This window comes from Carcharhinus amblyrhynchos, chromosome 21 (genome assembly GCF_965287045.1).
Source record: "Carcharhinus amblyrhynchos chromosome 21, sCarAmb.v2.hapA, whole genome shotgun sequence".
Lineage (NCBI taxonomy): Eukaryota > Metazoa > Chordata > Chondrichthyes > Carcharhiniformes > Carcharhinidae > Carcharhinus > Carcharhinus amblyrhynchos.
In genome coordinates this window covers 24,757,760-24,818,706 of record NC_137344.1, presented here as the reverse complement: position 1 = coordinate 24,818,706, position 60,947 = coordinate 24,757,760, and the positions used below count along the sequence as shown (strand labels likewise).

General features: G+C 42.8%; 1 protein-coding gene across 1 annotated transcript; it reads right to left on the bottom strand.

Annotated features, from left to right (window-relative positions):
- Positions 1-1,864: 1,864 nt before the first annotated feature.
- LOC145356290 (monocarboxylate transporter 4-like) lies at positions 1,865-40,395 on the bottom strand. Its single transcript, XM_080208855.1, has 5 exons — positions 40,279-40,395; positions 16,516-16,753; positions 6,996-7,139; positions 2,837-3,613; positions 1,865-2,136 (listed from the first exon to the last, which is right to left on the bottom strand). Exons 2-5 carry the CDS (start codon positions 16,736-16,738, stop codon positions 1,865-1,867), a joined length of 1,416 nt encoding a protein of 471 aa, XP_080064981.1. The 5' UTR covers positions 16,739-16,753; positions 40,279-40,395.
- Positions 40,396-60,947: the final 20,552 nt, after the last annotated feature.

Sequence of the window (60,947 nt, the reverse complement as noted above, 5' to 3'; positions counted from 1 at the left end):
CATTGTGCCTTTTTCAACTAAATAAAAGCTTAGTTTAACAGGCATTCCCTGGTTCATTCCCTTTGACAATGCTTTAATCAAGGTCAATCTGCCTGGTTTGAATTTGAACAAAAGCTTAACTGTTAACTGTTCCCTCACAAATTCTCCATGGCAATGCTTCTACCAGTGACTACTCGCCAACCAATCATAATCCTCTTCTAATAAACTGTTGTTCCCCTTTACTATTGGTATTCTTGCAAACTGTCCTGATGAGTGCAAGACGAAAAGCTTTGATAGCATTTTTTTCAAGCAATGCACAATTTAGGAGTTAAAAATATTTCTCATTTTAGTATGAAATGCATTGAAAGCAAGTCTGCACATCTCCACTGGTTTGAGAATATTGAAGCTATTCTTAAAATATCTATTGCTAAATATCTGCATTAACAGCTCCCTCTTCGTAATTACCTCTTCGTAATTTTCAGACTGTTTTTAATCTCCTGAGTAGTTGTATTTTCAATCCATTTGTTACTTTCTTGGCAATACACAATTCTGTCTGTAAAATGGCCAATAAGTTTGCAATATATAAAGAAGTGTGTGCAAAACCTAAAAGATTTCCTGTATTTTGTGACCAATGAACCTGGTGGTGGGCTGCTCCTTTATAGACTCATCATGAACCGATTGAAAGGGATCATTTAGGGTTTTGTCTATTTGATTCCATATTCAAAGATGATCCAATCAATCTCAGAGTTGGATGCTGATAAGATGGTCAGATTGAACTGTTGCAGGCATAACTAGTGATCATGATAGATAAAATTTCTATTGGGAGTTATGTAGAAACCAAAAATACTCCAGTACAACAAAAGTCTTCTTTCTTGTTGATACCATAAAATTAATGTCTGTGTGATCATTGGTGGAAAGCATGGATTATACTGCCTATTGTGTCTTTTTCCCCAATCAAATTCAAATTGCCTTTACTGATAGTGTGTTGCAGAGTTTTCAAGCATCAGTATATGGAAAAAAGTGATACACTGATCTGAACTGCACCGTCGCCCCCCCCTTGCCTCTGCTGAATATCCAATCCAGCAGGTCACTATCAGGAGGAATCATTTGAAAGGCTGCTTTTTCACATGCCTCACAAAGAATCCATTTAAAGCAATTATTTAGTCAGACACTCCTAATTTAGTAAAAAAAAAGTTTTAGTCCAGTAGGAGAAATATCATTGGAATTGTAAAAAAACAAATTTGGTCTTGGATCAGTCTCATCTGGTGTCAGATTTGTGAACGTTCTTCAATGGCAACAGGCCAATGCCAGTAACTAGCAGGTTTAATAACATTGGTCTCGTCTTATACTCATTATTTTTCTTAACTTTATTAAATTTGGACAACGGGGGTTAAATCTTCTGTGTAAATGTTGTTAAGTGCTGTAGCTGAGGCAGGTGTCAATCGATATGATTCCTTTTAAAAAAAAATTTAACCTTTGCTGATCCACTATTAAATGTGGAAGCCATCATTTGTGGCCAATGTTATAAGCTGCCAGACGTATTGTCATCACCAATGTTGCTGTTAGCTGGAAGTGTTATGTGCATCACTTTCCACTTCTGTGGAATCCCAATCCTGTAGATTTGATTTTTCAGAATGTTCTTAAAAGCACCTCTTAGACTTTCAACAGATACCCTTATTTTTTAAAAAAAACCTTTGTGAAAGACACACATGAATGACAAATGCAAGGCAGCAATTTAAACAAAAAAAAACAAAATCACAAAAATATTCTGCACAATAAACTACTCTTACCATTATACATGGAGATTCCTCACATTTCTAAATAAATACAAACTTGTTTCTCTTGACCTTTTGTAAACGTTCTGTTTCTTCCTCCGTTGAGACCTTCATACACTTGTTTCTGGTGTTGGTACAATTTCACCATTTTTTCCTGTCTCATCTTTTAAGAATTGATCCACCTCAATGGAATCTGCAGCTTCTGAATCCTTTTTCTGCTCTCCCTCTTCCACGTTTTCCTTTTGCGCTTTCTCAGTTTGTTCAGTACTTTTACGTAAACAAAAGAAGTTCCCAAGAGCTAGCACGCAGGCAGACAGAACTACTTCAGACCCGGCCAAATAGAAAACGTGTTTGAAAACCTTTGTGGTGTCAAACAGCTTCCCTGTATAACAAGAAAGGAAAAATCAATACATTTCTCTTTCACCATTCAGCCACTGGGAGCGGATCGCATTACTTCAGGCCAAATCTTATTACTCTGTTCACAGTTTATCAAAATATCCTGGGTCAAGGCCCATTTTGTCTGTGATTCCCAAGACATAGGCACAGGGCTTCATTCCACAACATGCTAAGCCAGGGCCCCATCATGCCCTTCTCTCCCTGCTACATGGCCAGTTACAGAAAATTCATGAACTATTGCGTCCAAATCCTCCTCGGGAAGGAAGTTAGGAATGAGACCACTGAACGAAATTCAATGGTATTAGGTGAAGAAGGGAGGTGGTATGGGAATAGGAGAGAAAAGGGATTGCATGGAAAGAGCTGACTTTTCTGCCTCAATAGTTATATTACCCAGCTATTTCTCTAGAAAAGTAATTAGCACATCTGTAATACTAAGTGTCATCTATTGTTCTTTTGGTTCCATACTTTGGCCAAAGCAATAAGTAGGCACCACTCTTGATCATATTAATTTTAGTGAAAACTTAAATCTTTCAAATGTTAACTGTTATATTGGCATTTCTGGCATTAAAGACTTTTGTAATATTTCTCTATGATTCTTATTTTTATTCAGCAGAGAAGGCTGAAGCAAGTCTCTTTCTAGAAAGATACACAAATGTGCATGCACAGACGTGTGCAAACATACTTACCAGCACCTGGAGGGCCAACCAAGACCGCCATGGCTTCCACCAGCAACACAAGGCCAATGGCGCTGGAGAACTTTTCGGTTCCAACAATCGCCATCAACACTTCAAACTGCAGCGCTCCCACCATTCCATAGGACATCCCAAAGAAAATGCAAAACACTGTCAGTCCACCATAATCTGCAGCATAGGAGCCTCCTAGATCTGTAATTCCATTAAAAACCATAGCAAAGCTGAAAAGGTACACACAGCGAGGCCGGACAAACTTCAATCCAGCAATAACACCACTAAGAGGTCGGGCAAAAATATCCACAAAACCCAAGATAGTCAACAAGAAAGCAGCATCTGTGTCTGGCACTCCTATATCTTTTGCATAGTTCACTATGAACACAGGTGGAACAAAGAGACCAAAGACCATGATGGAAGCTGCAATTGTGTATATCAGAAAACCCCGATCCTTAAAGACTGAGAAATCCAGGAGCTTAGTTTTCTTCTTGCTCTGCATTTTCTTTGCTTGATCTATTTTTTCTTGTTCTTTGCGGCTAGCTTTAAGCGGTCTCATCAATGCTGCACACGCACAGCAGTTCAGCAGGAGACCTCCGAGAATGAGGAAGCCTCCTCGCCATCCATAGACCTTAGACAGGATCTGGCCCAATGGAGAGAGGCAACACAGGAACACAGGACTCCCAGCTGCAGATAAGCCATTTGCTAATGGGCGACGCTTGTCAAAGTAACGGTTTAACATGATGAGAGATGGTTGAAAGTTCAAGGCTAGACCCAGTCCTGCAGTGAAAACAAAATGGTGATTCATTTAGTTAAGTTTTTTTTTTGGAGGGGCAGGGATTGTTTACAATTCAATGAAATAACATTTTTACACCAAGCTTGGGTCCCAAAAGGTCCCCGGGAGAATTTTTAAATAAAATTTGACACAAACCAATACAATGAGATATTGAAACAGATGACAAAAAGATTGAAGAAAGGTAAGTTTTCAGGTGTGGCTTAAAGAGGTGAGAGAGGTACAGAGAATTTTGGAGGGAACTCCAGGGTCCAGGTACCAGGAGATAGAGCCACCAATGGTAAAGAGATTAGAATTAGGAATGTGCAAGAGGCTGATTACATGGGGGCAGAGATCTCAACATGTTATAGGACTGGAAGAGGTTACAGACATGGGGTGTGACTTGTAGAGGGATTTGAAAACAAGGGTGGGACTTCTAAAATCGAGGCAATGTCAAACTTTGAGCCAGTGCAAGTCAGTGAGCACAAGGGTGATAGGCAAAAGTGACTTGCTGCAAGTTAGGATACCAGAAGAGGAATCTTAAAGTAACTCAAGTTTATGCAAGATGCTTTCAAAATGTAACCAAGATAAAGGCCGCGATTCACCGAAATCAGATCTTCTGTTGGTGTGGGCACTCATAGATGGAGTGTTTCCTGCTGGTGTTAGCAGCACTTGTCCAGTGGGATTCCCCTGCTCAATGCAAATGTATATATCGCGGGAAATACACCAGCCAGCTAAGCATTTCTGACACAGGCCCCTATCCCTTCACAATGGAAAAGAGGAAGCCCCCTCATCTCCCTCTGTCCCCGCGCAGCACCCCCCCCCCCCCCCAACCACACAGGCACGAGTGTGACTCCCCCAGACAAAGATGCCAACATAGGATCCCCTCAGGACCCATCCCCTTCAGGAGTACCCCCCACTTCCAGGTCCTGCCACTTGGCAGTGCCAACCTTGCATTGCCCCCTGGAGCTGACACTCCAGGAATGACAACCTGATCTGACATTTTGGGGCTCCAAAGGCAGGCAAGTGCTCCTTCCAGAAGCCTTGCCACCATGCCAGGTCCACAAGCGTCAGGATCATCATCAAAGCCAGCCCGGTGAAGTTCCTGCTGGGGAGGCAGGTGCATGATGGGAGGTCGCTGGACTGGGTCTCCAGCCCGCTAATGAAACGCAAATCAGAGGTTTCCACCCAGATTAGGCAGGAAGCCGATGAGAGCTGACAGGGCAGCCCAGGTGAATGGCAACTGGTCTGCCACCTGGCAGTTTTAGCCCCAACACCAGACTCAATCACCAGCGGGGAATGAGGCCAATGAACCACCCCCACCCCACCCCCGAAAGAAAAAAATAAATGGCAATGTCGTTCAAGTTGAAGCTGAAAATTGGGTATGCTGTTCCATCTAACTTTAAGTTAAATGGCAAGAGATGGTCAGGTGGAGACAAGAAATTTAATTATGCAGAAAATTGTTATGATCTGGAACATGTTATCTGAAAAGGTGGTATAAACAGATTCAATAATAACTTTCAGAAGGGAACTGAAGACATATTTTGTTACAATCATATTAGGGACTGTTAACACTTAAAGAGAAATTCACATAATAACCAAGAGTGCTTAAGCAAAAATAAATCAAAATGTATATAAAATACTTGAACAAAACAAGCACTATTAACGTTATTGTTCAAGTTGTACTCCTTATTCTCCTCTAAAGTCTTTTCCTTGTAAGATACATTGATCACAAGTAATTTACTTCACTGGGGACCACCCATAAATAACCATAGTCCTTTGGAATTGACCAGTCTGTTATTTTCCATGTAAGGACACTTTGTTTTAATACTAGTTGATTGGGGTTGCCCGAGTTCCTTGTTCTGGTTGTCTTCTCAATGGATCTAAGTAACTCTGCTTGTTACTTTCTTTTTCCACCAACTCTTGAGGACCATTGTAGATTTTTACACTCGCATTAAATTAAGCAATCTTCTTGCTTTTTCCCCCCCTTCTTGAAATCCAATTAAACCCTACCTGGATGTCATGTTTCAAATTATGAAGTCAGCTTTCTCTGCCTATAGTGCAGGCCTAACTAACTGTCAATTTACTTTGGCTTTCTTCACTCAGTAAGCTGCACCACAGCCAAAAATCACAGCTGCAATTAAAACATTTCTGCAAACACTCAGATAATTGCAACCAGAGGATCTAAGCTGCAACTGTATAGGGCATTGGTGAGGCCGCAGCTGGAGTACTGTGTGCAGTTTTGGGCGCCGTACTTACGCAAGGATATTTTGGCCTTGGAGGGAGTGCAGAGGAGGTTTACTAGGCTGATGCCGGAGTTGAGGGGGTTGAGCTATGAGGAGAGGCTGAATAAACTAGGCTTGTACTCGTTAGAGTTTAGAAGAATGAGGGGAGATCTCATTGAAACGTATAAGATGATGAATGGGATGGATAGGATAGAGGTGGAGAGACTCTTCCCACTCAGAAAGGATAGTAGGACTAGGGGGCACAGCCTCAAGATAAAGGGGGGGCGGTTTAGAACAGAGTTGAGGAGGAACTTCTTCACTCAAAGGGTGGTGAATCTCTGGAATTCTCTGCCCGTTGAAGTGGTGGAGGCTACCTCGCTAAATATTTTTAAGACGCGGGTTGATGGGTTTTTGATAAGAGAGGGGATTAAGGGTTATGGGGAGAGGGCGGGAATGTGGAACTGAGCCACGACAGATCAGCCATGATCTTATTGAATGGCGGGGCAGGCTCGAAGGGCTAGATGGCCTACTCCTGCTCCTATTTCTTATGTTCTTATATTCTTATGTTCTACCTATCTCCAAGACAATTTGGCATGTCCAGGTGTGTCCTCAAATAGACCTTTACCTTACCTGTTCCTCATTTAAAATTCCTTCTTTGATCTGAAGCAAGAAATGTATTTTAAACTAATTTAGCTCTAACTCCCAAAAAAAACCAATATGTCTGGAGTGCCCTTACTGAAATGATTGCTGATCATATGTCTCTACCAAAATGACCACAGATCCATTGTTCAAGTTTCTCTACCTGCTGTTCTATCACTCTTATATTTCTACTCTGACCTTTAAAGTCGACATGATGCAGCCTTTCCATAAACATGCACCATTTTTTGAACTGTCATCAACTCAGTTTTTGTGTGGAGTTGCATGTGTTTATCAGTTTTAAATTTAAATTTTCCACAATCTTTCCAGTTAAACTTTAATTCCTAAAACTAAAAGACATATTCTAAATCACCTGAACTATGAATTAGACATTTTCAACAACTTGAAAACAAAATATATTGCAGGGCGAGGAGAAAAGAGTAGGAAAGAGGGACTACTGAGTTAATTTCAAATTTCCAGCATTCCCCAGTACTTTTCTTTTTTAAAAATTATTGCGGGAGTTTCTTACCAGTGATAACACCAGCAGTCAGATAGATTTGGATTATGCTAGTGCACAGTGATGCAAGTATCATTCCTGCTGACGCAAATAGGCCTCCCACCATCATAACAGGACGACAGCCAAAGCGATTCACCAAAACACTGCACAAAGGCCCTGAGTGAAGCACAGAAGGAAAAAAACAATGGTCAGATGGCTATTGCAAAATAAAGAACTATTAAAGACTCCATTTAATCAGCAGAGAAGACTGGCATCACAGCAAAACCCAAGTCACCAAAAGCTCTGGAATCCGATATTACTAAGTTATAAACTTAAGTTCTTGACTGCAAGCGATATATTTGGCTTTGCAGTCACTTGGGTCAGTTGGCTACTATTGTGTTACAAGGGCCTCTATTAACCTCAGTGAAGGGCAAAGGGCAACTGTGTAGGGTATCACCAGCAATGAAAGGGACACGTCAAGACGTAGTGATGATAAATGCTAAGTTGTAGCTTTAAGAAGCTTGTAAATGGTAGGAAAGTAGGAAGGTGCTCTGGAATTTGGAAGCTCTTAAGAGAAAATTACAGGAAAATGCATTGATAGAGTAAGAAAGGACAGGAAATGATTGACAACACAAGACAGAAAGGGTTGATCTCAGCTATACAAGAGCAGCAAAACTATGAACATCATTATTTTATATGGCGTCACTTTTACCATATAAAAATTTGGTACGATTTTACAATGCACAGATTTCTTTTGAACTTTGTGATCTTAAGATTCAGAATTGAATCTACATTAGTTAAACCAGTCTTTCAGTGTTTAATTTTAAAATGTTGCACAACAGGGGTATGGGGAAAAGACAGGAAAATGGCATGGAATCCTTATACTCATTTTGGAGAGCTGGTGCAGACACGATGGGCCCTGCAACCAGAAAATCCCACCCAAGGACAATGGACCTTCCTACTGTTCACACCTCGCCCGTTCCAATACCCATGGCGGGTGGGGTGGTAGAATTCCAGCTGATGGCTCAAATGGCCTCCTTCTGCTTCGTCACAATCCTGCAAAGGTTTCTGAAATATTAACGGCACAAAGCAGGAAAGAGGCCATCCAAGCAGGTTATCATCGCCTTAATCAGGTTATCTCCTTAGCAAATCAGATTGGAGGATTGACAAAAGGCTCAGAAGGACATGTGAATTAGAGTAGGTGAATCCAATGTCAAATGTGTCACAGAAAGAGAAATGAAGAAGAGAATAATAAATTCTGGGGTTCAGGTGTGGGGGCAGGGGATAATGGAGCATGGGTTCAGGTGTGCACATCAGGTTAAACTCCCAAAAGAGTGGTGTCAGATTGGGAATCCAACATAACCCTATTCACTTCTGGCTTTAACCAAGATGGGTTTGTAGGCAACTGGGAAACATTCTGGAGCTGTCAGGTAAATCATTAAAAATCCACAACTAACTCAGGATTTAGCTCAGCATTCTGGCTTTGACTGCCATTGCACAGGTTTCCCATGCTACGCAGAATTTTATAGGATTTACCAGGCGAGAGCACAGTGGGAAGTGTTAGTTTAAGCTGGATAGTATTCAAATAGTGAAACTGAAAAGCTGCAGCCATGTTCAGGCAAGAATCGGAGGCTCAGAGCGCTTTTGAGAGTATACTTCCTCCTTTACAGGTGGGTGCCAACGTTTTGGAAGTCACTTCCCTCGTCTTGGACTTCACTCACCTTGGTCAGTAACTCTCTGCTGTCAGCCGTCACTGCAGCATGGGAGCAGCTAACACAGCTCCATCTTGAACCTCTGATGAGGAACAAAAGGTGCAGCAATACTCATACCAACAGTATCAGCAAGAACAACACCAACAGGTGCCTCCTCCTCATCCACTTATCCTGCCAAAGAACAATGGGTATGGGTCCAGAGATCCAGCTTGATGAAGGCAAGGCCCACAACATAAGCTCTACAGGCAAAGCACCAGCGCTCTCAACATGTGTAAACAGCACTTCAGGAAGTTTAGAATCCCACTGCAGGTCACTGCTGATATCTGCAGCCTTCTGGAATAAGATCTCCTTCTCAGTGGTGCTAGCAGGCATTACCAGTATTCGTCAAGGTGTCTATCAATGGAGGCATTTCACCCCCGCCCCACCCCGATACCGGTTCTCTGCCTCTCCCTGGAGTTGTGCACTCTCTTTTCTTACAAGGTTGAGAAATCATTTATTTGGAGGAGGGATGGACGAAACTTGTGGAAGAGGGCTGTAAGAAATGGATGTGAGAGAATGACAGGCTATGGGTGAGAATGCATGTTGACTGTTTAGATGGTGATGTGAATAGGTGGAGAATGCAGAATGAGTGGAGTTGCAAAGTGCATAGTGGAGAAAAATGGTGAAAAAAATTCAGAAGGTGGGCATTTCGCCTGACAGTGCTATGGAACTCATCTGTCATGCACTTTTGAGGTGCTGGATCTTCTTGGTGCATAGTATGCAGGTATGGGGAATCACACTCCTGCTGCTCATGCCTTAGCCACTTTCCATCTATGTCTACTTGATTTGAAAGGCTGGCCCCTTCCTCCTGACCTGGACAGCAGAACCTCCAGGTAAGGAAGAGTATGAGACCCGGGTTGGGGGAGGGGGCAGCCTTTCCGGTTCTCCTCAGGCTGAAGCCTCAGGGACCAAGTACACTTCAGCCATTCAGAAACATACTGCGGTCCCTTTAACTAGAAATTCTTCCTTGGGCACATGAGGCATATTACCACTCGCGTCTTCTGTTACTGGCTGGAAATCAGAAGCAGGATAGTAATGCTGTGACTGAGTTAAACTGGCAAAGTCCATTTCAGTTATAAATTAATTCCTAACCCACTTCAGGCCAGTACAAGGCAGTACATTACAATTCTGGCTTTAACAGGTGGAAAGAAAGATGACTCAGAATTTTAGGCTGGTGGAATGTTACGGTCCTGCTGAAGTCAATGGACTTTTGAACAGTGTGCTATGTTTTCTTTTGTCCTGGCCACCCTTACCTAGGGTGTAGAGAAAGAATTAGAGCATTGTTAGAGAGTTTAAAAGGGATTGAGTGAAGTTTTAGAAGCATAGAAAGATAGAATTAGAAGGTACGCTGGGCACAGCTTGCAAGAAATTGCCATGCTCCAGCACCATCTTGAGAAAAAGTTAACACACAAGTGAAGAATCTTCAATTAGAATCCTTACCAGGAGAGATATACTTGCCTTAGAGTGCAACAAAGGTTAGCTAGACTGAGTCCTGTGATAAGGAAGCTGTCCTTTGAGGAGAGGCCTATATTCTCAAGAATTTAAGTTAATAAGTGGTTGAATTGAAGCAGGGCAAGGAGGATGTTTTCTCTGGCTGCAGAGTCTAGACCTCAGGGCACAATCTCAGGACACAGGGATTGAACTGAAATGAAATTTCTTCAAAAGATTGTGAACCTCTGGAGTTCTTTTCCCCATTGAGCCATGGATGTTCAACCACAGTATCTAAAAATCTGTTGATCACAGGAGGATTGAAGTAATGGGGGTTAGTGCCAGAACGTGGAACTGTGGTAGAGATTTGCCAAGATCTTACTAATAGACTGAATGGCCTACTTATTTTTCTTATATCCTTGTGTTCAGAATGCATCATTCATACGTTGCTGTAGATTGACAACTGTTTCAAGACCAAGAGGAGGTTTGTCCTTAAAGGAAACCTAAACCTCCACAATTAGACAAATAAATCCAGATGATAATATCTGATGAACATCTATGAATTATTTGAAGTAACATCATGGCAAACACCATTGCTGGCAGTGAAGGGAGGAATACAGTGGAACTTTCCTGCGTTAATTCCAAGATGATAACAATGCAGAAGACATGCATTGGGTTAAATGTAACTTATTAACTGGCTTATCTGTAAGAGCTGTAAGAAACCAAAAACTGTTCAAATTTTCTAATGGATTTGACAAGACTGATATAACAAATCTGCATATAATGAGTTCTGAAATACAGTACAATCACCCTGGAATAACAGAATCAAAATGAAGCTTTTACTTATTTCTCAAATTAAATGGACAAATCACTCAGAAAAATTCAGGATACATTTGCACTGGTGCATTAAGTGGCAAATCTAATAAAGCTATCCGAAAATCACTGCACAGAACTCACTAATGACTACACTGGGAAACAAATCTATTCTAAGGGCAATCTTCCATGTGAGGAAATTTTGATGACAAGTATCCTAGATCAGAAATGGTATTGGCATTTGTGTTTTGATTGTCAGAATGTAATTAGAACAAATGCCTCAAGGGCAGGAGTTGTAGAGAGTTTTAATTTTACAAAATCATGGTTGCATCAGACATGTACAAAAAGAAAGTCTATTGCTTACAATTGAACATGAAGTCTCCTTGTTGAGGATTGGCTCAGGGAAATAAATCACCATAAAGTACCTTACATAAACAGTCTTTATTTATTTCTAAATCTTGAAAATACATGTTGCAGCATACTGGAGACCATCAGAGCATCATAGCTGAGCCTTTGATTTGGATTTGATTTATTATTGTCACATGTATTAATTTCCAGTGTAAAATATTGTTTCTTGCGCACTACACTGACAAAGCATATCGTTCATAGAGAAGGAAACGAGAGAGTGCAGAATGTAGTGTTACAGTCATAGCTAGGGTGTAGAGAAAGATCAACTTAATGCAAAGTAGGTCCAATCAAAAGTCTGATGGCAGCAGGGAAGAAGCTGTCCTTGAGTTAATTGGTATGTGACCTCACACTTTTGTATCTTTTTCCTCGATGGAAGAAGTTGGAAGAGAGAATGTCTGGGGTGTGTGGGGTCCTTAGTTAAGCTAATTGCTTTGCCAAGACAGCAAGAAGTATAGACAGAGTCAATGGATGGGAGGCTGGTTTCTTGTTTACAATGGATGAAGCATGATCTTGTTTATACTGGATGTTTCCCCATCCCACACCTCCCCACCATGTGCCCTACTACCTCAGAAACTGCTGAATTGACATCAGACACAGAGGTCTTGGGCCGTTTTCTCATCCTAGGGGAGCTGAGACTAATCATTGTCTCCTTGCTGAGATCAGACTTAGCACAGACCAGGGGAATTTGCTGAGCCAACAACAGTGCTTATTTAAAAAACAGTAAAATGATTTGAGAAATCATGTTATTGTACAGCTGTTTTGTTAAGTTCGTTTTTGCGAGACTCTCCTGTCCTTGATACAAAAGCAAAACACAAACAGTGTCTAGGTTAACACAACCCTTTTATTCCTTTACATGTAAATGGCTGACCTTCATTACTCAACCCTCAGTCAGTGCTGAATGTTGGTTATCAAAAGGCATGCAAAGGGAAGGGACAGCTCCCTGATATACAGTTCAAAGACTAACAGCAGTGATTACTTTAAGAAACAGTAAAATGGTTTGAGAAATCATGTTATTGTACAGCTGTTTTCTAAACACTTTCTGGATGTGTGTTACCTAAAAAATTTGCAGGTATGCTGAGGAAGACAAGGAGGTGGGAGCAGTGGCAGTATTGTTTAAAGCTGGCATTACAGTGCCAAAGGGAGAGGATGTTCCACAGGGATCAAGGCCAGAATCTCTCTGGTTAGAGGTAAGAAATGAAACAGATACAATAACATTGATCGGTGTACTTTATAGACCACAAACTAGAGAAAGAGATGTAGGGAAATAAATTTGCAAAGAAATGATAGAGTGGTGCAAGAAATATAGTGAGGGACAAATATAGACTGGGATAGGAATAATGCAAAGTTCCTGGAATGTGTTCAAGAACATTTGCTGCAGCAGTATGTTTCCAGTCCAACAAGAGGGTAGGCACTGCTGGATCTGGTCCTGGGGAATGAGTTGACCAAATATCAGCGGGAGAACACGAAGGGGACAACAACCATTGTATCATCTGGTTTAGGTCAGCATTGGAAATGGACATGGAACAATCCGGAGCAGGGCTAATTACTTAGGGAAAAGCCAAATGCAATGGGATGAGCATGTATCTGACTCGAGTGAGTTGGAATCAACTACTGGCAGAAAAGACAGTGCTTAAACAATGGGCCATCTTCAAAGGAAAACTATTGTAGGCAATGTCGATGTATATTCCCTGAAGCAGAAAGATAGGACAAAGAAATCTAGAATGCCCTGGATGACAAGAATAATGTGGTAAAGATGAAAAGGGAGAAGTACGTGTATGACAGATGTCAGGCAGAAAATACAATGGAGAATCAGGCTGAATATAGAAGGACCAGAAGGAAAATGAAAAGATTAGTAAGAAAAGCAAGGAGAGAGCATGAAGAGACTGGCAGCTAACATACAAGTGAATCTCAGTTTTCTGTATGCATGTAAACAATAAAAGGATGGTAAAAGAAAGAGTAGGGATAAAAAAGTGCACCTGCAGGTGGAAGCTGGGTAAATAGCAAAGTTTTAAACAAGTACTTTGCACATCTTTACAAAGAAAGAAAATGGGAGAAGAGGTAACTGGTACACTTGAATAAAGTTTACTTATTAGTCACAACATTAACACTACAATGAAGTTATTGTGAAAATCCTCTAGTTGCCACACTTCGACACCTGCAGGGGTACACTGAAGGAGAATTTAGCATGGCCAACTCACCCAATTTGCACATCTTTAGACTGTGGGAGGACACCTGAGCACCGAGGAAACCCACGCAGACACGGGAAGAATGTGCAAATTCTATACAGACAATGACCCAAGCAAGGAATTGAACCCGGCCACTGTACCACCGTACCACCTCATAATAATTTATAACTGAGAAGAAGGAGGTACAAGAAAGGCTATTTTTACTTAAAATTGAGAAAGTACACAGGCTGGGTGAGTTGTATTCACTGAGGGAAGTGAAAGTGAAAATTACAGAGGCACTAGTGATAATCTTCTAGTCTCCCTTAGACACAGGGTGCAGGGCTGGTGAATTGCAGATGTTATACCCTTGTTCAAAAAAAGGCTGCAAGGATAAAGCCGGCGACTACTGGGCAGTCAGTGTGAGTTCAGTGCTAGAGAAATCTCTGGAAGCTAAACTTTGCAACGAAACCATATTAAATAGTGTAAGGTATTTGATATGCAAGTCATCCAGTGTTGTAGCTTCACTAGGTTAACACCTTATTTTTAAGTGTGCGTGTGGTGCTGCTCCTGGCATGCCCTCCTGCACACTTCATTGAACCAGCATTGATCCCCTGGCTTAGTGGGAATGGTAGAGTGGGAGATATGCCTTGCCATAAGATTACAGGTTGGATTGAGTACAATTCTGCTGCTGCTGATGGCCATTACATCTCATTCTTGCCCTGTTTTGAGTTGCTAGATCTATTCACAATCTATCCCATTTAGCATTTAAATAAACAGAACTAAGCAATTTCACAACCAATAGATCAGGTCTGCAGCCCTGCCAAATCTAGTTGTGAACGGTGTTGGACAATTAAACAACTAATTGGAGGAGGAAGTGCCACAAATATCTCTATCTTCAACAATAGGGGAGCCCAGCACATCAGTCAAAAAGGGAAGGCTGATGTACAGCTACCTTCAGCCAGAAGTGCCAAGAAGATGATTCCTTTTGGCCCTCTGAGATCCCCAGCATCACAGATGCTAATCTGATTCACTCCATGTGATACCAAGAAATGGCTTAAGGCACTGGACATTGCAAAGGCTATGGGGTCTTAAAAAATTTCCAGCTATAATACTGGAGATTTGTGCTCCAGAATTAACTGTGCCCTTAGCCAAGCTGTTCCAGTACAACTACAACACTGGCATCTGCCCAGCAATGTGGAGAATTGTTCAGAACCATTCCACCTCAGCCAATTACCACCCCACCGATCTACTCTTGATCAGCAAAGTGATGGAAAGTGTCATCAAGCAGCATTTACTCAGCAACAACCTGCTCTCAGATGCTTGGTTTGGGTTCCACAGGGCCACTCAGTTCATTACAGCCTTGGTCCAAACATGAACAAATGAGTAGAATTCAAGAGCTGAGGAGAGTATTTGACCGAGTGTAAGATCAAGGAGCCTTAGCAAAACTGAGTCAACGGAAATCAAGGGGAAAGCTCTCCGCAGGTTGGAGTTATACCTGGTACAAAGGCTGTGATTGTTGAAGGTCAATTATCTCTTTAAGAGTTCCTCAGGGCCCAACCATCTTCAGCTGTTTCATCAATGATCTTAGTTCTATCATAAGGTCAGCAGTGGAGATGTTTGCAGATAATTGCACAATATTCAGCACCATTTGGACTGATCAGTGGCAAGTAATTTTCATGCCACACAAATGCCAGACGATAACCATGTCCAACAAGAGAGGGTCTAATCATCACCTCCTGACATTCGATTATATTATCATTGCTGAATCCTCCACTATCAATATCCTAGGGGTTACTATTGACCAGAAAATGAACTGGCACAGCCATATAAAAATTATGGCTACGAGAGAAGATCAGAGGCTGGGATTTCTGCAGCATGTAACTCGCATGCTGACTCTGCAAAGATTGCCTACCATCTAAAATTCACAAGTCAGGAGTGATCAAATACTCTCCACTTGCCTGGATGAGTGCAGCTTCAACAACATTCAAGAGGTTCGACACCATCCAGGGCAGAGTGGCCTACTTGATCGGCATCCCAACCATCACCTTTAACATTTATTCCTTCCACCACTGATGCAATGGCAGCAGTGTGTACCATCTACAAGACACAGTCACCATGGCTCATTCAACAGTACCTTCCAAATAAACAGCCTCTATGACCTAGAAGGACAAAGGCAGCAAACACAGGGGAACACCATCACCTGCAACTTCCCCTTTAAGTAACACGCCACCCTGACTTGTAAATGTGTCGCTGTATCTTCACTGTCGCTGGGTCAAAATCCTGGAATTCCCTTCCTCACAGCACTGTGAGTGCACCTACACCAAATGGACTGCAGCAATTCAAGAAGGCAGCTGAGCAACACCTTTTCAAGGGCAGTTAGAGATGGGCAACAAATGCTGGACTTGTCAGCAACACCCACAGCCCATGAAGGAATTTTTAAGAATTAGAAAGGCTGCCAGGGCCTTGAGTCAAGGGTGGCCATGGCTTTTGTTCCAGGTCATTTTTCATCAGCCCCTACTTATCAAAACACTTTATAAGGCTCAACGTGATAAGCAGCCACAGCAGTAAAGGGGCAAAGGATGCTGTGGGTCCAATCCCAAATAACAGAACTAGTGTCATCAGGGCAAATTACACAATTATGTTCAACTGTACAGTACATAAATTAATGGATTTTGACATTGGTTACAAATCAGTAAATTCTGTAAAATCAAATGTTAGAGCTATAAATGGAATGTTTGCTTCACTGCAAAGAAACCTGATTACATAAATCTCGACGCTGGTGTGTCTCCATTGGGAAGCATGATAGCATTGTGGATGCTGCTCTTCAAGAAAAAAAAAGCGCATTGTGGAACCTAGTAACTGACCAGCTGCCAGTCTGTGCACATTGACAAAAGTAATCAAATAGAAATATAAATTAATTTGTAATGCAAAAATGAAGTCTGGAAACAAAGAAACTAGCCAAGCGTCATCAATTCACTAAATGCTTACCTGTTCCGTATAACATGGCAAGCAGAATAGAAGAAATCCAAGCAGTATCACTGTACCCAACGTGAAACTCTTTAATCAATTCCTTGAAGAAGACACTCACAGCTTTTGGAAAAGCATATGAGAATCCAGTGATAACGAAACATCCAATTAGGATGGCCCAAGCCCAGCCTCCATCAGGGGCTTTAATGCCTGGTGGTGCATCATCGGTAACTACAACTCCCATGGTTCAGCTTATGACCTGAAAAGCAGAATTAAATTTGGCATAGTTAGCGGGGATATTAACACATTTAAAATTATCACACAAGCTAAGATTTCTTTTTTTAAAAAAAAAATCAAAATTCCACAATGTCAGATAAATGATCACAGTTCAAAGCTGGGAATTATTCCTGCTGTGCAGGTATTCTGGAAAGACTGATACTGACGCATCGATGACATTTATTGCAATATCCTCATGTGCCACTCTAGAACTAACTTTGGTAGAGGTTTTCAAGACTTTCTGGAGAAATTGGCTGACCAGAATGGGGGAGATACCCCCATATCCCTTGATCTCTAAAAGCTATATCTAGTTCCTTTTTGAATAGCAGGTCTGGCTAGCAGGTTGCTCAAAATGAGCTTAATGGCCTTTTTCACTGTGAATCCCACCTGACAGATGCTGCTAGCACCAGCGGGAAACACTCCTATTTTCTCGTTGGCATGGGCACTTAATCCCAAAGCGTGAGGGACGAAAACCCCATCAGTTATGACAGGAAATTGCCCCCTTCCTCATATTACTGATTTTGTCTACATTTACATCAAACATATATCACACATCTGCACACACTCCCTATCAAATGTTTCCATTATAAGTCACTGAATACATTTATAATGGAAACTGTCCATGTAAATATCACATTTTACAATCTTGATAGAGGTTGTTTCTATTATAAATGTGAATTTAAAATGATGAAAGTAAAAAAAAACAGAATGCATATTTTAAATTTACCATCTAGTTAAGTAAGCACATGTTGGCCCACATACCCTTTTGCCCTTATTCCCTCTCTCAATATTGTGATTAACTGAACTTTGATTATCACTCATCTGCAGTATTTCATACACTAATGTAATCACTTCATGAAACTATGTTTTCTAATTCACATGCTTCAGTAACAAGTCATGTATTTATCCCCTTACTGCCAATTCACCAGCCAGTGTAAAAAATCTTTATTGTTATTTAATTCTCCCAAACCCTTTCAGAAATTTGCACTTGTTGTATGTCAAAAGTCAGTTGGAAAAGCTTAAAGCTATGAGGGGAGATGCATCCCAGGTGGAGATATTTACATCTCATCATTTGTTAAGAATATAAAGCAAGTAACCCTCTTTTGCATTACTGCTCGAGTCATTACATTTGTAACTGGGTCTGTGGTAGGACTTTGGAAAGTCTTGCTTCATAGGACAATTTTCAAGCATAAATCAACTTCAGGTTCTATACTAATTTTGGGTATTTTTCAGATTTTGTCACTGGAAATCAACCATCTTCTCCAACATGAACTTAAAAAAAACTGTTTTCCAAAAATTTCACCTTTTCTGAATTGTAAGAGGTTTGGATTCAGCAAGAGCAATTGGATTCAGCAATTTCCTTCAGATAAAAAGAAAGCTCATGCACAAGCATCAGTAAATGCGCATCTAAGTTCACATATGATCATTTTTATGTCTGTAATTCGAAAAGTATCACTCATGGTGAATTGTTGAGGCTAGACTCTTGTCAGTTGTGGCTGCCAACTTAGAAAACAAGCTTTTATTTTAAAATGTCAAGTTTAATTTGTGAGAGAACTGTTCAGTAAAGTTAAAATAATGAATGAATCCATGCTTTATGCACGAGTAAGATGTCATAAACTGGCTCTAGGTACAAAAAGTTTTGATACCAGAAAATAGTATGGATATAGTAGGTTCCAATGTCAATAAATCCATCATTTCTCTTAGTGCAACTTCTATCTTCCTACATAGTTTTTCTAACTGAGAACAAGTAAAAGGAAATGTGCACTCATGTCACAGAGATAATCATACAGTACAGTACATACTACACTCCCAGGCAGTGAAGTCTAGATTCCCACCATCCACTGGGTGAAAAATGTTTTCCCCAAATCTTCTAAACTTCCTGCCCCTCACCTTAAAATTATGCCCCCTAGTTATTGACCGTTCAATCAAGGGGAACAACTGCTTCCTATCCACCCTGTCTATACCCTTCATAATCTTCTAAACCTCAAAAACAAAACCGCTCAAGCCTATCCAGCCTCTCTTCATTGCTCAAATGCTCCATCCCAGGCAACATCCTGGTGAATCTCCTCTACACCCTCTCCAGTGCAATCACATTCTTTTTATAATGAGGTGACACAGTATTTCAGTTCTGACCTAAGCAAAGTTTTGTATAGTTCCAACATAACCTCCCTGCTTTTTTTTTAATCTATGCTGAGAGTAATAAAGGTTATGAACATTTCTCATAAGTGCAACTTATCTCCTAGTAAAAGTCAAGAACACTGATAATCAAGCAAGTAATTAGGTTAAGTGCTGTCAGTTTTCTATCCTCATTTCCCCGGGTTGAAATGGTCGCTACGAGAGGACACAGATTTAAGGTGTGGGGAGGGAAGTACAGAAGTGATGTTAGGGGTAAGTTTTTCACTCAGAGGGTGGTGAGTGAATGGAATTGACTGCCGTCAGTGGTGGTGGAGGCGAACTCGCTGGGGTCTTTTAAAAGACTTCTGGATGAGTATATGGGGTTTTATGGGATTGGGGGTTACAGATAGGTCTATAGGCTGGTAGGTGTTGATGTGATCGGCGCAACTCGTGGGCCGAAGGGCCTGTTTGTGCTGTAGTGTTCTATGTTCTATTTAAGGAACAGAATGACTTGCCACTGTACACTAATCGCAAATCAAACACAGATGAATCATCCCCCTGTCAGGGGAGTGTGTTTTTGGGGTGTATGAAGGTTGGGCAGTTTACTGCACCTCACCCTGGCATGAGGGGAATTGTGATTCAGTAGTGATGAGGAACATAACAGTTTTTCTGAATATAAACACGGCTGGAATATAATTCTCCAGGTAGGAGGGAACTTGAATGCACTAGTACATGAAACCAACCTAGGGGTGACAGAGTGGTTAGCACTGCTGCCTCACAGCGCCAGGGACCCAGGTTCGATTCTGGCTTGCATTATTGGCTGTGTGCCGTTTGCACATTCTCCCCATGTCTGATTTCTTCCCGCGGTCCAAAGATGTGCAGATTAGGTAGATTGGACATGCTAAATTGCCCCTTAGTGTCAGGGGGACTAGCTAGGCTAAATGCATGGGGTTATGGGGATAAAGCCTGGGTGGGATTGTGGTTAGTGCAGACTCGATGGACTGAATGGCTTTTTTCTGCATTGTAATGATTCTATTCTATGAAAATAACCCCTTGTCTCATGGAAATTGCTGCACCTATTTATATGGTATACTAATTATTCTGGTACTGAGATGTGTTTTGAGGAGTGATTTAACTCAAATGTACTGGCATGTGCTTTGAGTTGTTAGAGATGTATTCTTATCTACAATAGCAAGAGGTCAGATCTATATTGGGATGCAACTGGTTCCTATTCTTAGTCACTGATAACTTGCTAAAAACTGCCCCCTCTTGTCTATCAAGGGAGATTTCTGACAGACACTCCACACTGCTTTGTGAACAGTATTAAATTTATGTATTAGTTATCTACACTTCATGGAATAGCTGCAATAGTCTTTAGATATGGTTTTATATATGAAGCACCAATGTCGGGTTACACTATAACCCTAACAATACTATGCGTAACTAATGAATGGTAAGCCATACTGAATTAAATAGCCCTGAAGTTGGGGCAAATGGCACTGTTGTACCATGCATGTTAGGGTGGTTGAAGTGTTGGACTCAGGATGGCGTTTAGTGTATCAACTGGCAGAAATTTCACACTGGCCTTTTGGGTGTTTTGCAACATGGAAATTTTCAGTTATGTTTGGTAAATTTGAACTATCACCAACTAAACTAAAAAATAAACAGATGATCACAACCATGACAAAACTGCTCTATCAAATTGATTTGCCAGCTTCTTCACAAATACGGTATGATCCAATACCACTTACAGGGACACATAAAACTTAGCAAGCAACTCTAGTTTACATTAATAGCAGGGAACTCAACTTTTGGAGACTGGATCGACTGGGCTTGTATTCACTGGAACTTAGAAGAATGAGAGGGGGTCTCATAAAAACGTGTAAAATCCTGATGGGACTGGACAGGCTAGATGCAGGAAGAATCTTCTTGATGTTGGGGAAGTCCAGAACTAGGGAGTCACAGTCTAAGAATAAGGGGTAAGCCATTCAGGACTGAGTTGAGGAAGAATTTCTTCACTCAAGAGAGTTGTGAACCTATGGCATTCTCTACCACAGTAAGTTGTTGGGGCCAGTTCATTAGATATGTTAAAAAAGGAGCAGGACATGACCCTTGCAGCTAAGAGGATCAAGGGGTATCGAGAAAAAGCAGGAGTGGGATACTGAAAGTGCATGATCATATTGAAAGGTGGTGCAAGCTTGAAGAGCCAAATGGCCTACTCGTGCACCTATTTTCTATGTTTTTTGCTCAGCAACGTATTTTTTGAACACATTTAAGTCTTTTATTTCATCCCTACTTATAAAATAGAACTTAGGTAAGGAATATCAATTACATGTACTTCCTGAAATAAAAGAGTAGGTGCTATTGTGCAACTTTAGCATCATTGCAAAGCATTTAAATTACAGTATAAACTCCAGTGGAGTAAAATCTGATTTAAGTGCAAATTCATATCTTATCATGTCTTTTAAATTTAACTAGAGTTATTCAATTATTCGCTATTTGTTGCCACACTGAGGCTCTTGCAATATCTTGTTCCGGAGTTTGTTTTCATATCTGTGAAAGAGACACACTTAATCTGGGCACAAACCAATTACCTGGCTTGAAAGATTGCAGGATTTAGACTGGAAGCAATTTATGCACATAATCTCCTCAATCTTTTGCACCTGTCCTTCAAACCTCCTGTCCAACTGAATCTCTGCCTACAAAGCTGGCAACACCCCAAACTCTCAAGTGTATCTTTCCATAAAACCATAAGACATAACAGCAGAATTAGGCCACTTGGCCAATCAAGTCTGCTCAGCTATTCAGTCATGGCTGATATTTTTTTCATTCCCATTCTCCTGTCTTTTCCCTATAACCCCTGATCTCTTATTAGTCAAGAACCTATCTATCTCTATCTTAAAGATACTCAATGACCTGGCTGCCACAGCGTTCTGAGGCAAAGGATTCCATAGATTCACCAGTCTCTGGCTGACAAAATTCCTCCTCATCTCTGTTTTAAAGGATTGTCCCTTTAGTCTGAAGTTGTGCCCTCTGGTTCTAGTTTTTCCTACTAGTGGAAACATCATCTCCACATCCACTCTATCCAGGCCTCACAGTACCCTGTAATTTTCAATAAGATCCCCTCCCCCTCATCCTCCTAAACTCCAACGAGTACAGACCAGAGTCCTCAACCATTCCTCATACGGTAAGCTCTTCATTCCAGGGATCATTCTTGTGAACCTCCTCTGGACTCTTTCCAAGGCCAGCACATGCTTCCTTAGACACTGGGCCCAAAACTGGTCACAATACTCCCAATGGGGTCTGACCAGAGTCTTATACAGCTTCAGAAGTACATCCCTGCTCTTGCAATCTAGCCCTCTCGACATGAATGCTAACATTGCATTTGCCTTCCTAACTGCCGACTGAACCTGCATCTTAAGAGAATCTTGAACAATGACTCTCAAGTCCCTTTGCGTTTCTGATTTTCTAAATATTTTCCTATTTAGAAAATAGTCTATGCCTCCATTCCTCCTTCCAAAGTGCATAACCTCACATTTTTCCACATTGTATTCCATCTGCCAATTCTTTGCCCACTCTCCTAACCTGTCCAAGTCCTTCTGCCGCTCCCCTGCTTCAATACTACTTGTCCCTCTACATATCTTTGTATCATCTGCAAACTTAGCACAGTGTCTTCAGTCCCTTCCTACAAATCGTCATATTGTGAAAAGTTGTGGTCCCAGCACTGACCCATGAGGCACACCACTAATAACCAACTGCTACTCTGAAAAAGACCCTGGGACAGTAGGGAGAACACAGCACCAGAGGGACCTTGAGGTGCATGTCCAAAGATCTCTTAAGGCAGCATTACAGGTAGTGAAGGCGTATGGAATACTTGCCTTTATTAGCCGAGGCACAGAATATAACAGCAGCAAAGTTACAATGGAGCTGTATAAAACTCTTGTTAGGCCACAGTTTAAAATAAAATTAAAGTTTATTTATTAGTCACAAGAGAGGCCTACATTAATACTGCAATGAGGTTACTGTGAAATTTCCCTAGTCGCCACATTCCGGCACCTGTTCGAGTCAATGCACATAACCAGCATGTTTTCAGTGTGTTGGAGGAAACCACAGCACCCAGAGAAAACCCATGTAAACACGGGGAGAATGTGCAAACTCCACACAGACAGTGACCCAAGCCGGGAATTGAACCCAGATCCCTGATAACGTGAGGCAGCAGTGCTAACCACTGTGCTACCGTGCTGCCCGCAATTAGAATACTGTGTGCAGTTCTGGACGCCACATATAGAAGTGATGTGATTGCACTAGGAGGGGTGCAGAGGAGATTCACCTGGTTGTTGCTTGGGCTGGCTGAGATTGATAGGTTTTTAATCAGTAGAAGAATTAAGAGCTGTAGAGATAAGGAAGGACAGTGGTCTTAGTGATTGTTAGATTGGCCATAATCTTATTAATTGGTGGAGCAGGCTCAAAGGCCTACCCCTGTTCCTATTTCTTATGGATTTATGGAAAGCTTCAGCTATGATTGGGATTGTTTTAGTATTTTCCCTGGGTGGGTGAGTGGGTGGGGGTGGAGGGAGTTAGCAACACCTGATTGAAGTGTACAAAATCATGAGTGACATAAATAGAAAGAAGCTTTCAATAATCAGGGGTATAGACTGAAGATCACGGGCAGAGGTTCAGAGAGCATTTGAGGAAAAACATTTTCACCCAGAGGGTGGTGGGAATCTGGAGATCACTGCCTGAAAAAAAGGTGGTTGAGGCAGGAACCCTCAACATTTAAATGAGCACTTGAAAAGCCATAGTATACAAGGCTACAGACCAAGTGCTGGAAAATGGGATTAGAATGGACAGGTCCTTAGAGCCTAAGCAGACAATGGGCTGAACGATTTCTTGCTGTGCTCTACTCTGTATTTTCTGTTGCTTTTAGTATACTTTTTAATGTTAAAAGATAAGTTGTATTAATAACTGAAGAGCTTCCCTAAATACAGGTTCTTGAACTGGTGTGGCTTTGCACTTCCTTGGACCAAACATTTATAATGATTTATGTCCATTTTAAATTTGGGCATATTCTAATTGTTTCAGAAGGATACTTGGGTAAACTTGATATTGGCAGAATGGGTACAGAATAAAACACTGCAAACCAGAGTTGAAAACAGGATTGTGTAAAACTGGAATTCAGGATGGTGACAGGAATGGCTTTGCTAAAATGTATTTTTTAGTTCTTTGCAGTTCCAATTTCATGTGCAATTTCAAGGATGCACCCAGGTCCTAAGACTTAACAGTGAGGAAGAAAGCGCAGTACATGCATGTGAGCGTATTCTCCTGGATAGGTAAATTCCATGCTGAACCAGGCTCTGTAAATGAAGTTTGCTTACATTACAACAGTAATTACTCTTCAGCATTTAATTCATTGGCATGACTTGCTTCGGAGAAAGGTGCTCCAGTAATCATTTTACTGCACAGTTAGAACCAATACTGAATCTGCTACAGCATTATTTGCACACAATGAACTAGGCTATAAGTACCAAATAGCAATGTATTGGCCTTATTTTTAAAAGTGGACCAAGTTATATTGTGCACTTTCTGAAGAGAGAAAACATTCAAACATATATAAATGAGCACAGCTCTGTTTACCAGCCATGAATTAATCCCCAATAAATTTGACACTGCTTATAAAATTCAAATGTTTTGTCCAATATACAACTACACCCAGCCCTCCACATTATAAACTGCCCAATTATTCCACCTATTTCCAAGATCACGAGAATTACATTGAAGAGCAAAAAGGGAGGTTCCTAAAGAAGAAAAATATTGAAAACTGGACGAGAACTACAACTTCCGAATGATGATATAGCTTTTGCAGGGTTGCAGTTTGAAAAAGCAAGCCAGCATGAAGAGTAATACATAATTGTAAAGTCATCCCTATCACCACTCTGAACTCCAGCTTCACTCTATCCAGTTTTGAACTTGGGTCCAGCACAATCTACAGTGTTGTCCTAGATTCCATCCTGAAAATACATGATTCTTTAAAAAAGCATGACATTTCCTACTGTATAGGGTATTCCAAGTGTGAAATTCTTGCAGAATCTAAGGAGACATAGTGTGACCCATGAGTGACATGTGGCTCATGCTGCCAAGCTGTCAGAAACTGAACACTTCTTTTCCTTTCTAGAAGCATGTTTTTAAAGGCACGAGTGTATGGTCACTATGTATTTATAGGTAAATTTGTTCAATGGATCTTTCCACTGTCAACCTTTTATCAATTTAAATCTTAATGTAAGCCAACTGTGTGTGTGTATGCCTGTATCTGTGTGTGTTTATGTGATGCAGAAGGTAAACTGTATGAGGTTTTAAGTTATGACTAAATTCAATGCTGTTGTTAACTTCCTTGGTACAATTTTTTAGTAATGGGATTGGTGTTTCTGTGATGCTTAAGCCTTGCTGATACTTTGGAATACAAAACATCATGGAATGCCAAAATAAGATGGATCCAGGTGATTTATGTAGCTCCAGCAGGTACCTCTGCTTTTTACTTAACAAAAACGGAAAAATAAATCACAAATTTTACAAATGGTTACACACTTGATTTTCCATATGTTACAAACATAGAACATTACAGCACAGTACAGGCCCTTTGCCCTCAATGTTGTGCCGAGCTATGTCCAATCCCAAGATCTATAATTCTGGAATGCTCCATGTGCCTATCCAATAACCACTTGAAGGTTCCTAAAATGTTCAACTCCACTATCTCAGCAGGCAGTCTATTCCACACCCCAACCACTCTCTGAGTAAAGAATCTACCTCGGACATCCCTCCTATATCTCCCACCACAAACCCTATGTGTTCAACAGCTAGGGAGAGGGGATGGGAGTGGTGAGGAGTGCTGGGAGACACAGGCTCAAAGGTCAGGCCACAAATCACATACCCAGTTAGTAGTCCACCATATTCTGTCGCAGCCAATCTGAAACAAAAAGACCAATGAATCCCACAGTAAAATGGTGTGGCCCTCTATGAAGAAAAAAAATTAAATGAAACTTGCACCTACAACAAACTTCAGGTTCCACCTAAAGCATGTATCCATTTAAATGGTTGAGATGTAAAAGCCCTGAGAACTGGTCTGCTCACAAGCTTTCTTGAGAGGGAGATGACAGTATCTTGTAAAAGACTTTTGAAGTTAAGCAGGAGGAAGTCTCACCATCACAGGGTTCAACCAAACCCATAGGTTAATGAACAGCAGGTGCCTGCACACTATTGATGTTCAGGTTGCATCTGACAGCAGAAATGTCATTAGGAAACATGGTGGCCTATGGTTAGTACTGCTCTCTTAGCGCCAGGGATCTGGGTTCAATTCCAGTCTTGGGTCACTGTCAAATTCCCATGACTGTGTGGGTATCCTCCTGCTAGTCTGGCTTCCTTCCACACTGCAAAGATGTGCAGGTTAGGTTGATTGGCCAGGTTAAATTGCCCTGTAGTGGCAGGGTGACAAGCAAGAAAAATACTTGGGATTACGGGGATGGAAGGGGGGGAAAATAGGACCTGGGTGGGATTGTTGTAGGTGCAGGCTCGATGGGCCAAATGGCCTCCTTTGGCACTGTAGGAATTCCAGGTACTACTATTCAAAAAGCAGTTATGACGACTTCCTGGATCCACAATGCCTACATTTCTGAAAAGAAATATGGATCATGGTTTTTCAGAATCTATTGTTCAATTCTGCATCCCATGATTGACCAAGATAGTGGATGGGATTATTGTTGCCAGGGGTCCCATCTCCCTCACTTATAAGCCAGAATATGATAAAAGTGGGATCATTTTTCTAGTAAGTTTCCCTGTAGCATCACTCATGGCAACACAGCTAAGACCAGAAACTCACATGGAACTGACAAATGGGAATAAAACCATACACATATTACCCTTCGTATGTTTGATCGGAACAGAAGGTAATTTTCTGGCGCAGTGAGGAAGTCAGTTCTTCAGTACCAATAAATAAAGCTTTATTTACTAGGTTTATTATGGATCTTCGCAATAATAATTTATAGTACCAGTTAATACGACATGTTTTTAATTAGCAAAAAGTAAAGTTTAAGGCCCAGGAACATTGTTTGGTTAAGATTAACTACGATACCATGGGACATTAAAAACCATGTGGTTATTAAATCAATTGTTTTAGCGGAGATTAATAGCAACTTAATTATCATGCTAATTATTCTAATGCTGGATATTAACAGCCTTCCTCCACTACTGTGGTTTCAGCAACAGTAGTTAGAAAACCTGATCTATCTGTCCTTGCTCAAATCAACAAAATGTGTAGGTTAATGTTTAAGGAACATTAAAACTTCCTGACATCTTGAATCAACAGGTGCAGTGCTGTACGAGTTCATTAACTCAAGAGTTTCAGTTGTAGAGTCAAGATATACTAATTGCACAATACATTGACATTGTCTACAACAGGTATTCAATAATACATTTAAAATAATAGTTTCAACTGCAACAAAATTAATGTTAGGGAGTGGTCGTTAGGATAACTGAACGAAAACTGTTTGCATCCAAAGAATAATTTAATCTCACTGACAGATTTCTAAATCTTATAGCTCAACCAAAATAAAAACATGTGATTAGGGGTGTGTTTGAAAATACTAGGTTATCCCAGTGGAGGTGTAGCTCCAGTCGTTTGCTTGGCATTTCTACTTATTCCTTACTCCTTAATATAGATGTGTAATAGGATTTGAGATGCTGTCAAAGTTAATTTGTAACCAGATGAGAAAGTAATCCTTAATGTGACAGGATAATATGAATGTAATGAGGGCATTTTCAATAGTTTGAAAGGTGCAGCCTTAGAACCATAGAACATTACAGCACAGAAACAGGCCTTTTGACCCTTCTTGGCTGTGCCAAACCATTTTTCTGCCTCATCCCACTGAGCTGCACCCGGACCATATCCCTCTCATCTAAGTACCTGTCCAAGTTTTTCTTAAATGTTAAAAGTGAGTCTGCATTCACCACTTCATCTGACAACTCATTCCACACTCCCACCACTGTGTGAAGAAGCCCCCCCCCACCCCCAGTATTCCCTTTAAACTTTCCCCCCTTCACCCTTAACCCATGTCCTCTAGTTCTTTTTTTTTCTCCCATAGCCTCAGTGGAAAAAGCCTGCTTGCATTCACTCTATCTATACCCATCATAATTTTATACACCTCTATCAAACCTCCCCTCATTCTTCAACGCTCCAGGGAATGAAGTCCTAACCTATTCAACCTTTCTCTGTAACACAGTTTCTCAAGTCCCGGCAACATCCTTGTAAACCTTCTCTGCACTCTTTCAACATTATTAATATCCTTCCTGTAATTGGGTGACCAAAACTGCACACAATACTCTAAATTCAGCCTCACCAGTGTCTTATACTTCTGCTCCTAATTCCCGTGTTTCTAAGAAACTAATGCTTCAGTTCCCACCTCATTGTTCACTCCTCCCTCCCCCTTCCCAGCAGAGAGCCAACTGAGCCACCTCCTCCCCTCACCCCCACCCCACCACCGATCTGCCGTCTTCACCGTAAAATACCTTTAAGTAGGTATTCTGAAATACAAATCCAAAACTGGATAGTCAGCATTTGAAATGGGATACCAGCTTTACACGTCACATGCTATACTTCCAAACAAACCAGTTCCAATAACGAATAGCACCAAGAAAGATAACCACTGTCCAGTTTTGAAGATAACCAGTTTTGAATATTCAGCTTTCATTAAAAATTCTGAGTAATTTGCTCTCTTTAATCTTCACCGTGCAAATTTTATGTTTGAATCTTTAAACTTCAAAACTTTGCTGTCAATAGGAATAGATTTTGTTTACTAAGCAATTAACAAGACAAGTGGGTCTGGTGAGCAGACAGGCACAGTAATGATTCTTACACCTGTTAAAAGGTCACTGTCTTTAAAGGTTGAAAAATAGAAAATGGAACATTTCTCAAGCGACCTTAAAGGATGATTAAGTTACAGGCTACAGCAATAGGCTACAAGCACTGTATGAAACAGTAACAAACATGTTCGAAATATTTAACCTTTGTGTGACATTCAGACTGTCAAGCCTTGGCAAGACTCCTCCAGCTACTTGAAGTGCATCGGCATTGTTAGAAAATAACAGCAGAAAGAATGATAGCTCCAGTAACAATCTGAAGGTTAAGTGTTAGCCACTTTAAGATCATAGTTTCAAATATCCTGTTGCAATCAAATCTGTTGCAAATTTGAAGTGTCCGGGGAAGTTGTTCATTCCAAATAATGGGGAACACAACCTCACATCCTCAATATTAATTCAAAATGGTTCTAGTTATTCTTGCAAAAATCATAGTATTGTCCTTTTTTTAAAAAAAAGGCTTCTTTAACACAAATTCAATATGACTGATTTTGAATGGTTAAATAATCTTCTAAAGAATTAATTGTACCAACTTTTGGATCTTGATATGATCACCAGTATTCATTCACACTCAAATGATTCCTACACCAACTATATTATACGCTCATCTATCACAGAATTGTTCCATTGTACTCTTCCAATCCATAACTTCTTTACATGGGAAAATATTGTGCTGGATTTTGCTCAAACTGGCAATCAAGAAATTGTTTCCTTACCCTTTCATGAGATGTGGACATTGCTAGCAAGGTCAGCATCAGTTGCCCATTCTGAACTATCCTTAAATGAGTGGGCTTTCTAAGTCATTTTGGAAGACAGTTAAAAGCCAACAATCACATTGTCATGGGTTCAGAGTTACAAGTAGGCCAGGCAAGGATGACGGATTTCCTTCCCTAAAGGACATTAATGAACCAGATGGAATTTTACAACAATTAATGATAGTCTTCATGACTTTATACACTTTTTATACATGTATTTGAATCCATAGACCAGGTCTCTAGATTACAAGTCCAGTGACATTATCATTACTCCACCATGTCCCACAGATTACTGAACCATCCTACATTAGTCATATTCAATTTGTATTAAATAACTCCTTCATTTTGTTTTTTAATATTTGCTTGGATATTAGGAAAGGATGACAAATGAAGAGACAGAATATGTTAAGTTATGGAAGATGATGGCTGGAATTTGTCACTCTTGCATGCCCTGCTGCCAACATGAATGGAGAATTTGGCACTTGTCCAAATCTCTGTTCACAACAATGAGGGCAGAGAATTCCAGCCCAAGTTCATCCACCTTGGATTTCAGAAAAATGAATCAGAATAGTTTCTCAGTGATGAGAGGCTAGGAATTGTAGCAGAGTAAAGGGATTTGTATGTCCATTGTATACAAATCAAGGCACCCTGTGTCATCTTAACATGCATGAAAAGCCATTTGGGATTTTATACATTGCTACAAGTATAGAAAAATGAGCCTCACTGATGATATAATCCAGTCAGAAAACAGACCACCTGATGATTGCAATGTTACAAACAGATAACTCAAGTGACCATTTTTATATTTTCCACTACCACTTAACAAGCACTTCACTTTTTTGAATATATTTTACATAGAAATATTCATAGATAAGAGGATTAAGTTTTGTGCGATATTATTCTTCACTGAACATCATCAAGACAACAGTCACTATTTGACTACACCTAATGAATAACTATGATGTATTCTGATTTGCCACGAGCATAAGGCTAGATTCTCCTTTATGGGGGGGGGAGGCATGTAGAATTCTTGCACAGCAACTCCCTCGTTGATCCTATTTCTTCTTCAATAACCTTGTATTTATGTAACACCTTTTACGTAATATAGCATCCCAAGGCAGTGCACAGACCTTCTTCTGACCCCATCCCTCCTTCCAACAGGGGTAGTATTAATGATATTATTGCCAGACTATTAATCCAGAAACTCAGCTAATGTTCTTGGGATCCAGGTTTGAATCCTGCCACAGCAGATGGTAGACTTTAAATTCAATAAGAATATCTGGAATTAAGAATCTATTGATGACCATTGTCAATTATCATAAAAACCCATCTGGTTCACTAATGTTCTTTTAGGGAAGGAAATCTGTACTTACCTGGCCTGGCCTACATGTGACTCCAGAGCCACAGCAACGTGGTTGACTCTCAACTGTCCTCTAAAATGGCCTAGAAAGCCACTCAGTTCAAGGGCAACTAGGTTGGGCAATAAATGTTGGCCAGCCAGCGATGCCCATGTCCCATGAATGAATAGAGAAAAACGTTGCCAAATTCTAATGCTTTTATAACCTATGGTATTCTGCTCTCTAATCCAAATGATTTGGCCATTACAAAGGCCTCACCTTCATCCCCTCACATTCTGCCAATGAATTTTGAGCTTGACATAACTGAGATCTTCTACTTTCACTTCCATATCCACTTCTTTGGCCATGAGGCTTCATCCTTTCTCCCATCTCTTGAATTCTCATTCCACTTCATTCCTCTGTTTAGCCTCTGTCTCTTGATCTTTTCATTGGAATCATAGAATAAAATTCCTACAGTGCAGAAAGAGGCCATTCAGCCCATTGAGTCTGCACCGACCAAAATCCCATCCAGGCCCAATTCACGTAACCCCTAATATTTACCCGACTAATCCCCCTAATACTAGGGTTAAATTAGCATGGCCAATCAACCTAACCCACACATTTTTGGACCGTAGGAGGAAACTAGAGCACCTGCAGAATGTGTAAACTCCACACAGTGACCCAAGCCCAGAATTGAATCTGGGTCCCTGGCGTTCTGAGGCAGCACTGCTAACCAATGTGCCACCATGCCGACCATATTGCCAGAATGAATCGGCCATCTCAATTTCACTACTTTGTCCTTAACACTTTAATCCATCTCTGAATTTGCTGTGAACTGTTCTCTCAGGAACAACCTTGATATTGTCATTAAATCTGTTAGCCATTAGCTTTCTGCTTTATGAAGACTGAATGCTGCTCTCCGGCACCTCTTTCTACTTCTACTTCCCTCAACCACAATCCCACCACCAAACATCAAGCCATTTTTTCCTAAAGTGTCACTTAACAGTCCTCAATCATATCCAGCTCACTTCTACCTCCTTTCCAAGCTCCACAAACAGCACCACCCTGGTAGGCCGCAGGCCATTGTTATAACCTCTTCCAGCCCTACAGGACTTATTTCTTCTTGTCTTGACTCTAATTTTCTTCTCTCCTTGTCCACCTTCCTCCAATATGTTCCTTTGCCAATGGTGCATTGATAAAAATAGAGGTGCATAGAGACCTCAGACTAGGGAAACCGGAGGAAGTAAAGTATACTTATTAGTCATAAGTAAGGCTTACATTAACACTGCAATGAAGTTAGTGTGAAATTCCCCTACTTGCCACATTCCGGCACCTGTTCAGGTTAATGCACTAAACAGCATGTCCTACAGACCATGGAAGAAAACTGGAGCACCCAGAGGAAACCCATGCAGACATGGAGAAAATGTGCAATCTCCACACAGACTGTGACCCAAGCTAGGAATTGAACCCAGGTCCCAAGCACTGTGAGGCAGGAATGCAAACCACTGTACCACCATGCCGCCCATGTGATCCTGGGGAGAACTGAACATGAAGATGAGAATTTTAAATTTAAGACATTGCCAGACTGGGAGCCAACACAAACAGCAAACACAGGAACTTGTGCGAGACAGCACTGACTTTACTTAATGCAGTCCTTGTGTAGTACTTTTATGGTCTTCATCTTATTCACGCACTAAGTGTTGGATTAGATAGAAGGTAATCAAAATTTAAAACATTTGTGAGCAGCATGAAGGTTCATATCAAAAGTATGGATAATGTCAGTTTAGATAATGCAACCTTTGTAGGATTATTGCAACTTCAACTCAGATTCTAATAAGATACAGGTTCTAACAAAGAATGTGAGAGTGCACCGGTCTTTGAGCAGCTGATGATATTGTGTTAAACCACCATTTTAATGAATACATTTTACATGGTACAGTTTAATTTCTCTATGGATTGGTTTAAGACCACACTTAACCTGATACAAGTCAACATTGCACATCTCATTAACCAAGCCTGGTATTGCTGCGTCGTTATTAAGACAGATCCTCATAAACAAAATAAAATTAAGAAAGAAATATAAGCATACCTAAAAGTATCTGAAGTGCTGATATTTCTCAATTTCACTGCACCCATGCTTTCATACAATATGGAAGCTAAAAGTTGAATTATTGGTCACTGTGCTGATATAACATTTTGCACAATATCATAACATGCAGCAAGATCACCCCGTGTCCTGTGCGTATACAGGAAGATATGCCACATGTTGGGTGTGTTACATTAGCAGCTGACCACAAAGTGATTGCATTAAGTACAGCAAGATGAAAAACCCAAATGTTTCAATCATATGCTGAATTTGACTGGGGGATTTTGAATTCTGAGGTTTTTTTAATCTAATTGGTAATGGATAAAAGGCCTGCTCAGAGCCTGTAGACATATTAAAATGATCACATTCCAATAGCCAAGAGGACAATATTCTCCCCAGTAAGGTTTAAAGCTTTATTCTCCTCTGAATTTTCTATTTGGTTTAAGTAACTGAAGGCCCGTCATGCTTTTGGCAATATTCCAAACCCTCAATGTTACTGCTAAGGTATCTCCACTTTTACAATAATTTGCTGTAACAATTATAATATTATTCTTTTGAACATCATCTTCATCCAAGCTTGTGGCTTATAAAATGAGATTTTTATTTCCTTAGTGAAATAAATCAAAGTTAGTCAAGCTGAGTGAAAATCATTCAGGGAAAATATTGAAAATCACTTAGACAAAAGGTGTGGAAGTTAGTGATCTAATTTTCAAACCTAAGAATGAATAGCTTCCAACAAATTAACTTTAAATGGGAGAATCCTGTAGCTGTTATAAAGAAATACTCAACCTGTGCTATTTTCTGGTAGTAATGCTGCGACAGCACTTCAGTTTTAGCTCTTATGGTTTGTGACATTATCTCAAGTCACTTAATGTATCAGTGCTATGGAAAGCAGAGTAACATAGTCTGTACTATTTCCAACTATAAAATATGAAGATTATATCATTCAGTTCCTTCTCCAATCAAGTACTTGGATGTGAGTGGCAAGGCTTATTCACGGTTCTGATTGGTTAAACATGGATCCACAACTCCTGATTTTCTATCTAGTCATTTATGTAGTAAGAAAACCGAGGCAATTCCCCAACCAGTGCTGTGCGTGAATGTTGCTCCCTCTTGGAAATGCCTGACCACAAGGTCAGCATTTCAACATTGATTTCATCATATGTTAACATGGAGTGAGCCAACAATCAGTACACATAATGAAAAGTGACACCATAAAGAAAACAGGGCTGGAGCTGGAAGAAACCTTATGCAATTCAACAAGCATTTCAACATTAAGGCTTGGAGCTTTCACTCAGTTGTGCTGACCTGTTGGGTGCAACTCACCTGAAATCAGCAAAAGCAGATCAAAAGATTGTGGAATTTTCACACAAATTGAGGTTCTATGATCTATTGAACTAAATGGAATCACAAAAGATGTTCCGACCGCAAAGCTGGCTATGTTTCCTGATCAAATTGATCACTGTTGCAAGTTTTCGCTAATTCTGTTCATTTAAGGGCCTTTAAGGAAGCTCTAAAATTAAGATTTCTTTTTAGGCACAAGAACAATAATAGACGTTTTCAAAATATTTGGACAAGATTTTATTTTTACTTTACTGTTAAACTGATTATTGCACAGCAATATGACTAGCAAATGGTTTCTATATATTTTTAGAAGTCATCTTGCATTATTCAGAAGTGGATTACTCAGAGACTGTGGACTAGACAAGTTGTTTAGAATGCTTATTTTTGTGATTAAATCCAACTATATTAATTCAATTGCTCTAAGTTTCTGCTCACAGGATATTTTTAAAGCAAAGTTTACTTTAAGAAAAGTTTTGTTCTAAAATGCAAAGTGGTCAGCACTGCTGCCTCACAGCATCAAGGACTGGGGTTCGATTCCTGGCTTGGGTCACAGTCTGTGTGGAGACTGTACGTCCTAGCCCGTGTCTGTATGGGTTTCCGCTGGGTATTCAGCTTTCTTCCCACAGTCTGAAAAACATGCTAGTTAGGTGCAATGACCTGAACAGGTACCAGAATGTGATGCACAGTAACTTCACTGCAGTGTTAATGTAAGCTTTACTTGTGACTAATAAATAAATTTTAACTTTAATGTGTTGCCTAATAATGCAGGTTCAAAGTAAACTGAACCCAATTTGGACTTCACCACCTATATATACTTTCAGTATAAGTCTTTAAACAGTGATCAGGAACGAACCTAGGTTGATTTTTCTCTTTTTAATACTCATTGTGGTAAATCAAAGGCAGCATAGGTTCTACTATCTTAAAATATTTAATAGTACATAATGGAAAAGCCAATATATATTGACCCTTAAACATATTTCACAAACATTTTTAAACTGCTGGATACTGGAAGGATCAATCACACATGCCATCAATACTTAGGGTATTTAATAACACTTAACTTCGCCTTATTGTAAGCATAAAGGAAATATATTGTTCAGTGAGTAAGGAAAATAGCCACTTGCAGTCCCAACAAGAATCAGATAGAGGGCAGAGAATCTTAAATATCAATTACTTGGATTTATGTATCACCTTTAACATAATAAAACACCCCCACAACACAGGGGCAGTGTCAATCCACATAAGGGATGTGAGGATAGATCACCAAAGGTCTGGTCAAAAGGGTAGGATTAAGGAGTGTCTTAAAGGAGAACCGAAAAGTTGACGGAAAAGGAATTCGAGGGTGGATATCTTGGAGGGTTCTGGGGTTGAGGGAGGTTACAGATATAGAGACAAGATGAGAGCTCACACGACACCAGGTTATAGTCCAACAGATTTATTTGAAACCACAAGGTTTTGGAGCACTTTGTCAGATCTAGGCTTATACTTTGCTGAACTGAGGGATTCCTATACACTTAAAGATGTGGTTTTTCAGATGAAACATTAAACTGAGACCCACTCTGTCCTCTCAAATAGGTGATAATCTTAACAATACTATTTCAATAAGAATTTGGGATTTTTCTATATACATCGCAACCAATGCCTAAAAACAATTGATCTGGTCATTTAATTAATTAAGATTGGTGGAGCAAGAATGTGTTGAAATTGGTTTGTGTGTTTTATAACTGTAACTATATTTGAAAGTACTTTATGGTCTATAAAGTGCTTTGGGATGCTCTGAGGTCAGGAGAGGTGCCACATAAATGCCAATATTTTCTTTATTAGTGATAATGGAAAATGACAAGATCAGGAAACAAAGCAGAACAAACTTTGGTAATCCTAGACAGCGAAATATCGCTGGGTTGAGCTGGCATAAGTAAACTACTTGCTTATTAAACCTGTTTCTGTTTTGATGTCTTCTCGGGGTAGAATTTCCGTTGATTTTTTTTACAGCAAAATACAGATTAAGGTGGCTGAAACAGTGCAAAAGGTCAGGGAAGATCATGTGTCATTGACATTTGGGGTGAATCCAGTTTTTGAGATCTTTAACACTGGTTTAAGAATCATTATGCCCAAAGTCAACCCTGTGCATAAAACTGACCACGTTCCCACAATGGAACGTTGAGAATAGCAAGTTTCCAGCCTAAGGAGCATCTTCAAGTTGAGCTTGTTTTCATGGGTGCAAAAGTATCATTAGGCACATTTTAATTTTTCTTACATCTTAAAAAAGTTAATTTCCCAAGAAACTGAAAAGTGTGCACCAATTTACAGGTAGATTGAGTGGTCAAGGAAGCCTACAGCACTCTGCCTTCATCGGCCAGGGCATTGAGTATAGAAGTCAGCAAGCTTTGTTACAGCTGTAGAAAACTTTAGTTAGGCCACATATGGAATATTGCATGCAGTTCTGCCTGGCACACTACTAGATGGATGCTTTGGAGAGGGTGCAATAAGGTTTACCAGGGCGTTGCCTGGTATGGAAGGTTTTAGGTATGAGGAGAGGTGGCATGGTGGCGCAATGGTTAACACTGCTACTTCACAGCGCCAGGGACGCAGGTTCAATTCTGGCCTCAGGTCACTGTGTGGAGTTTGCACTTTTTCCCCATATCTGCACGAGTTTCCTTTGGGTGCTCCAGTTCCCTCCCCACAGTCCAAAGTTGTGTGGGTTAGGTTGATTGACAATGCTAAATTGACCCCAGTATCAGAGGATTAGCAGGGTAAATGTGGGGAGTTACGGGAATAGAACCTGGGTGGGATTGTGGTCAGTACAGACTCAATGGGTTGAATAGCCTCCTTCTGTACTGTAGGGCTTCTGTAAACTTGGATTGTTTTCCCTGGAAAGACTGTGGCTGAGGGGCAACCTGGTAAGGTCTACAAAATTAAGAGAGAATTTTTTTATTATTGATAGGGTGGATAGCCAGAGCTTTTTCCCCATGATGGAAAGATCAACTACAAGAGGGAGCAGATTTAAGTTAAGAGGTGGTAAGTTTAGGGGAGATGTGCGGGGAAAGTATTTCACTCAGATGGTGGTGGGTGCCTGGAATGCACTGCCAGTGGAGGTGGCGGAAACAGGCATATGAGCAACATTCAAGGTGAATCTTGATAGACACATGAACGGGAGGCAAACAGAGGGTTAGAACCCACGTATCAGTCAGTGCAGGCTGGTGGGCCAAACCGCCTGTTCCTGTGTTGTATTGTTCTTTGTTAAATAGTTCAGCGTTTAGCTTATTTACAGTTGAATCAGGTTAATCACAGCTAAGAGAATCGACACATTATTTATGATAAGCTCATTTCCTACTGTATTCATAAACTGCAGCAATTTAGCACCCTGAAATACATCAAGGATTTACTTTTAATTCAGCAAGAAATAAAAATGCATTCTATTGTGCAGGCCAATTACTAGGACATAGTAGATTTTAGGCTTATGATTATCCAAGCGAATTTCAGCAAAAACTCTTAGGTTTTAACTATAACCTGATCAGTGCAGTTTCAAATGCAATTTGCACCCAATTCACCCCCACCCCACCTCCCCTTTCTGTCCGAAGTGAGAATTGTGCGCCAACATTGTTCAACTGAACACAATCTGTCCTGCGTTATCCCCCTTGTATCGGCTTACAAAACAGGTCTGAAGATAGAAAGACAAGACCAAGGTCGAGCATGTAAGTTAGCCGAACCATCCTACAACTGCTGGCAAGACAATGCACACGTACTCCATTACGGCCGGTTGATCAAGGCAAATCCACAGCTGAATGGAAGAGACTGTTTACACAGCCGACCCACAAAGACTTGTCTTGGTTTTACGTTGAGAATCACCCTTCAGCCAATCGGGACCCGTGATACACATGTGGCCTGACTGCGATAAATCCTCTCCTCATTTAGAATTGATCATCGTGTTACAACTGGCCTAACTTAAAATCTGAAAGTCCTATTGTTCGCATGTTAAAACAGTTCTTCGGCATGAATACCCAGTCTAGTCAGATTATCGCTGGGTCGGTATATGTTTTGGCAGCGAGTCGCCGCTGGGATGCTCATTTCCACCTTTTTTTTTAAAATCGAGAAGCTTTGGACCAGGCACTCACAGCAGCACCCCAATCCTTGTCCATTTAAATGCCTCTGAAACCATTCCCCCTCCCCCATTCCCCACTTGTGCCCAGGTATGTCTGCGATGGGCCGGGTGGCTGCAACAATGTGCAGTCGAATTAATAAAATTTAGCTGGGTGTTTTTTTTTAATTATTATTTCGCCTTCCCTACACACATTCTTGAAAGTGGAGTTTGGTGAAATGCAGTCCAGTGTCCCTGGCATTTTAGGTATCAAGAGAGGGCAAGGAGGAAGTAGGTGGGAACAAAAGCATCACCGCCACTGCAGGAGGACGTGAGAGACGTGACTTAAGAGAGTGAGCCGCTGAAGGGCTTTACTGTCTCACCAGGATGGCTCACGAGTGTAAGTGGCAATCTGAGCAAAAGGGATGTAAAGTTTGGGGGTGGGGAGACCCCCGGGGCGAATGATGCACAATGACAAAGGCTGGGAAATGGCCCCTGGGGTTCTTTTTTTTGCCCTGCAAATGTTGGTCGCACACTCCCACCGCGGAGCTGCAGTGTTCATTAATCAGCGGGGAAATCGAATCCGAGAGCTTTCACATCAAATAAAACAAAATTAAACCCATAAATGGGTGGTCTTACACACACGCTGCATCTCACACTCGCATTCCCCCTGAGCAATTTGTAGGAAACCAGTTGATTATTGAGCCTTTGTTTTTAAATCCACTAAGCAGATAAGGCCAGGGTTTAACCTTTTTTGCAAGATGTTTCATTTCTACCGAGAGAATACAGGGGATTCGATATGAAATTAACCCCTTTTTTTCCGGCCACAAACAGCATCGTCGTCTCTACACAATATGTTTGCAATGGGTTTCTATTTGGCCTGACTGGCGGACAGGATAATGGATGCCTGGGAGGAACTACTGGCCAGGAGTTTAATACAATGGGTCGAGTTGTTTTAAATGGAACTCAAGCCGGTTTTCAACCGAATCTCTGCAAACCCTTCCCTGAAGCTGTCCAGGGCACAGGTATTTATTATAAGCAGGAGTAGTTTTACTTGTTGTAATTTTTTTTCCGGGGCACTCCATATCATTGAAAAGATTTCGCTTCCGCCCGGATAGATACTTTCAAAGTTTGCCGAGACACGCTTCTACAATTCATTCACCCTGGGGGAACACGCCTAGACGGGCATGATGAAATCTAGTGAACGCTTCAGGCAGCTTCCTCCTCACTGCCTCGGTCCAATGTTAATGGGTCTTTCACCAACCATCGTGTTCCACCGTCCCCCCCCACCCCCCACTCCCCACTGGATAAATCCATAAGAGTTTTGCCAACTTTGGTACAGGAGGGTAGTTGTAAGCAGCGGCGAGATTTTCCGTTGACCTCTTGTCTCCAGCTCATCGCCATTTGCTGTTGGCGCACACATTTGTGTTGAGTTTCTTCTTTCGGCTGTGGCCCATTATCATCACCATCACCGCCAACATCCCTTCAGGATGGCCCGCTACTTTCGGACTCAAAGCTCCACGTTTGCCGGTAAGTGGCCAAATTACAGCCAGCAGTTTCATTTCCCAGTTTCACGTTTAGCCTCACACGTGGCTGAATGCGATTTCTGGAGCAGGCAGGTATCTTGTCTGGTGAATGGTATTTCATCTGCCCCAGGAATGGGACACAGGGCTGCCCCCAACAAATTCATTCAAATGGAATATTGTTAAAGTGTGAACCCCTTGCACTCGAACACAAATGTACAAATTTGTCCATATTCGGTTTTTTTCAGATAAAACGCTAAAATTAGATGATATACGATCATCTTCAATATATCTCACATTTAAACATTCTGTCCAAATTATCACCACTTATTCTTGCCATAGAAATAAGTAAACTGCAGGTCCTTACCGTGTCCACAGCACGATGAGCTTTTATTCAGGATTGATCCTCTGAATGATGCTCTCCCACGCTCTGCTCTTATTCAGACTAAGTGCCTTACGCATCAGGCTCTGTCCTCACAAATGTTTCCGCTGGGTCTTAGTGGCCAACTCCACCTCCAGCGTAAGCGTGCTCACTCAGAAACAGAGCTCCAGCTCAGTGTCAACTCTTTTTGAGAAGCTTATGAGAAAATGGGCTTTTCACTAAAATCCTGGCAATGAAAATTTAAGGGAGGTGATGGCCTAGTGGTGTTATTGCTTGAACTATTCATCCAGAAACGCAGCTAATATTCTAGGGACCAGTATTCGAATCCCCCCCACAGCAAATAGTGGAACTTGAATTCAATAAAAAATATCTAGAATTAAAATTTACTGATGACCATGAAACATTGCTGATTGTCAGGAAAAACCCGTCAGGTTCACTAATGTCAAACAAAAAGTTTGCACAAACGAAAAGTGGAGCTTTTTCAAGGAACAAGTACTGTGTGTCCTTGATAGGTATGTCCCTGGCAGGCAGGAAGGAAATGGCCAAGTGAGGGAACTATGGTTCACAAAGGAGGTTGAATGTCTTGTCAAGAGGAAAAGGGAGGCGTATGTAAGGATGAAAAAAACAACGTTCAGTTGGGTCGCTTGAGTGTTACAAGGTAGCTAGGAATGAGTTAAAGAAAGGGCTTAGGAGAGCAGGGAGGGGTCACGAGAAGTCCTTGGCGGGTAGGATAAAAGAAAATCCCAAGGTTTTTTACTCTGATGTGAGAAATAAAAGAATGACCAGGGTGAGGTTAGGGCCAGTCAAAGATAGTAGTGGGAACTTGTGCATGGAGTCAAAAGAGATAGGTGAGATGTTGAATGAATGTTTTTCTTCAGTATTCACTAAGGGGAGGGGCCTTGTTTTTGAGGAAGAGTGCGTGATACAGGCTGATAGGATGGAAGAGGTAGATGAGGGAAGATATATCAGCAATTTTGAAAAACCTGAGGGTGGATAAGTTCCCTGGACCAAATGGGATACATCCTAGGATACTTTGGGGGGCAAGGGATGAGATTGTGGAGCCTTTAGCTTTGATCTTTGGGTCCTCACTGTCCACAGGGATAGTGCCAGAGGACTGGAGAGTGGAAATGTTGTTTGTCTTTTCAAGGAAGGAAATAGGAATGACCCTGGTAATTATAGGCCAGTTAGTCTTACTTCAGTCGTTGGTAACTTAATGGAAAGGGTCCTGAGAGATAGGATTTATGACCATTTGGAAAGATTCGGTTTAATCCGGGATAGTCAGCACGGTTTCGTGAGGGTAAGTCCTGCCTCACAAATTTGATTGAATTCTTTGAGGAGGTAACTAAGTGTGTGGACGAAGGTAGAGCAGTTGATGTCGTATGCATGGATTTTAGTAAGGTGTTTGATAAGGTCCCCCATGGTAGGCTCATGAAGAAGAAAAGGAAGTGTGGGATAGAAGGAAATTTGGCCAATTGGATAAGTAACTGGCTGTATCACAGAAGACGGAGGGTGGTGGTGGAGGGAAAGTTTTCAGACTGGAGGCCAGTTACCAGAGGTGTGCCGCAGGGGTCAGTGCTGGGTCCTCTGATTTTTGTGATTTTTATCAATGACTTGGAAGAGGGGGCTGAAGGGTGTGTTAGTAAATTTGCTGACGACATCAAGATTGGTGGAGTAGTGGATGAGGTGGAGGGCTCCTGCAGGCTGCAAAGAGACATTGATAGGATGCAGAGCTGGGCCGAAAAGTGGCAGATGGAGTTTAATCCTGATAAGTGTGAGGTGATTCATTTTGGTAGGACAAACTTGAATGCAGATTACAGGGTCAATGGCAGGGTTCTAAGGAATGTGGAGGAACAGAGAGATCTTGGGGTTCATATCCACAGATCTCTGAAGGTTGCCACTCAAGTGGATAAAGCCATGAAGAAGGCTTATAGTGTGTTAGCATTTATTAACAGGGGGTTTGAGTTTAAGAGCCATGGGGTTATGCTGCAACTATACCAGACGTTGGTGAGACCACATTTTCAGTATTGTGTTCAGTTCTGGTCACCTCATTATAAGAAGGACGTGGAAGCATTGGAGGGAGTGCAGAGGAGATTTACCAGGGTGCTGCCTGGTTTGGAGGGTAGGTCTTATGAGGAAAGGTTGAGGGAGCTGGGGCTTTTCTCTTTGGAGCAGAGGAGGATGAGAGGCGACTTAATAGAGTTTTATAAGATGATGAGAGGGATTGGTAGAGTGGACGTGCAGAAACTATTCCCTTGGGTGGATGCAGCTGATACTAGGGGGCATAACTATAAGGTTCACGGTGGGAGATACAGGAGGGATGTCCGAGGTAGATTCTTTACTCAGAGAGTGGTTGGGGTGTGGATTAGACTGCCTGCTGGGACAGTGGAGTCAGACACTTTAGGAACTTTCAAGCGGTTATTGGATAGGTACATGGAGCACTCCAGAATTATAGGGAAGGGATAGCTTGACCTTGGGATTGGACATAGCTCGGCACAACATTGAGGGCCGAAGGGCCTGTACTGTGCTGTAATGTTCTTTGTTCTATGGGAAGGCCATCCTTATCTGGTCTGGCCTACATGTGATTCCAACTAGGAATGGGCAATAAATGCTGACGAACTAGTGACACCCATAGCCCCTGAATGAACAAAAAAAAGTTCCCTTTCTCTCGTGGGATGTGGACATCACCAAAATTTATTGCCCATCTCTAATTGCTCTTGAGAAAGCACAGTTGTAGGTACACCCACATGCTATTAGATTGGGAACTGTAGGATTTTGATCCAGTGACAGTGAAGGAATAGAGCTCCAAGTCAGAATGGTGTGTGATTTGAGCGGGAACTGGCAGGTGGTGGTATTACCCTGCCATAGAACTGCAGAATCCCTATAGTGCCAAATGACACCATTCAGCCCATCAAGTCTGCACTCACTCTCCAAAAGAGCAACTTACCCAGGACACCTATTCTTACCCCTCCCGCCCTATATCCGTAACCCCACACATTTACCATGGGGAGAACGTGTTCGCACCACACAGTTACCCAACGTTGAAATCGTACCTGGGTCCCTGATGCTGTGAGGCAGCAGTACTAATCATTGTGTCACTATATCCCCACATACACCTGCTGCTCTTGTCCTTCTCAATGGTAGAGGTCACTGGGTAAGAATGGCAAGATCCTGGAAAAGGTGGATTTTCCATATCTTGGGAGTCTCTTTTCAATGAAGGCAATATCACCTCCATTTTACCAGCTTAGCATTCAGCCAACTGAGGGAATGAGGACCAGGAGCTCAAACCTGTGAATAAGTCTTGGTTTACTGGGTGGCAGTAAATATATATATTCCTATATATTTCAGAGAGCTGGAAGGCCTATAGCAAGCACCTCAAAGCATTAAAGAAGTACTGTCAGCAATTCCTTCACAAGATCCTCCAAACCCAGTGGCAAGGAAGTTGGGCTGACTGCAACATCCTCTCTCAGGCAATTTACCCCCAGCATTGAGTCACTAATCACTCACCAGCAGTTCAGCTCAGTGGGACATATCATTATTAACCATGACACCAGATTCCTGAAGCTCTACTCAGTTGTGGCTGGAGTCTCCCAGAAGGACAGCAGAAAAGCATTAGGGATGTCCTCTAAGTATCCCTGAAGAGGTCAAACTTACCCAGCAACTTGTAAGAGACACTGGCTTGAGACCAACCAAAATGAAGAAGGTTCATTTGGAATGGCACTTAACACATCAAGACGGGATTTTCTGCTCCCATTTGTTTTTTCAGACGGGTTTGGTGGCCAGAGCGGAAGATCTCATTTGAAACTCAAATCGCATCTCATGCTGACATAAAAGCATCACATGATTGTCCCAGCCCATTCTTTCCTGCACTCGATACCTGAGCATCAAGGACGTAAGGCAGCATTTCACAAAGTTCTGGTATTAAATATTTGTATGGATGCTGAAATTTTAAAAAATAGATTTTATTAATACAGAACATTAATTCAACTGAGGATGAGCACATTGTTAGAGTCACCAAGAAGCAAGGTATAAGGTCCACTGCTTCCGGCCTGAGGGGCCTGCAGCAGCAATAACAGTGAGGTCTTTGTGCTGCAACCAGGAGACCTCCAATACCAATATATGCCATTTTCTTATCTAATGAAGACACATATTTTGTGCTCTGTGGTGTTTGTTGCTGCTCTTTTCTGATCCTCCAGTTGGAGAGGTGCTTGATTTCAGTCCTAATGCCCTTCCTTTACTGGGAGTGCATCAAAAAGGGAAGAATGGAGGGCAATTAACAGGAAAAAAGGCATGACGTCAACTCACAATCTAACTCTCCCTCTCTCTCCCTACATTGTTTTCTTTCTGTACTTACTACTGCTACAAAAAGCTGTAATGATCTGCTGTGTAGGGAAGCAGCGCCTGCTTGATGCTACATCTCTTTTCTGTCACTGATGCACATTTTTAATATATACATTATTAGTTCCTCAAAAGTTATATATTCTTTCTTAAGAGTTTGTGTAATCTTGAAACTAAGTTTGTAATTATTGAGCTGGATAATCATAAATGGAACACAAATCATTGATCATTCAGTATTAAGCTTATGATTTGTCTATAAATGTAAATATTTATATTAACCAGTGTTACACAAATGTTAACCCAGTGTTGTGAAACTTCTTGATATAAACATTGTAATTACTGTTTCTTTTACATTTTTATACATTTATATTCTTGTCCTTTTTAGATGACTTGGCAATACTTAGTGAATTCCAGTATGTGGACCATAGAATATGGAAAGGTGGAAAGTAAGTCTTTGGCTTAAAGTCAGTTACTGTTGCAATCCCATGCATCCGGACTGGCAGTAATTGGTTCAAATTAGGTGTTTGGAAAACTATCTTGAAAATTTATTTCTAGTTTTATTTTTGTTCAAGTGGCAGGGAGTTACTCATAATAACAACCCAAGTTTTAGTGTAATCAGACCCAAGAATGGAAAACACAAAAGGAAGCCATTCAGCTCAGCATCTTTGTTCTGGCCTACAGCAAGAGCAACTAGCTCAGCTGGTCCCATATCCTTTCCTGTATACCTGACACTTTTCCTCTTTAGGTGTTTATCCAATTATTTTTTGAAAGCAGCAATTGGATGTGCCTGCACTAAATACTTGGACAGTGCATTCCAGATCCTAACCACTTGCTGCTTAAAAAGGTTTTCCCTCATGTCACCTGGTTCTTTTGCCATTCAGCTTATATTGGTGTCCTCTGGTTCTTGACCATTCTGTCTGTGAGAACACTTTTTCCCTGTCTATTCCATCTAGACTCCTCATGATTTTAATTATTTTTGTCAAACCTTCTGTCCACCTTTTCTTTAAGGAAGACAATGCCAGCTTCTCCAATCTATACACATAACTGAAGTTGCTCACATCTGAAATTTTGTTTATAAAACTTTTCTATATCCAGTTTAAGACCTTAACGTTCTCCTAATGTTCAGTGCTCAGAATTAGGCACAATACTCCAATTGTAACAACAATCGAGACATCTCCTCGCACAGCCTCACAGGAAAAGTATTTGTCTATGTTGCCCTTGTCAGACTACATATAGATCTTGGCTGAATGCATCTATCTCAAATCCTAGTGTGGTTTCAGCACTGGAAGATCGCCAATTGACATAATCTTCTTAATCTGGCAGCTGCAAGAAAATGCCATAAACTTATGAGACCACAATATATTGCTTTCATCGGTCTCACCAAGACTTTCAATCATGTGAGCAGAGGTGGTCTATTTAAGCTTTTGGTGAAATTCCCTGCCCACCGACGTTGTTCAAATAATCTCTTCTTTCCATGCTAAGATGGGCAGCATGGTGGCACAGTAGTTAGCACTGTTTCCTCACAGCGGCAGAGACTCAGGTTCATTTCCTGGTTTGGGTCACTGTCTGTGCAGAGTTTGCACATTCTTCCCATGTCTGCGAGGGTTTCCTTCAGGTGCTCCGGTTTCCTCCCACAGTCTAAAAGATGCGTTGATTAGGTGGATTGGAAGTGCTAAATTCTCCCTCAGTGTACCCGAACAGGCATCAGAGTACAGCGACTAGGGGATTTCCACAGTAACTTCATTGCACTATTAATGTAAGCCTACTTGTGACAAATAAATAATCTTTAAACCTTTATGAGTATAGTCAGCTATGATGGAACAACATCAGAACCTTTCTGTGAGGTCAAACAGTGTTATGTTTTAGCAATGACACTCTTTGGCATATTCTTCTTTTTGCTGCTGTCAGATACCTTCAGGCTGCCTACAGAGGGTGTTCATTGAGCTTTACCCACCTGAGATCCAACAGAAATGTGCAACACATCCTCATCAGGGAGATGCTGTATGTTAATGATATCACACTAACATTCCATGTTGAGGATGACCTGAAGCAACAATGGACAGGCTCTCTCACACCCGTAATGGGATTGGTCTGACCATCAACATCATGGTCCCAGGATGTTGCCATACCACCATCCATCAGCATTGATAATATGCTGGAAGTTGTTAATAACTTCACATAAGTAGGTCCACATTCAGCAGCAATCTGTTTCTTGCTGAATGTCAAATGCTGAAATTAACATATGCATTGCAAAAGCTGCAACTGTTATGTCCAAGCTGAGTAAGAGAACGTGGAATTACAGCAGCCAGACTAGGAACACCAAACTGTGGGTCTACCAAGTCTGCATCCTCAGCACATTCCTCCACAGTGCTGAAACCTCGACAATATATATCAGGCAGGAGAAAAGGCTGAACACTTTCCACCTTCACTGGTTCAGATATTTCTTTGGCAGGACAGGTTCACCAACTCAGAAGTCCTGGAATGTGCTCACTCCATCAGCATATACTCATTACTAAGTTAGCTACATCTGTGCTGGCTCAGCCACATTCATCAGCTATGTACACAAAAACCTTTTGTACAGTGAACTGGGCATTGCATAACAACTTCCTGGTAACCAATACCTCCACTTCAAGGACACCTGCAAGTGAACTTTTTTTATTTATTAGTCACAAGTAGGCTTCCATTAACACTGCAATGAAGTTACTGTAAAAATCCCCTCATCTCCACACTCCAGCATCTGTTTGGGTGGGAGAACTTAGCGTGACCAATGCACCTAAACAGCACATCTTTCAGACTGCTGAGAAAACCCACACAGACAAGGGGAGAAAATCCAGACTCCACACAATGACCCAAGCCGGGAATTAAACCTAGGTCCCTAGCACTGTGAGGCAGCAGTGCTAACCACTGTGCCACAGTGCTGCCCCTATGACATGAAGATGGCAGAAATTGGCACAGGCAACTAGGAGACAATTACGAACAGCTAAGACCTCTGGAGGATTTTAAAGGACATTGGAAGAGGTGAACAGAAACAAGAAGCATAGCTGGCCAAGGAGAGAGCCCAGAGAAATCAGGTGTTTGTGAATTGTGAGCCATCTCAACCCACTGTAATCCTCTACAGCAAATGCACCAGCAATTGCCATACCAGACTGAGGTTTCTGAGTCATAGCTGGCAATGCTTAATAGAGTTGACAAACATAATCCAAACTATCATCTTACAAAAGAAAGGCTGGTACTTTGGTTAGTCATAACTAGCATTTTGTTCTATTTATATAACCAAGTCAACTAATTGTACAAAAGCTCCAGCCAGGAAGAACAAGTGGTGTGGACAATGGTGGGTGGGGTAAGTTACTGATTGACATTTACTTTGCCCGTTGATCCAGTTCAGTCTCATTCACAATACTGCCAATAATTTAGAGATTATTTGCGAAGCAAACCAATACCAATCTTTATTCAGATATGAGATTGTTTCATACTCTAGTTTTACTCATCCTCCACATCAACTTGCAAGATTTTTTATGTGGAGGATAAAAAGAAAGACAAAGGAAGTAATAAACTTGAAGCATTCTTGTCCATGATTTTGCATGGTTAAAATGGTTCAGTTATAAATATTTATCAGGACAAAATGAAACAGCCAATTTTGAAAGTTCTACAGGATCAGGATTTGATGGAAGCATATGACAGATGTTCAAGTTGGATATTTTGCAACTTGGAAGGGAACTTGAAAGTGATGATGTTTCCTTGCATTTGCTAGCTTATTCTTCTAAGTGATGGAAGTTTTTCAACAGCATCTCTAAAACCCATGATCTCCTGAAACACCCTACTTCATCGCACTGTGGGAGTACTTTCATAACATGGGATACAGTGGATCGAAAAGCTCATTATCACCTTCTCAAGGACAATTTGCAATACGCTAAATACTGGTCATGTTAAAAATACACATAACACCTATTTTAGGTGGTGCCAGAGACAACTGAAATATGGTGTGGTCCAATCTTGGGACATTTTTTAGGTGTCCTGAAATCACAGGAGGTTGGTCCCAAAAATTGGTTCGGCCTTGTTGCACTCATTTTATAATCAATGAGGTCTTATTGTTACTCAGAATTGTTATAGCATAGGAAGAGACCCTTTGGCCCATCATGTTTGTGCTGGTTCACCAACTGAGCAACGCACATCATATCATTCTGCATCTTCTTCCCGCAACCCTGCACATTCTTCCTTTTTAGATAATAATCCAATTCACTCTTGAATGTCTTAATTGAACATGCCTCCACCATACCCTTGGGTGGCTCATCCTAGATCCTAATCACTTACTACACAAAAAAAATTTTCCTTGTATCTCCACTGCTTTTTCTAATAACCTTAAATCAATGCCCTTTCATTAATGATCATTCTCCCAATGGGAACAGTTTTTCCCTTTCCATTCCATCCAAATTCCTTGTGATTTTGACTATATCTATCAAATTTCCTCTCAACCTCTTCTCCAAGGAAAACTGTCCAATTTCTCCATCCTATCTGTCTAACTGAAGTTCCTCAATCCTGGGACCATTTTTGTATATTTTTTTCCGTCTTCCCTTTAATGCCTTCATATCTTTCCTGAAACTTGTTACAGTACTCCAGTTGAGGCTGAACCAGTATGTTATATAAGTTTAACATAATCTTCATGCTCTTGTGTTCTATGTGCTTAATAATAAAGCCTAGGATACTGTATGTTTTATTAATCATTCTCTCAACCTGTTCTGTCACCTTCAATGACTTATATTCATATATGCACAAGTCTCTCTATTCTGCACCTCCTTTCAAATTGAACTCTTTATTATCTAGTATCTTTCAGTGTTCTTCCTGAAGAACACTGAAGAAGATTAGGGTACATGGAGTCGGGGGTAAAGTGTTAGCGTGGATTGAGGATTGGCTACCTAACAGGAAGCAGAGAGTTGGAATAAATGGGTGCTCTTCTGGGTGGCAGTTGGTGACTAGTGGCGTGCCGCAGGGATCAGTGCTAGGGCCTCAACTGTTTACCATATACATAGACGATCTGGAGGAGGGGGCTGAGTGTAGGGTAACAAAATTTGCAGATGACACGAAGATGAGTGGAAAAGCGAATTGCGTGGAGGACGCGGAAAGTTTGCAGAGAGATCTGGATAGGCTGAGTGAGTTGGCAAGGACCTGGCAGATGGAATATAACGTTAGCAAATGTGAGGTTACCCACTTTGGAAGAAATAATAGTAGGATGGAATATTATTTAAATGGTGAAAAGTTGCAGCATGCTACTGTGCAGAGGGACCTGGGGTCCTTGTGCATGAATCACAAAAACTCAGTCTGCAGGTGCAGCAGGTGATCGAGAAGGCGAATGGAATGTTGGCCTTTATAGCGAGGGGGTTAGAATATAAAAGCAGGGAGATCTTGCTGCAACTGTACAAGGCACTGGTGAGGCTGCAACTGGAGTACTGTGTGCAGTTTTGGTCCCCTTATTTGCGAAAGGATATATTGGCCTTGGGAGTACAGAGAAGGTTCACCAGGCTGATACCGGAGATGAGGGTATTAGCTTATGAGGAGAAATTAAATAGACTGGGCCTGTACACACTGGAGTTTAGAAGGCTGAGGGGGGATCTTCTAGAGACTTACAAGGTAACGAAGGGGCGAGATAGGGTAGAGGTAGAGAGATTCTTTCCGCTTAGAAAGGAAACCAGAACTAGAGGGCACAGCCTCAAAATAAGTTGGGGGTACAGTTTAGAACAGAGTTGAGGAGAGACTTCTTCACTCAGAGGGTGGTGAATCTCTGGAATTCTCTGCCCATTGAAGTGGTAGAGGCTACCTCGTTGAATGTGTTTAAATCATGGGTAGATAGATTTCTGATAGACAAGGGAATTAAGGATTATGGGGAGCAGGTGGGGAAGTGGAACTGATCCACTTCAGAGCAGCCATGATGTTATTGAATAGCAGGGCAGGCTTGAAGGGCTGGATGGCCTACTCCTGCTCCTATTTCTTACGTTCCTACCAAAATGAATCACTTCACACTTTGCTGTATTGAATTTCATCTGCCACATGTCCGCCCATTTTACCAACTTGTCTATGTCCTTTATGAAGTTCGACACTATCCTCTTCATAGTCCACAGTGCTTCAAAGTTTTGCATCAGACACAAATTTTGAATTGTGCCCTGTACACCAACGTCAAGGTCATTAATATATATCAGAAAAAGCAAGCATCCCAACACTGATCTCTGGGGAACTCCGCCACAAGCCTTGCTCCAAAAACATCAATTAACCGTTAGACTCTGTTTCCTATCAAACAGCCAACTTTTCATCCATGTTACTATTGCCCCTTTTATTCCATGAGACATAATTTTGCCCAAAAGTCTGTTCTGCGGCACTGTAACAAATTACTTTTGGAAGTCCATGTATACCACATCAACAGCATTACCTTCATCAATCCTTTCTGCTATTGCTTGAAAATACGCCAGCAAATTAGTTCCATATGATTTGTCCTTAACAAATCCATGCTGTCTTTCCTTAATTAACCCACTTTTGCACAAGTGACTATTAGTTTTGTCCCAAATTAATGTTCTTCTAATGAGAAACTCTATGTGCAGAATTCTCTGGTTTCACTGGTGGTGACCCTGCTGCAACTTCTTCAGCAGTGGAGGATACGAACAATGGGAATCTGATTGACAAGGGCTGGAAGATCCCACTGCTTGCCAATGTTGGGCTTCTGATGCCACCACAAAATATAGAAAATGGGGTGGAGGAGAGATGCAAAAAATCCCACCCTTTGAGCTACTGCAATGAATCTATTGTGTTTGTTTCTGCCTCGTGTATTGCCTACTAACAGGGCCAGTCTACAATTCATGGTTCTTTGCAACTACAGATTGCCAAATAGGGAATTCTCCCTAAGCCTTAGCTAGCATCCTCCTATAACAAGCACCACAGAAATACACAATTTATCAGGCCATTTACAACTATATTTTCCAACATAATAACCGTTATTGCAATTCAGAAATCATTTTAAGTAGATTTTGGGGTGACTTTTTCAAGTCTTTGCCTGAAGGTAAGTCAGTACCATAACCTCCACCATGGATAGAGAAAGGAGGCAGGTCCTGAATCCACTCTAAGCAGAAAGGCACTGATGGCATCAATCTGATCCACACCGGCCATCCAGCCAACTCAGCCAACTGGCCCATAAGGAGTCTGAATTGATGTGGCAACAAAAACTTTTGTATGAATTTTGTGGCCTCGAGTTATGGAGAGGAAGGCTCCAATTTTCTTCCCATCAAATGGCTGACCAAGAATCTCTCCTGCTCTTACTGCCTGTTATTGGCATAAGTTAGAAGATTTTACAAGTTGATCCTCAAACTATTTAGCCATGTTATGAACATACCTTCATTGACCATCAGATCCTAGAGCGGGACTTCAACCCAGAGCTCCTGGCTCAGAGGCAGGGACTCTACCTACTGTGCCACAGAAGCTCTATCTTTGGTACTATCCATTCATAATTTTAACGTGCTCTAGAAAATTACCCCATAATTTTTTCTGTTGCAAGAAAAGCAACCCCAATTATTCAAACCTTTCTCCATACTTTTATTCCTTCATCCGAGTGAATCTGCATTGTACTCACTATTTCCTCAGCATTTTTCATGCACAGGCACTTGTGATCCTGAAGCACTGGGTTTGCGTCCAATGCCAGGACTTGTCGGCCACAGGAGGAGCATTCAATACGATTCAATAGGCCGGTATTCAGCTCAGAAATCCTCCCCGCTATTCCTCAAAGGGTAAAAATTAGTATGGGTGTGAAGATATGCTAATAACAGTATTGATACCATCTCCTTATATAGAAATACACTATATTGATAACTTTTGCTATAAAATCCAATATTTCAATAGCTGATATAATTAAGCACTTCAGGCAATATCTTAATTTCTTCTGAACCTGAAGACCTAAATTATCTATTATGTTATATCACCCAGCTTTCACCTATTAAAAATATTTTTCACCAAAATATACCTATTCAAACTCAGCATGTGAAATTCTATTTCCCTTTTTTGACCCATTCCACAATCTTGTCAATATCCCCTTGTAGTTTCTTTGGATCTGCAAGATGATTTACTGTGCTGCCTATTTTAATACTATTCACAAATCTGGACACCATTCCCTCAAACCACACTGAGACTAAGTGCTAAGATGTACACCCAACTGACTCTTTCCTGCATGCCTGTGCAGAAGAAAGAAGAACGGCATGGAAAAGGTAGGTCAGATGATCTGATACAGAATGCCATGAGCAGCATGAGACAAAGGGGAGGGACAAGGAGAAGGTCCCATAGGCAGAGACAAAGACAGGGAACAGAAGTAGGTTCTGCTCAGTTAAGAATTAAGAGCAGAGTAATCAGATCCAAGTTAAAGAAAGAGCAAGAGAAGATCAAGAAGTTTGTCAAGAGTTAGTGACTTCATGCTGTCAGCCTTTGGGATAAAGGTACCCCCTTAGAACAGTGACGTTCTGCTTGTTATGGCCAAAGATCTGAAATTATGTTCGGAGTGTGAACCCTGAACTCAGAGATCCAGGGGAAAAGAATCTCAGAAGGCAAGATTCAAAGCCTGCAAAGTGATTCATTGTTGAAGCCATCTGAGTGGGAGCAACTTTTGAAGAGACTTTCAAGGTAAGACCGTCTAAGGTGGAGACTGGAAACCCGCATGGGAAAGACAAAATTTCAGTGAGATTAGTTGGCTAACAGTGTGATATCTGGGTAAGTTGTTAAGAAATCCACGGTTGTATGGTGTGTCCAATCACGATTTGCCCTTTAATTCACATGTATCTCAAACTTACCCTGAATGTTAAGAGTATAAGATAGATATTGTAAATTGTTTTATCTTTCTGAACTTGTATAGTAAAGTTTATTTTTGTTTGTTCTTGTGGCTTTATTCACTTAGTAAGCATCTTGAACATCAAATTTTATTTAGTTTGAGCAAATGAACAGAGTCCTTTACCAGATCTATCCCTGTGGTCCAGGGTCCATCCAAGGAACATAACAATGAAAAGAAAGAACTTGCATTTGCATAGTGCCTCTAACAACGTTAGGATGCTCCATAAGGTTTGATGTTAATTATGTGGGGAGAGAATAGAGCCAACATTTTGAGTCTGGATGACCCTTCAGCAGACCAGCTCTGATCAAGGGTCATCTAGACTCAGAACATTGACTCTATTCTTTCCCCACAGATGCTGTCAGACCTGCTGAGATTTTCCAGCATTTTCTATTTTTGTTTCGGATTCCAGCAGTATTTTGCTTTTATCTTAATGTTAATTATACCTTTGAAGCATAATCACTGTTGTGATGTGTGAAGTGGAGTAGTTAATTTGCACACAGTTGGTCCCACGAACAACAATGAGATTATGACTAGATAATTGACCAAGTAAGCTCTCCATCTCTTTCCTTTTTGCGTCATGTTATCAAATACCATTCAAATTAAAATGCATAACTATGAAGTATCCATCAAATCTGTAAGCCAATCCAACTGAAGTGAAAAGAACACACTCATGTATGTCTTTTTCAAATAGCGTCTGCTATGTCCAGTGAGGGGGCAGATTGGAGCTGAGATGGTTTAAAGTCCCACCTGAAAGACAACACCAGCAAATCTCTAACTTGAAGAGAGGCTACTGAGTCAGGGTTGATGCCTAATTACCCTTTCCTATTTATTACTTTTGTGCCACAATTTACATTTCCCCTCCTCCAGAACGTGTCTATTGTTGCAAAAGTAAAATACTACGGGTGCTGGAAATCTAAAATTAAAAACAGAAAATGCTGGGAGTACTGAGCAGGACAGGCAATTAAAGGGAAACAGAGTTAACGTTCCAGTTCCAGACCTTTCGTCAAAAATCACAAGAATATGCAAACTATTTATTATGTGTATTATGACATGTTATGTTTCAGGCGATTATTTTAATCACGTTTAGCAACATGAGTAGAAGATTGTCGCAAACGGTTGTTATAGATGACGTCCTTTCGTGACTTCCATGATACAAGTGTCATTTTGCTATTAATCACACCCTTTCTCCGTTTTTCCCTAATTTTTGCCTTTTTCTCATTCACTGAATGCAAGTTCTCTCTTATTAAAATCTTCCTGTTTTTCACTGCAGCGCTTTGCAAGTCCATTGGTGTTTGTTTGGTCTTTTCCGGTTGTTACATTGTTAAATGTCTCTACTTGAAGTTGACTTTACCCATTCCTGGTATGTAATACTTTTCTTAATTATTGGCCTTGTTCGATGTGGAAAGTCACAGTTGGATCAGCGATTAAAATAAAGGAACTAGTCTGCCTGCATCATTGCTACCTCACTTTGCCCTTCCTATTATTGTGAAACAGGATGACACAGCAATGTATTACGTGTGTTCTGGGATACTGGGAAACACCCAATAATGAATTGCATTTTCCTATTATAGTAAATATAAATTTCACTGCACTATGACTCGGTAAAAAGCACACACTGATCCACCCTCCCTATTCTTTTCCACGACCCAATCAAGTGATTTCACAAGAAAGACTGGTTAAAGCCAGTTACACTGCTGCTTCCTTTTTCTCCTATTTGTGAAATGAATAGAAACCTACATGTAACCAGGAAGGGGACTAAACAAAACATTTTCATCTCAGCGACGAGAGTTTACAGAACGAAAGCGCTAAATGTTTCTCCCCCCACCAAGTCTATCCGCCTTGTTCTTTTTATTATGGCCAAGGTTAAATGATGGACGGTTAGCGCAGACATGAGAAGCCCAGAGGTCGCTCGTGTGACTGCGTAACGTGCATTCTTTTTCACACATATAATCACAAAAGAAGAAACAATATCCCCGTTACGTGTAGTCATTTTTACACCTACATGCACAAAGTAGGAATCCTGGTTGAGTCTTTATATGTATGTATGTGTGTATATATATATATAAATAAATAATATCCTGGTTATCTTCAGTCTTTTTATATATTTACAAATAAATACCATACTGAATATGTTCAGTCTTTTTTCATATATATTCGCAAATAAATAATATCCTATTTATGTTGTCTTTCTCATATATTCAGAAATAATGTCCTGGTTCTGTTTAGCCTTGCTCACAAAGTATATTCACAAAGTAAGAAATAATATCTCGCTTATGTATATTCCTTTTCACACATATATTGGCAAAGTAAGAAATTTTAGTCGACTTCTATATGAGACTGCACTTGCAGACAAACCGGGCGAATGTAAACGAGCTGGTGCGTGTTTCTCACGCATTCTTCACTAAGATGTTAAATTTTTCTGGAAACGGACCCCTCACTACCAAAGGGCTCATTGTTGTAAAACCTGGACCTGAAGCAAAAAAAAGTGCAAGCGCACGAAGTGCCTTTTTCATCAATAAGCCGGCCGTTGTTTTGTTTTAATTATTACTTTGGGATCCTCCAGCATGCCTTTGCTGTTGCACAGAGCTCGGGGTCACATTCTGAATACGTGCAGAACAGCAGCTCCCTACTTCAATACAGACAATCTGAGCTTCAGGGAGAGAGAGAGCTTTAGCTTAACTCCTCCCTTTTGCAGCCTGTCCTCTCGTCACCCGCTCCATCACAGTGCGGGGATTGTTTAATAAAAAATCCCGTATCCCACCACCATCTCCACGATTTTATAAGCTCAGCCGGGCTGATAAAGTCCAAGATGGGAATGGGGCTGATAAGGGGGATGGGAGGGATATGGGAGTACAGGATGGGGAAATTGGGGGGTGGGGATGATGGGAATTGGGGGAGGTGGGGGATGGGGGGAACGGAGGTCAGATGGAGAATGAAGTTCGGATGGGGGATGGAGGGATAGAGAGGGGATATTAAAAACACAAGAACTAGGAGCAGGAGTAGGCCATCTGGCCACTCGAGTCTGCTCTGCCATTCAATAAGATCATGGCTGTTTTTTTGTAGACTCAGCTCCACTTAACCTGCCTGCTCACCATAACTTTTCATTCTTTTACTATTCAAAAATTTATCTATCCTTGCCTTGAAAACATTCAATGTGGTAGCCTCAACTGCTTCACTGGGCAGGGAATTCCACAGATTCACAACCCTTTGTGTGAAGAAGTTCCTCCTGAACTCAGTCCTAAATCTGCTTCCCCTTATTTTGAGGCTATGCCTCCCTAATGCTAGTTTCATCCGCCAGTGGAAACATCTTCTTGCTTCTATCTTATCTATTCCCTTCATAATCTTATAAGTTTCTATAAGATCTCCCTCATTCTTCTGAATTACAATGAACATAGCCCCCAGTCTACCTTCATAAGCCACCCCTCTCAACTCTGGAATCAACCTAGTGAATCTCCTCTGCACCTCCTCCAGCGCCAATATTTGCTTTCTCAAGGAGACCAAAACTGTACACAGGTCTCCAGCACCTTATACAACTGTAGCATAACCTTGCTGTTTTTAAACTCCATCCCTCTAACAATAAACAACAAAGGGTGAAGGTTGGAGATGGGGGGTGGGAGTGGGGATGGGGTGGAAGGGAGGGGGTGGAGGTGGGGAAGAGGGGGTTGGATGTCTGTGGGAGAGGAGGTTGGACATGGGGGAGTGGGGGTGGAGATGGGAGAGTGGGGGATGGGAGAGAGGTGGGGGGAGAGAGGTGGGGATGGGGGATGGAGGAGGGGATGGGGGGATGGAGGAGGGGATGGGGGGATGGAGGAGGGGATGGGGGGATGGAGGAGGGGATGGGGGGATGGAGGAGGGGATGGGGGGATGGAGGAGGGGATGGAGGAGGGGATGGGGGGATGGAGGGGGGGATGGAGGAGGGGATGGGGGGATGGAGGAGGGTTGGGGGATGGAGGAGGGGTTGGGAGGATGGGGCGATGGAGGTGGGGATGGGGGAGATGAAGGTGGGGATGGGGGAGATGAAGGTGGGGATGGGAGGATGGGGCGATGGAGTTGGGGATGGGGCGATGGGGGTGGGGTTGGGGGGATGGAGGTGGGGATGGAGGTGGGGATGGAGGTGGGGATGGGGGGATGGAGGTGGGGATGGGGGTGGGAATGGGGGGATGGGGATGGGGGGGTGGGAATGGGGGGATGGGGATGGGGGGGTGGGAATGGGGGGATGGGGATGGGGGGGTGGGAATGGGGGATGGGGATGGGGGGGTGGGAATGGGGGGATGGGGATGGGGGGGTGGGAATGGGGGGATGGGGATGGGGGGGTGGGAATGGGGGGATGGGGATGGGGGGGTGGGAATGGGGGGATGGGGATGGGGGGGTGGGAATGGGGGGATGGGGATGGGGGGGTGGGAATGGGGGGATGGGGATGGGGGGGTGGGAATGGGGGGATGGGGATGGGGGTGGGGATGGAGGTGGGGATGGGGGATGGATGAAGGTGGGATGGGGCGATGGAGGTGGGTGGAGGGGATATGGAGGTGGGGGAGGGGATATGGAGGTGGGGGAGGGGATATGGAGGTGGGGGAGGGGGATGGAGGTGGGTGGAGGGGATATGGAGGTGGGGGAGGGATATGGAAGTGGGGGAGGGGGATGGAGGTGGGGGAGGGGGATGGAGGTGGGGGAGGGGGATGGAGGTGGGGATGGGGTGTTAGAGGTGGGGGATGGAGGTGGGGAGGGGGATGGAGGTGGGGATGGGGTGTTAGAGGTGGGGAATGGAGGGATGAAGGTGGGGATGGAGGGATGAAGGTGGGGATGGGGGGATGAAGGTGGGGATGGGGGGAATGGGGCGATGGAGATGGGGATGGGGGATGGAGGTGGGGATGGGATGGAGGGGGGATGGAGGTGGGGATGGGGGGAAGGAGGTGGGGATGGGGGTGGGAATGGGGGGATGGGGTGGGGATGGAGGTGGGGATGGGGGATGGATGAAGGTGGGGATGGGGGGATGAAGGTGGGGATGGGGGGATGAAGGTGGGGATGGGGGGATGAAGGTGGGGATGGGGGGATGGAGGTGGGGATGGGGGGATGGAGGAGGGGATGGGGGGATGGAGGAGGGGATGGGGGATGGAGGAGGGGATGGGGGGATGGAGGAGGGGATGGGGGGATGGAGGAGGGGATGGGGGGATGGAGGAGGGGATGGGGGGATGGAGGAGGGGATGGGGGGATGGAGGGGGGGATGGAGGAGGGGATGGAGGAGGGGATGGGGGGAGGGGATGGGGAGATGGAGGTGGGGATGGGGGTGGGGATGGAGGTGGGGATGGAGGTGGGGATGGGGGGATGAAGGTGGGGATGGGAGGATGGGGCGATGGAGGTGGGGATGGGGAGATGGAGGGGCGGATGGGGGGATGGAGGTGGGGATGGGGGAGATGAAGGTGGGGATGGAGGATGGGGGGATGGGAGGATGGGGCGATGGAGTTGGGGATGGGGCGATGGGGGTGGGGTTGGGGCGATGGGGGTGGGGGGTTGGGGGGATGGAGGTGGGGTTGGGGGTGGGAATGGGGGGATGGGGATGGGGGTGGGGATGGAGGTGGGGATGGGGGGAAGGAGGTGGGGATGGGGGTGGGAATGGGGGGATGGGGATGGGGGTGGGGATGGAGGTGGGGATGGGGGATGGATGAAGGTGGGGATGGGGGGATGAAGGTGGGGTGGGGAATGGGGCGATGGAGGTGGGTGGAGGGGATATGGAGGTGGGGCAGGGGGATGGAGGTGGGTGGAGGGGATATGGAGGTGGGTGGTGGGGATATGGAGGTGGGGGAGGGGGATGGAGGTGGGGGAGGGGGATGGAGGTGGGGATGGGGTGTTAGAGGTGGGGAATGGAGGGATGAAGGTGGGGATGGGGGGATGGAGGTGGGGATGGGGCGATGGAGGTGGGGATGGGGGGATGGAGGTGGGGATGGGGGGATGGAGGGGGGGATGGAGGGGGGATGGAGGTGGGGATGGGGGGAAGGAGGTGGGGATGGGGGTGGGAATGGGGGGATGGGGATGGGGGTGGGGATGGAGGTGGGGATGGGGGATGGATGAAGGTGGGGATGGGGGGATGAAGGTGGGGATGGGGGGATGAAGGTGGGGATGGGGGATGAAGGTGGGGATGGGGGGATGAAGGTGGGGATGGGGGATGAAGGTGGGGATGGGGGGATGAAGGTGGGGATGGGGGGATGAAGGTGGGGATGGGGGGATCGGGCGATGGAGGTGGGTGGAGGGATATGGAGGTGGGGGGAAAGGGGATGGAGGTGGGGGGAGGGGGATGGAGGTGGGGGGAGGGGAGGGGGATGGAGGTGGGGGGAGGGGGATGGAGGTCGGGGGAGGGGGATGGAGGTGGGGATGTGGGGATTGAGGGGGGAAGGAGGAGGGGATGGGGGGATGGAGGTGGGGATGGGAGGAGGGGATGGGGAGATGGAGGAGGGGATGGGGGATGAAGGTGGGGATGGGAGGATGGGAGGATGGGGATGGGGGGATGGAGGTGGGATGGGGGGGATGGGAGGATGGGCGATGGAGGGATGGAGGTGGGGATGGGGGATGAAGGTGGGGTTGGGGGGATGGAGGTGGGGATGGGGGGATGGAGGTGGGGATGGGGGGATGGAGGTGGGGATGGGGGGATGGAGGTGGGGATGGGGGGATGGAGGTGGGGATAGGGGGATGGAGGTGGGGATGGGGGGATGAAGGTGGGGATGGGGGGGATGAAGGTGGGGATGGGAGATGGGGCGATGGAGGTGGGGATGGGGCGATGGAGGTGGGGATGGGGGGATGGAGGTGGGGTTGGGGGGATGGAGGTGGGGATGGGTGCAATCTGTAAGGTGGGGGAGGGAGGGGGATGGAGGTGGGGATGGGGGGATAGAGGTGGGGAATGGAGGGATGAAGGTGGGGATGGGGGTTGAAGGTGGGGATGGGGGGATGAAGGTGGGGATGGGGGGATGGAGGTGGGGATAGGGGGATGGAGGTGGGGATGGGGGGATGGAGGGGGGGATGGAGGTGGGGATGGGGGGAAGGAGGTGGGGATGGGGGTGGGAATGGGGGGATGGGGGTGGGGGTGGGGATGGGGGGATGGGGGATGAAGGTGGGGATGGGGGGATGAAGGTGGGGATGGGAGGTTGGAGCGATGGAGGTGGGGATGGGGGGATGGGGGGATGGGGGTGGGGATGGGGGGATGGAGGGGGGGATGGAGGTGGGGATGGGGGGAAGGAGGTGGGGATGGGGGTGGGAATGGGGGGATGGGGGTGGGGGTGGGGATGGGGGGATGGGGGTGGGGATGGGGGATGAAGGTGGGGATGGGGGGATGAAGGTGGGGATGGGAGGTTGGAGCGATGGAGGTGGGGATGGGGGATGGATGAAGGTGGGGATGGGGGGATGAAGGTGGGGATGGGAAGATGGGGCGATGGTGGGTGGAGGGGATATGGAGGTGGGGGAGGGGGATGGAGGTGGGGAT

What these genes read in the sequence shown, in the direction of transcription:
- LOC145356290 (XM_080208855.1), bottom strand. Translation starts at nt 16,738, where the DNA reads ATGGGAGTTGTAGTTACCGATGATGCACCACCAGGCATTAAAGCCCCT. An exon ending in GACTGCTGGTGTTATCACTG is followed by an intron (nt 3,614 to 6,995) that starts GTAAGAAACTCC and finishes TTTTCACTGCAG; the next exon opens with GACTGGGTCTAGCCTTGAAC. An exon ending in GGTTGGCCCTCCAGGTGCTG is followed by an intron (nt 2,137 to 2,836) that starts GTAAGTATGTTT and finishes CTTGTTATACAG; the next exon opens with GGAAGCTGTTTGACACCACA.